This window comes from Heloderma suspectum, chromosome 2, assembly GCF_057233095.1.
Source record: "Heloderma suspectum isolate Gila_16-S chromosome 2, 16-S_ref, whole genome shotgun sequence".
Classification (NCBI taxonomy): Eukaryota; Metazoa; Chordata; class Lepidosauria; order Squamata; family Helodermatidae; genus Heloderma; species Heloderma suspectum.
Genome location: NC_139459.1, coordinates 390,264,375 through 390,336,463, shown reverse-complemented (window position 1 = coordinate 390,336,463; position 72,089 = coordinate 390,264,375). Strand labels below are relative to the sequence as shown.

Here is a 72,089-nt window from a genome sequence, read left to right as displayed (position 1 = left end):
AGATTTTGGAAAGGAAGGACCCAATAAAAACTCAAGTCCTCATGAGCCCAGGTGGCACCAGGTGCTTCTTTCAGGGAAGCACTATTTATGCACCACAGCATGGCAGGGAACCTCTTTGGACTGGTGGTTTGTATCAACACAAACAGACTGTTGGCTTGTATTAAATGTCCTCAAGAAATGTATAGAATTAAAAGATGGAAGTTAAAATAATGAAAAAGAACTAAAATACAATCCTGAAATAACAGAAATTATGGAGAATGGCAATTAAACAGCAACCATAAAAGTGGTTACTGTCAGACTGCAGTCCTTATGTTACATATGAAGCAGATTCCTTTGCTTCAGTTTCAAAACATATTGTTATCGCTAGGGATGGACAGATTCACCTCCATCTGGGGTCGTTGGTCACTCGCTGAGCCGCTGCCTCCACCTCCTTGCTGCACCGTGCAAGCCCTTTCTATAGCTCTGGGAGCAACTGGCAAGCGCAGCGGGGCTGCACGCTCCTCCCACAAGCTATCATTTTGCATGGAAATGGCAGCTCGGATCTTTCCGTAACAGCAATGTTGTGGAGATTGTGATTGCAAAGGGGTGATCTATGCAACGTTACAAGTGTGAATGGCCCATTCACACCTGTAATGTTGCTTAGATCACCCCTTTATGGCTGAAATCTGTGCAAGTTGAAATTCCAGAAAAACTCGAGTCATCCCTTCTACACAAAATGGCGGCTGAGAGAAGGAGAGGGCAGCTGTTGGATGGTTGCAGACCATGTGGCGCTCACAGAAGCAGTCCATGAATGGGGTCTGGGGGGCCAAGCGAGGGGGGAGTCCATCAGACACCACCCCCATATGAGGCACTCTTCACATCACCAGTAGTCACTCTGAATGCTAATGCAGTTGACTGTGCAGATGTGTTAACTAGACTCATGTTTTATGGTCTGATATTACATGTTTGTTTGTTTTTTAACTAAGCTATGTTGATTGTAATGGCTATTACTCGTTTCCAATAAAATGTGTAAGTGAGAGTGAGCGAGCAGTAGGCCTGATTATGAGCTCTCACACTTATCTCTTGGTCTTACTATGAATAACTTATAGTACACAGTTAAACAGTTGAATTTACTTCTATAGGGTGTAGGGATGGCCACCAATTTGGATGGCTTTCAAAGGAGATTGGACAAAGGCCATCTATGGCTAATAGTACTGATGGCTATATGCCACTTCAAGTATCAGAGGCAGTATGCCTATGCACACCAGTAGCAGGGGAACATAGGTGGGAGGGTCCTGTTGTACTCAACAGGATTTTTAATGCTGTTCTGGGTTTTTAATGGGTAGCCAGATTGCTACTGTGTGAAGAGAATGGTCAACTAAATGGACCTTGGTTTGATCCACCATGGCTCTTCTTATATTCTTATGAGTCATCAGACTTTCATTCTAGCCATCTCCCAGCCTGTTTCATTTCTCAGAGCTCACTAGGGAGCACTTTGGGCTCCACAGCAATGAATGAACCACCTAGTCATGTCCAGAGGCAAAGACTAAATCAAGGGTATTCCTGCCCCATTGCAAATTGAGAGAGCCCTATGATTGTCATGGAAGCAATGAAGTCCTGAAATAGCCCAGTCAAGTCTGGCTTAGTGTGAATGTTGACGTGTCCTGGTCTTGGGGTCCTCTAACAATATGCTCACCAATCTCCACCAGGGATACCATTGGGCAGTAGGGTGGGTGGTGCACCAACAGCATTGCCAAAATGTCTCACCTGCCCAATGCGAGGTAGAGGTCCAAATTGGCTCCTGTGGTGTGAAAGGGGTTCCTGGTGAGCAAGACAGTATTCATAGTGACCACAGTCCCTCCCCTGCTGTGTTGGTGCTGCAGTGAATACCCAGGAGAGCAGAACTGGGCGAGATTGACATCAGACACCTCACCTTCTCAGATTTCAGTGATGTATGCCAGATTTGCTAACTCATCCCTAACCAAAGCATGGATCAGCTGGGAACTGGCTTTGAGTAGCAATACCACTAGACAAGCAGAGCCAGTAGCCATGACACCAGGAACCTGTGGGACAAAGAAAGGGATGGCAAAAGACATGGTCTACATTCATCTATATCATCTGAACTAATGGTTCCTCCTTCTCCCCATCCCATGACATCCTGGACCGGCAAAGGGGATTGCAGAAAAGTCAAGGATTCCTGTTCCTTCAAAAACATTTCCCCTGCACGATAGCTCTAAAATGAACAGTATCAGGCTGGCAACACATTGAACACTTCCTTCAACCCCATTGGATGTGTGTGTGTGTGTGTGTGTGTGTTGCATTTTCTGCTACAAGCAACTCACCAGTGTGTGGCCTGGAGGGTTGCTTCTTCTATAGTCAGGGCTGCGAAATGTATGGGAAAGTATGTAGATTCCATTTGGGATGGCAGAGAATTTCTCCCTGAAACTTCAGGGGGCCGAGTGCCAACGTGTTCGGCCCCCCGAACAAGTTTCCGGGAGAAATTCTCCGCACCCCCCGCCCCCCGCACCCACCCCCCGGGACGGGACTTACCTTTGCCGAATATCCCTCCTGGCAGCGGGTCCGGCTGGCGGTTCAGCGGGTGTTCGTGCGGGGCGGGAGCGGCAGCCGGTCTTTCAACCGGCTGCCGCCGCCGCCATTGCAATAAAAGAAAAAAAAAACGCCCCCGTGATAGGCTACGTGACGATTAACGTAGCCTATCACGGCTAGATCTGCAAAGTCAGCCGTGATAGGCTACGTAAATCGTCACGTAGCCTATCACGGGGGCGTTATTTTTTTAAAAAAAAAACTTTGGAGTTCGCGGCCGGGCGAGGCGAGGCGCCTCCTCCCCGGCCTGAATTTTGGCCGGGCGAGGCGGGAAGCCTCCCCCCCCCCGGCCTGAATTTCGGCCGGGCGAGGCGGGAAGCCTCCCCCCCAGCCTGAACTTCGCGGGGGGAGCAGCGAAGCGCCTCCCCCCCACTGCGAACAAGCTTCGAGGACAGGTAAGTGACTTTCGTCCACCCCTAGATTCCATTGTTCTGAATTGCCTGGGAGATTGGAAAATATGAGAAATGTATTGTTATCTAAGTCTACGGCAGCCGCCATCTGCATCCCTGTGCAGCCCAGCGCCCCGGACGGCGGATCAGTGGAGTCACTGCGGAGCGGAGCCGGCCAGGGAGAATTTCGGGGGGAGGGACGGAGCGCCTCCCCCCCCACCACGAAAGTCACCCTTCAAAAAGGTAAGTGACTTTTGTACTTCCCTACTTTTGAAAGACTGGGGATAAATGAGAATATTGTTCTTGCTGGCAAATCATGCAAGCACCCCAGTACGAAGTTCCAAATGCGACCTTGAGCACGTCTGCTGAAACTATTCACAAATGGCCAGACGTGTTTAGGGATGTACGGAAGTCACTTACCTTTCCGCGGATTATGTTCATGGCGGGGGGGGGAGGCGTTCCGTCCCTCCACCAGGAATCCTCGACGGCCAGCTGTGCTCCACGGCGGCTCTGCGGAGTGGCCGGCCAGGCCCAGGCCAGAGCCGTCTGCAGCCAGATTTCCGGCTGCAGAGGGCTCTGGGTAAAAAAATAAAATAAGTAGGCTAGAATGGCGAAAAATAGCAAACGCAAATGGCGGCCGCCATAGCCGCCGCCATTTGCGTACACATTTTTTTTTACTTTGCCGTGGTAGGCAGGCTACGTAAATATTTACCTAGCCTACCACGGCAAAGTAAAAAAAAAGTGTATCATGGTTTATCACGTGTATCACGGTCTATCACGGTTAAGTACAGGGACGCAAACGGTGGCAGCTACAGCCACTGCCGTTTGTGTCCCTGCTGCCCAGCAGCTGGATGTCCGGCTGCGGGCGGAGCTGGCCGGTGGCTCCACGGAATCCCAGCGGAGCAGAGCCAGCCAGGCAGGACTCCAGGGGGAGGGACAGCGCGCCTCCCCCCCACCGCGAAGCAGATCCGCGAAGTGGTAAGTGACTTTTGTACATCCCTAGTTTTGACCTCTGTCTGTTATCTCAACCACTCCAGCATTAGCCTGGCCCCATGTTTCTCAGTGCTTATCTGTGGTTTCATCTTTGCCAGTTTTGTTACCTTTCTTCTTGGTTGCTCCCTTCACTCAGAGTCTGTTGGGGCCATTGCAGGACGGGGGGGGGGGATGAGGAGGAGCCGGGTAGGCATCAGCAATGGACCATGACAGGACACAGGGGGCATTGCCCAGGGGGTTGGACTCGATGGCCTTGTAGGCCCCTTCCAACCCTACTATTCTATGATTCTATGCTTCTATAATATCTGAAACCAGCCCAGATATCATCCTGCATCCTGCAACCAACATCGATAGGTGTGACATTGGTAACTCTGCTAAGGTTTGTGAGCACTGCGATGCCTTGCTTTTCAGTGGTGAATCATCAACCCTTTGCTGCCATGGCGGAAAGGTTTCACTGCCCCCACTCACAGTTCCAGATTTCATCCACAACATCATCACTGATGGCTCCATTCTGGGCAAGCAGTTCCTGAAGGGCATTCACAAGGACAACAGGACTGTAGGCTTGGCTTCCTGGTATGCACCGCTCCAGATTGCACAGCCACAGGTCCCAGTCCATTTATGTTCAGGGTGCAAGGCTCAGTTTATCCTCGGATGAGCACTGTGCGGTCAGATGAGACTCCAAGCTACAGCCAGCTGTATATTCTTGACACTGAGGAGGCCGCTATGGCTTACCTCGATTGAGCAGAGAACAGCACACTGGGATGCACCTTGCTGGAGTCACTCACTAACCTGCTACTCAATGTTTTCCCATGCACTACTGAGTACCATCATGTCAGTGAAGTCCTTGAGTATGAGAACTCTGCGGCACTTGCTGCTGGATGTGTGCCTATGGATGTATCGGTGTGCTTCCATCACAACCGCAGAATGATGAACACTGTGGCTCACTGTGGACATTAATACATTCCCCATGTCTCTGATATTGCTTCTGACATTGCATCTGTTAGCTCGGGTGGCTTTCCCCTGGCTGACCATTCTCTGGTGGTATACCCTAAACATGGAGAGAGTGCTGCAAGATCAACATGGAGAGCCATGGAAACCCTTTGATTTATCCTTTCCTGCACTCTCACAGTGAGGTTGGTTGGGGTCCTGGCATGGCACATGCAGCTGGGCAAACCAAGTTGGCACCTCTCGGCCTACGCCTCTCTTCTGCCACGGACTGCTGTACATTGCCAAGAGTCACTTGCTCTCTTTGGCAAACCTCAGGATTCAAGTGGACGATGGGCCAGAAGATGGACGTTCCAGTGGCCGCCCTGGAGTTGACATCAAGAACCGTGTTTTTAAGGAAGTGTTGTAGAAATAAACGATGCAACACTTGGCATGTTTCAATAAACACACCTAGATAACTCCACCCTTTACTTAGATTTTATTTTTTGTGTTCGCAAATCACCAGCTTTTGGAATATAATTTACTTCTTCCCAAACAAGATTACACACAGTTCTGATGAGCTCAGTGGCAGTAATAACAGGGGGAGATCACTGAGTTGTATGGTGGCCACCATTCATTCTTTGATGCTGGTAATCCTGGCTTATCCAGCACCAGAGGTGCAATCAGGAGGGCTGGCAAAGGGTGCAGGGCTGGGAAACTCCCCAAGTGGTGTGCACATTCATGCGCATCAGGGATGGGGAAGAAGTGGCCCTTCTAATCTTCTTGGACTGCAACTCCCGTCATTCCTCCCCATGGACTATGCCAGCTAGGGCTGTTGGACTCGCAATCCAGTGCTATCTGGAGAGCCACAGGTTCCCAACCACTGGTTTGTGTCTTAAGAGATCTTCTTGATCTTGGCTGTTTTGTGTGAGTTTCTGTAATACAGGTCAGGCCAGGCTCACCTTTCCCCCTTGCCCATCCATGCCAGAAGATGGAGCCGCATATGTGACTCCTTGCAAACATGTTTTTCTCCAGGTCTGCAGCTGTGCCTCGAGGCACTCAGAGAATCCATGGAGTTGCAGATGTGAAGCTTCCTCTGATCATTATCAAAAACACAGTGATCTCTTCTGAGTCTTGCCAAAGCTCAAGAGATGTTTTGCTTTCTGTTTTCCTTGGAGACCAATGATGTAAACATCAGAATGAAAGGCAGCTCCAGGAACCCTCCTGCACCGTGCCTGAAAAGCTTGGTGCATAAAACATCTCCTGTGCTCCCGAGAGCCTGGGCTCAGGTTTCAGACAGTCTGAGATGGCCATGCCTGTGCTCTACTTTAGTACATCCCCCTGCCCCCCTGCTGCCTTTGGCTCAGAATTTGATGTCCTTGCAAAGACACTGCATCCTCGATCTTGGAAGACTTTTGTCATGTCTGCTGATTAGCTGGCTGTGGAGCTGAAAGGAGCAGTCAGAAAGGAGGAATAGCAAGAGGCAGACAGAGCCAGAATGATATCGTTGCTGCTGCTGCTGTTGCTCCTGCTGCCTTATGCTGCCTGTCAAGTGCAGAACACAAAATGCTCGAGGTCTCAGAAGGAAGAGCAAGTGGGAGGATCACATTATTACCGGCCAGGAGACTACCTCATCAGTGGAGTCCTCTCTTCACAATATTTTGAGTGTCAAGAACCATATGTTTTCTCCAAGTCCCCTTTAACCAGGGTTGTCACGTAAGTGATGGTGATTTAATGCTTCCAAACCCACACTCCAGGATTCCCCATTTACTGAGACTGTCCTTCTGTTCTGGTATCTCTGGTCATCCCTGGTAAATCACTCTCCTGACTTTTGCCACTCTGTCCTTTTTGAAGAAGAATTCGGAGCTCCATTAATGTAAAGGTACCATTTAGTTCAGCACGCTCAGATATGGCTGGCTGGACCCATGTACTTCCCTTGCATTGTTTCAACTAAAACAACAAACACCCTCTTTTCTTGTCAACCCTGTGATAAGACACAGGCTGGAGCTGGGGAGGTTCTTTCTAGGAAGTGGTCCAAATGCAAATGGGCACTCACAGGTTCCCTGTCCAGGATATTTATAGCAACATAGTTGTGGCCCTGTGTTAAGGGTGCGCACCTTTCTTCCTCATCCACTACAGTACTTGAGAGTAAATCCTACTGCACTCTGTGGGATTTACTTCTGAATAAGCTAGTTCTGTCTCTGTCTCTCTGTCTCTGTCTGTCTGTTTGTCTGTCTGTCTGTCTGTCTCTCTCTCTATATATATATATATATTACAGGCATTAGACCCATTCAAGATAAAATCAGTCTGTTTCCCACCTCCCAGCTGAGCAGAGCAGAGCAGAGCAGAGCAGAGCAGAGCAAGCTGCTCCAGCTGGTCCAGGGACTACAGAAGCAGGCAAGCTCCCAGAGAGCGAGCGAACAGGGGGAGCAAACAGGAGTTGGCCACGGGAGGTGCAGGGGTTGAAGAGACAAAGGAGACAAAGGAGACAGAGGCTAAGAGGTAAGTGGGCTGGAGGAAGCCCAGGGCGCTGCCCTTTATCCTTCTGATTGGCTGTGAGCTCACCAGGTTCTTCTGAGAGCTCCAACTGAATTGGAGGGGTGTGGCCTGAGTACTCCCAGCAGCTGACTGGGCGGGAAGCTTCAGTCTGTTTCCCGCCTCCCAGCTGAGCAGAGCAGAGCAGAGCAAGCTGCTCCAGCTGGTCCAGGGACTACAGAAGCAGGCAAGCTCCCAGAGAGCGAGCGAACAGAGCGAGCGGACAGGGGGAGCAAACAGGAGTTGGCCAGGGGAGTTCGGCAGGAGGTCAAGGGGGAGGCCCCTAACATTTTCTTTTATTTTTTATTTTTACTTTTTCAACTAACTTTTTTCCATTTATTTGTCTTGTAACACACACTTTCACACCAGTGGGACTCTGCTTTTAAGCTGAGTAGAGGAGCAGGCACAGGCTAGTCTAGAACAATCATAAAGCTAGAAACAAAAAGGGAGAACAGGCAATGGAAGGACAAGACTCTCCAGTGGTGGTGACCTGCAAGGTGTGTGCAATGTTTGTTTTCTTGCCTGAGAACAACATGGCCGACACCTGCAACAAATGCAAGTTGATCACGCTGCTGGAAGAAAAAGTAAGTGGACTGGAGTGGTGACTGTCGACCCTCCGGGGAATAAGAGAACACGAAGAGTTCTTGGACAGAAATGGGGGAACTACAGCAGCAAAGGGCAGACCAGGAGCTTGAAGAGCAACAGCAAGATGAGGCAGTGGGAAATGCTGAGGTGAAGAAAAATGGAGTAGATGACAGTCCTTGGAAAAGGGTGACAGTTAGGAGAAGAAGAACTAGATGCCACTCTGCACCAGTGGAAGCAGTGGAGCTGTGGAACCGATTCCACGTACTTGCAGATGAGACTGGAGGACAGCCTGCAGAGGAAGAATCACAGGGGAACCTGCATGAGAGTGAGCAAGAGGCTGAAGATCAGTCAAACAGAGGCGATGAAACCCAGGCCTACAAGAAGAAGAAGAGAAGACCAGTAGTAGTGGGAGACTCCTTGCTGCGTGGGATCGAGACCCAAGTATGTCGCGAAGACCCGTGGACTCGCCAGGTAGGTTGTCTCCTGTGAGGACAGATTAGAGATGTGACTGAGAGGTTGCCTGCACTCATAAAGCCCACTGAAAGGTATCCCTTTATTCTCATCCATGTGGGAACAAATGATACCGCCAAGCAGAGCTACAAAGAGATCACGTCAGTCTTTGAAGCTTTGGGAAGGAAACACAAGAACTTTGGGGCCCAGATAGTTTTCTCATCCATCCTTCCAGTAGTTAGAAGAGGGATAGAAAGGGAACGAAAAATACTCGGGGTGAATGACTGGCTACGAAGGTGGTGCTGACGAGAGAGATTTGGATTCTGGGACCACGGGCTATACTTCCTGGAAGATGGGCTGTTGGCTAGGGATGGGTTGCACCTCACAAAGGATGGGAAGACTGTGTTTGGCCACAGCATGAAGAACTTCATCAGGAGGGCTTTAAACTGAATCCTACGGGGAAGGGAGATGTAATGTTGGGGGTAACAATGGACGTAGGCGCATGCACTGCGACGGAGAGAACAGCTCTGATAGCGCCCAATAATAGTCTTCAGACACATGTAGGAACAAAGCCAGACTGTGAAGCACATGGTCTTCGATGTCTATATACTAATGCCCAGAGTATGGGAAACAAACAGAACGAACTTGAACTCTTAATACAAGAGGGAAATTATGACCAGATAGGTATAACTGAGACTTGGTGGGATGACTCTCATGACGGGAATACAGCAATTGAAGGATATAACTTGTTCAAAAAGAACAGGAGGAACAGAAAGGGAGGTGGGGTTGCACTGTATGTGAAAAATACATATCTCTGCACAGAAATACAGGAGGAGGAGCTTGGTAGACCCATTGAGAGCATCTGGGTTGAAATAAATGGAGCAAAGAATAAAAGGAACCTGGTGGTCGGAGTCTACTACCGGGCGGCCACCCAATCAAGGAGAAGACAAGGATGAAACTTTTGAAAAGCAAATAGCCAATGTTTTAAGGAAGCATGATGTAGTAGTAAAGGGGGACTTCAATTTCCCCAATATTTGTTGGGAGACAAATTCTGCAAAACATGGCCCCTCCAGGAAATTCCTGACTTGTGTGGCGGATAACTTCCTCCTACAGAAAGTAGAGGAAGGAACTAGAGGATCGGCTATCCTTGACTTGATCCTAACCAACAGAGATGACTTAGTGGAGAAAGGAGCAGTTACAGGAACTCTGGGGGAAAGCGGCCATGTTGTACTTGAATTCTTGGTTCTAAGGGAAGCAAAAGCTGAGTGTAGTCAAACGCATACCCTGGATTTTAGGAAAGCTGATTTTAATAAACTAAGAACAATGATCAGTAAGGTCCCATGGCAAGCGACGATAACAAGAAAAGGAGTCCAAGATGGGTGGGAGCTTTTAAAAAAGGAAATTCTCAAGGCACAATCACAAACAATTCCAACAAGAAGAAAAGGTGAAAGACAACAGAAGAAGCCAATGTGGCTTCACAAAAAGCTTAGAGATGACCTGAAAACAAAAAAGGACCAATATAGGAAGTGGAAAGAAGGCCAAGTAACAAAGGAAGAGTACAGGCAGATAGCACAGAATTGCAGGGATGGCGTCAGGAAGGCTAAAGCTGAGAATGAGCTGAGGTTAGCAAGGGATGCTAAAAACAACAAAAAGGCTTTCTTCAACTACGTGCATAGTAAAAGGCAGAGGAAAGAAATGGTGGTTCAGCTATTAAATAAGGATGGCAAAACGATAACAGATGACAAAGAAAAGGCAGAGGTGCTCAATTCCTACTTTGGCTCAGTCTTCTCCCAAAAGAGGGTCTATGACCCCCCTGGCAAAGGCGAAGAACAGGCTGAAGGGGCAGGATTGCAGCTTGAGATCGATAGGCATCAAGCCGATAAGCTACAGAATTGGACTCAAAGAGTGCTTATCAATGGGACCTTCTCAAACTGGGGAGAGGTAACAAGTGGGGTACCGCAGGGCTCAGTCCTGGGCCCACTGCTCTTCAACATTTTTATTAAGGACTTGGAGGAGGAGGTGCAGGGAATGCTGATCAAATTTGCAGATGACACAAACTTGGGCAGGATTGCTAATACTTTGGAAGACAGAAACAAAATTCAAAGTGATCTGGATAGACTGGAGCGCTGGGCAGAAAACAACAGAATGACATTTAATAGGGATAAATGCCAAATTCTGCACCTAGGAAAAAGAAACCAAATGCACAGTTACAAGACGGGGGATACATGGCTCAACCACACTACAAGCGGGAAGGATCTTGGAATTGCTGTCGATCACAAGATGATCAGGGGACTGGAAACAAAGCCCTATGAAGAGAGACTGAAAGAACTGGGCATGTTTAGCCTTGAGAAGAGAAGAATGAGGGGAGAGATGATAGCACTCTTCAAGTACTTGAAAGGTTGTCACAGAGAAGAAGGCCAGGATCTCTTCTTGATCATCCCAGTGTGCAGGACACGGAATAATGGGCTCAAGTTCCAGGAAGCCAGATTCCGGCTGAACATCAGGAAAAACTTACTGGCTGTTAGAGCAGTAGGACAATGGAACCAATGACCTAGGGAGGTAGTGGGCTCTCCCACCTCGGAGGCATTCAAGATGAGGCTGGAAAGCCATCTGTCAGGGATGCTCTGACTTGGATTCCTGCACTGAGCAGGGGGGTGGAATCGATGGTCTTATAGGCCCCTTCCAACCCTACAGTTCTATGATTCTATGATTCTAACTACAAAAGTGATCTTTCTTGTATTAGCTTTACAGCGTGTTTCATTTTCAGTTTCCACTTTGATGTTATTTGTGCTAAGTAAAAATCAGTGGAAAACCGGTTTACTTTGAGGCAACATTACTGAACACTTAGCTCTTCAAATACTGTAAACATTATAACCACTATTTAAGTAATAATAAGACAGTTTGAGAGTTCATATCAGCCACCTTTTTTGGACCAGAGTTTGTTTATAAACCAATGTTTTATTTTAAAGATGAAAACATGGATGATTTCCTCTTCCTCATGTACTGGGGATGGTTGAATGCTATTCAACCACCACCACCTTTTTAATGGGCATGATGCAAGTCAATAGGAGCGCCTGTCACTTGTTGATTCTGAATGTTGAGGAGGAAGGGGAGAAAAGCTGCAGCCATTCTCGGCCTTCTTTTAATTGCAGTGGTCATTTTGTTTTCTGCATCATGCCATGTTTTCTGGTGTTTGGGGTAGGGGGAGGAAAATGCCCACAGCCATTTAAAAAAAAGAGAGGAAAAAAAAAGAGTTTCCTAGGGGTATCTACAGGGAAAATTCTCTGGTGGGTCATTTAGTGGGTATGTACTGACCAATCATATGACAGAAAAGTAGGCTGGGGTATTAGAAAGCAAGTAAATGCTTTGAAGAAAATGCTAATTACAGATCTTTGTGTGTGTGTGTGTGTGTGTGTGTGTGCATGTATGTCTGAGTTTTTGCTTTCCTACCTGTATAGTTCAATGTGTTGCAGGGGATTTTACTTCTGGTGTGAGTTTAGCTTCACTCTCTCCTTTCCCCCAATCATCTTTAAATCAGTTCTCTTTTAGCTTCACAAAGTTGTGTTACTGAATATCACCCACAGTGGTTTTAAAGTAACTAATTTGGGGAGGGGGAAGTCGTAGATAACAGTGCACTCCTATCCATGTTGTTTTGGAATTTAGAAATAAAACTAACGATTATTTTATTATTTTGCTTGTTTGCTTGCTTGCTTTTTTCTCGTTAAACTGCTCTTTCTCTGTCAGTCGTTCACCAGCAGAACTGGAAATGTCACAGTATGTAAACCCAACACTTCTTCCTGGCACCTGTACATTTCAAAAACGTTGGTGAAACCATTCCGACTGATCCCCAACCCCAATTTCCATTTTACATGATGGAATGATTGTTTGAACTGACTAGCCTTAGCAACGGACACACGTTGAAATCTGTCAACATCCCCCCTCAAGGAATGTGGTATGAACATCTCCATCTTTCTGTTTATCAGGTGTATGATACTTCATTTCCTTGAAACATGTGAATGTTTTCTGCCCCCTATGAAATTCCAAAGTATGATGTGATGATTGGGTCTTCTGAGATTTAAATTGCATGAAGAAGAATTTAGGGGTATGAAAGAAAGAAACTGAGATTTGCTTTTATTCAATGGAGAATGACAGCAAGAGGTAATGAATTTTATTTTATGTATTGTTTTGCAGTTTCCAAGGTACAAGGTACTGGCATATCCTGTCCTTCTTGTTGGCCATTCAGGAGATCAACCAGAACCCCAGGCTCTTACCCAACATCACCCTGGGCTACGACATCTACAAGTCCTTCTTCGACGGAAGAGCCACCTCCTACGCCATGCTGCAGCTCCTTGCTGGGGGAGAAAGTGACATTCCACATTACAGCTGTGGGAGGAAGAATCACCTGCTGGCCGTTCTTGAAGGGGCTGAATCGGACCTCTCCCTCCACATTTCCTCCATGTCGAGCATCTACAAAATCCCACAGGTGTGAAGTGGGAAGGGACAGGAGGTCAGGAGCATAGAAATGGGAGCTGAGCACTGATTGGCCCAGCTCCCACTCTTCAGTGCCTGTGCTACTGCAGTGTCCATTGGAGGTGAATAGTGGCAGTTGTGGTGCTTTGGAATGGGCAGCTGGGCATCAAAAACAGGGGCCAGAGGAAGACCATCATCAGTTCTGGCCTCAGGTGTTGGAGTGGTCAGGCGTTGCCTGTGGAGAAATGAGGCTGGAGAAAGAGGACCATCAGGGTCAGCATCAGGGTCAGCATGGTCGGACAGTCGCCAAGAATCCACAGGCTCAGGAGGTCCCATACCCCCATCCTGGCAATCCCTGCTTCTCTTGGCAGGGATTGAATGGAAACTCAGTGAAACAAGCACTAGGCCCTGTTCTGTGTCAGCTGCCAACCATGTTCAATGACGAATTTGGCGATCTTTTCAGTTGCTTTCATTTGTACCCCTAAATTCTTTTTCATACAATTTGGATCTCAGAAGTGCTGATTGTCAGGGTTGGATCTGTGCCCATAAAGTCCCAAAGCAGCTCTGATTCTGAGGAGGAGATACAATCCATGGGAGAGGAACTCTCTCAGATTTCAGAGGTGCAGCTGGAGGGGGAGGCCCCCTGCTCACATTCCTGGGAGCGACAGTGAACCTGGCATGGAAAGAGAGGGACAACTTGAGCTTTTAGATGTGAGGCGCAGGCACAGGCACAAGCAAGAGGTTGCGGGAGCTAAGCTCAGGCACTCAGCCCAATTGGCTTGATGTCAACAGCTGCGCCCCGAGGCCCCACAGGAGAGCGAGTGTCGGGAGGTCGCCCCTGCTGCCTTCTGAAATCCCCAGGTAGCCAGAATCAATATGCAGACAACAGGGCTCTTTTCCAAGGCTTTATTCCCATTCAACCTAATGACACTTACAGATGCTAATTGCTTGATCCTACGAGTGAGACAAGAGCTGCCTACTCGGAGGTTCTAACCTTAGAAATCAGTTGATCTCTGTTTGGAGCGGAAAGCGGCAAACAGCTGTACTTATGAGCTAGGAGGAAAGAGTCCTCCCCTTTCCTGTGGGGCATCAGGGCAGCGCTGTTGCCATCACACCAAGCGGGCTGAGCGCCACCTCTCAGCGCCCACCATCTCGCAGTTGAGGGTGCGCCGGCGCCTAGCATCTAGAAACTGGTGTTGCTCCACCCTCTCCCTGCCAGGGTCACTATCACTCTCAGGAATGTGTACCAGGAGGGGGTCTAGCCCTGGCTGCTCCTCTGAAATGCAGGCGGGTTCCTCTCCAGTGGTTTCTAACTCTTCCTCAGAATCAGAACTGCTTTGGGCTCTCTGGGCTCCGATCCAACCCTGACAGGGGGAGACCTTCCGCTCCTACTCCTTAAGTTCCAAGAGTTGCCGCGCTTTCCCCCAAACTGAGACCAACTGATGTCCTAAGTCTTAGAAACCCCTGGTAGGCTGTGCCTTTGTATTTCCTCTGAGTCTCTGGCAATTAGCACCTGTAAGCTTCATTAGGATGAATGGAAATAAGCCTTGGAAAGCAGCCCTTTTGTCTGAGTGTTGATTCTGGCTATTGGAGGATTCAGAAGGCAGGGCAATCCTGACACCAATCATCACATAATGGTTTGGAAGTTCATAAGGGGCAGCAAACATACCCATGTTGCAAAGTAATTAAGTATCCACTCACCTGATCAAAGGAAAGATGAAGATATTTGTACCCCATTGGGCTCGATGGTCTTTTGGCCCCTTCCAACCCTTCTATTCTATGATTCTATGATTCTAGGAATCTAGGAACAGCTCCACTCATAGAGGGGCAAACACAGGGCGTTCCTCAGGGCAGGCTTGGCAGGAGACCACGGAAGCTGTTTTAGACAGCTTCCAATGTGATCTCCAGCCCCGTTCCTGACCCCTCCCCGAAGCTGCATTTAGACGTGTGAAAACGTGGATCTAAGGCAAAGTGCAGCATGGAAGGAATGCTCTCTTCTGTGCTGCTTCTGCCCTGCATTGGATCGGAGGTCACCTCTGGCTTCAGGGGAGGTCAGAGGCACCTGTCTATCCCTATAGCATTGCAGCTCTACTCATGTCTGGAAAGGCTCTCCTATGCAGACACTACAATAAACAGTAGTGGCTGACAGGAATGAGAACCCTCCCCAGCAGTTTTCATAGCACCCACCTGGTCACTGCCATGATTCCGCACCACGGTATGATGTCACCCACCTCTCAGTTAAAGGCTCAGCCCTGTAGTACATCTATTTATTACAGTATTTATTTCCAATTGCATTCCGCTCCACATGTAGACAGATTCTAGAGGGATGAACAATAAAAGATACAAGATAAGATAAAATAATAAAACTCAATTTATTTATTTATTTATTTATTTATTTCAAGAGAAACAAACAGAATTCTGATACAACTGTGGCTGGTCAGTCAAGAAAGGCTTCACGAAATAAAGATGTTTTCAGGGAACAGCACAGTGTTGGCACCTGCCTGACCCTTAAAGGCAGGGAATACCACAGGAAGGGGGCCAACACACTGAAGTCTCCTTTCCTGGTGGACTCGAACTGGGCCATAGGTCCATGTGGAACCACCAGGGACATGCCCTCTGATGACCTCAGTGACTGGACAGGTTTGTAAGGGAGAAGGCGCTCTCTCAGATATCCTGGTCCTAAGTTGTCTAGGGCTTTGTACACGAGTACTAAAGCCTTAAACCTGGCCCGGTAGCGAATAGGCAGCCAATGCAGCTCCCTCAGCAGAGGAGTTACATGCTGAAAAGGGGCAGCTCCCGACAACAGCTGAGCTGCGGCATTCTGAAGTATCCCCAGCATCTGGAGGAGCCTCAAGGGCAGCCCCACTAGAGTGCATTGCAGTAATGCAGTCCCGGGGTTACTAGCACCTGTATGACTGTGACCAAGCTACCCTGTCCAGGAGAGGCCATAGCTGGCAAACCAGCCAAAGCTGGTAAGAGGCACTCCAGGCCATGAGGGCCACCTGGTCTTCCAGGGACAATGAAGGATCTAGGAGTGCCGGTGCCGCCAGACTGCACACCTGATCTTTCAAAGGGAGCACAACCCCCTCCAGAAGAGGCTATGATTTTCTCTCCCGGACATGTGGAGCACTCATAAACACGGCTTGCGTCCTGCCAAGGTTAGGTTTCAGTTCACTGGCCCTCATCCAGCCCATTACGGAGTCTACGCAGTGGTTGAGGACTTGCACAGCCTCACCTTTTTCAGATGTCACAGGGACACTGAGCTTCATCTCATCACTTGTCTCCAAATCTGCTCATGACCCCTCAGAGCTGCTTCATACAGATGTTGAACAACACTGGGGACAAGATGGTGCCCTGTGGAAGCCTGTAGCTCAATTGCCTTCAGGAATGGTCACCCAATGTTACTGTCTGAAACAGGGCACGTTGGAAGAACCAGAACCACTGTAGCACAATGTGTCCAATGCCCATCCCACAGAGTCAATCCAGGAGGATATCATGGACCATGGTAGCAAAAGCCAATGAGCGATCAAGTGGAAGTAGCAGGGTGGTACTCCCCTGTCCCTCTCTTGATAAAGGTCATCCACCACGGCAACCCAAGCAGATTTGGTCCTTGAACCAGGTCAATACCCGAAGTGGGTTGCTTTTGTACTCATGTTGCCCCTTCATGGCTGTAATACTTGAAGAAGGCTCCTGTGTGCTCCCGAAACAGAATCTAGAACCTCGTTGGGGTCGGGATGGGGCTAAGTCTGTCATTTTCGGTGGCTTCACTCGAGGCAGGGAGCAGCTTAACTTTCATCGACTGGTTCCTGAAGTGAATCACTACAGCATTTTGAATGCGTGAAAAGCACTCCCATGCTCCTCTGTGGCTGCACCATAAATGACACTTGGGATATTTTTGTACACCCCCTCCAAATATGCCCTACACATTTCATAGAGTCAGACATTTTCTTAGTTACTAGTAATTTCAGTTTAATATGTAATTGACCTTCAGTCAGAAAATAAAACAATACTAAACTACAGTCTCTGACTTTACTTTGCTCCCTAGATCAGTTATGGCATTGCTACTCCTTTTTTGAATGACAATACTCAGTTCCTTTTTGCCTACCGGATGGCCCCAAAGGAAGAAGCCCAGTACTCAGGGATCGTCCAGCTGCTCCTGTTTTTCAGATGGACGTGGGTCAGTCTCTTGGCTCCAGATACTGAGAACGGGGAGAGGTTCCTGGGTGCCTTGACACCCCTGATGATCAGCAATGGGATTTGTGTCGCTTTCTCAAAAAGGCTACCACGAAATATCTTACATCAAATCTCCCAGATTGGCCTATCTGACTTGGGGAAACAAGTGAAGGTCATTGTTTACTATCCACACTCCTACTATGGCTGTGTTTCACTGCTGTTGATTCAAAGAACACTCAAAAAGAAAGAAACTGGGGCAAAAGTTTGGATCACACCAGATGTTCTGGACATAAACGTCAACTTGTCTCTTCAACCTTCTTACTTCCAGTTCCTCCATGGTTCTTTGTCGTTCATAATGAAGAGTCCAAAAATGACAAAATATGACTACTATGAACCATATTCCTCTGCTCTGTCACTGTTTTGGGATAACACCTTTAACTGTTTCAATTCAATGCATGTTTTGTCCATGAAAATTTGGACAGGATGCAGAGAGAAAGCAAAATGGGCAATGCTGCCCCAGGAGGAGATTGAAAGAGTTATGTCTCAGGACAGCTACATTACTTACAGCAGTATCCAAGCTGTGGCCCATGCCTTGCATGCTGCATATTCATCCCGATCCAAACGGATGTTCATGGTGGGTGAAGGAGAACGGCGGGAACATCAAAGGCTGCAGCCCTGGGAGGTATCCCCTTTTCCTTTGGCAATACCTCCATAAAAACTCATGATGAAGATAACAAAGGATGTGGTAGGGTACAGAATGGTTCCTCTTGTGTGCAGTGAAGGCAGCCAATAGAAATTGAGCCCCAGACCCACCGAGAACCAGTTGTTGTTGTTTTTTTTCTTGTAAAGGATATATTTGCTTGACTTTGCCATGAACCTAATGATTTTGTTGTAGAAGATCCAGTGGGATCAATTTCAGTTATTGTGGTGTGATTAAGTGGGCAAGGTGTTTGCGGCAATGTGCCTGACAACATGTCCTCCTAAGAAAAGCTAGCTGCGGGGAGGGGTATGACCAGGCGGGTGCAGGTTCTGGTAAATAGGGATGTCACTAGGACCCACCTTCTTCTTGGAGCTCGATGGCTCCAGCCACCCAGGCCCCTTGACCCTGGATGCCGAGTTGTGTGGTGCTGACAGATCTGGTTGCTGGGCAGCTGGGAACTGCCCCGTGTTGTCACCACATGCATCCCAACCACTCTCACTGTCTCCTCCTTGCAAGGAGGAGATGACAAGAGTGGCCGGGGCATGCACAGCACTGAGGTCTTGCCTTGCCCTGTTGGCTGTCACAGAAGCCCTTCACAACCAGCTGGGCCAGGATGAGGCGTCAGAGCCCAAGCCTTTCTAGCCAACTCCTCGTCATGAGGAGGAGATGGCTAGTGGGGGTGGCTGATGGGGCTAGGCGAGCCGGAATGCCAGGTGGGGTAGGGCTCCTGGACCTCCCCCAAGCCCTGGATGGTGGTGAGCCTGTCCATCCCTAGTGGTTAATGCATCCTGATGTGAGGGATAATGCCTGCTGCTCATAACGGACCGGTCTGACTCCAGTGTTTTGGATAGGGCTGTGCACCCCTTCCGACCGAATCCCGAATAGTGAAACAAAGCATGCTGCTTCGGAGGTGGCTCGGTGTGTTCCAAAGTGGATCGGAACAGCACCGAGGTGCCCCAAAGTGAAGCAGTTTGTCCCCAAGGCTCCTCGGTCCCACTTGGTGATTTGGAGGCATTCCGATGCCTCTTGAAGCCCAAGACAGCCTGTCTCTAGAATGTAACAACTTGGAAAATATAAGGAAGGGGGAGATGAGGAGGAGGAGGGAGGGAATGATCTTTGGCAAATGGCAACTGTAGTTGCCAAATTAGGGCTGAAAGCAAAACGGCGGTCTCCAATCAGTGACAGTGGTGGTGGTGGGCGCAATGCTGGAGTGGATACATTGGAGAGATCATCCTGCTTTCGTTTCATTGTGTGTGAGAGAACACTAATTAGGTGGTGGCTTTGGTTTACAATGTGTTGGTAGATAGAGTTGGGTAGATCTATATAATGTGTGTGTGTTTGCAGATTCTTCTTCCTTCCCAATTCAACTACTCTCTTTCTTTCTTGTGTAGATCCTTTATTTAAATAATCAAACATTTGAAAAGTACTGAGTTTGAGTTTCCTCCTTTCTTCTCCTGGTTCGCTGTTGTCCCTGGCCCCTCACTCTCCCCACTTCTCTAATATGTTTTACACTTATCTTAGAATCATAGAAGAGTAAGGTTGGAAGGGGCCTATAAGACTATGGAGTCCAATTCCCTGCTCAGCGCAGGAATCCAAGTCAAGAAGAGATCCTGGCCTTCCTCTCTGTGACAACCTTGCAAGTACTTGAAGAGCCCTATCATATCTCCCCTCACTCTTCTCTTCTCAAGGTCCATTTTGTCTGCATCCTTCTAATCGTGCGGTGCTCAGAACTGGACACAGTACACAATCTGAGGCCTAACCAGTGCTGAGCAGAGGGGAACTAGTACTCCATGTGATTTGGAAGCTATACTTCTGTTAATGCAGCCCCAAATAGCATTTGCCTTTTTGCAGCCACATCACATTGTTGGCTCATATTCAGCTTATGTTAGACAACAATTCCAAGGTCCTTCTCGCTTGTAGTCCTTTGGGGCCAAGTCTCACCCATCTTGTAACTGTGCATGTGGGTTCTTTTTCCTAGGTGCAGAACTTGGCATTTATCCCCACTAAATTTCATTCTGTTGTTTCCTGCCCAGTGCTCCAGCCCATCAAGATCACTTTGAATGTTTTTCTTCTCTTCGAGGGTATTAGCTATCTCACCCAGTTTTGTGTCATCAGCAAATTTGATCAGCATTCCCTGAACCTCCTCCTCCCAGTCATTAATACAAATACTGAAGAGCGCTGGGCCCAGGACTGAGCCCTGCAGTACCCAGTTTGAGAAGATCCCATTGATAAGCACTCTTTGAGTCCAGTTCTGTAGCCAGTCGGTTTTTCTTCTGTTTATTTAAAAAAAACAAAAAAAATAAAAACTACTGTACTTTTCCTGCCCTTGCCTCTTTCTTTAGCTTCTACCCCACCATTCCCAATTCTCAACCATTCGTTTGCCCTTACTTTCATTCTGCATAGATGTTACACACACACACACACACACACACACATATTACTCTTCTGTCCTTGTTCTTGGCTGCCCCCCTCCCCCCACCCTTCTCAATTCCTGTATTCCTTCCCCTCCCATTTTTGAGATCTTTTCCCTTAGAAAAAATAAATGAAAAGCCTCTTTCTCTTCTGTAGTTCTTCCCCATTGCTTGTAGTTCCTTTCACTCTTCTCTCTCTCTCTCTCTCTCTCTCTGTGTGTGTGTGTGGCTTTGTTGTGCTCGAGCAATTTCAAAAAACAGTGGGCTAGGGATGTACGAATCCCTTACCTTGTTCCAGTGGCGGCGTCCGCTGGAGGGGGGGAGACGCTCCGTCCCTCCCCCCGGAATCCTCGACAGGGGGGGAGGCGATCCGGTCCTCCCCCCTGGAATCGTTGACGGCAGGCTCTGCTCTGCGGCAGCTCCACGGAGCAGCTGGCCAGGCCAGGGCCGTCCACAGCTGGATTTCCAGCTGCAGACTGGCTGGTGCTGGGTAAAAAAAAAAAAAAGGCGTACGCAAATGGCAGCGGCTACGGTGTCTTATTTTTCGCTATTTTATTCTACGTAAATGTTTACGTAGACTAAGATGTGCCAAAATAAGGAACGCAAATGGTGGCGCCCATGGGTGCCGCCATTTGCATACGCACATTTTTTTTCTCTTTTAAATCATCCGTGATAGGCTATGTAAACATTTATGTAGCCTATCACGGCTGACTGCCGGGACGCAAATGGCGGCGGCTACGGCTGCCGCCATTTGCGGAGCTGGCTGGCCAGGATTCAGGGGGGAGGGACGGAGCACCTCCCTCCAGGCCAGAATTTCGGGGGGGAGGGACAGAGCACCTCCCCCCCACCATGAATGTCACCCTTTGAAAAGGTAAGTGACTTTCGTACATCCCTACGGAATTCTCCTCCATCCCTACAGTGGGCAAAGCACTACACTCATATTAACATCTAGTATTTCAATGATTCAATACTACACTGCGTTGCAAAGCAAGCAAGCCCAATATGGGGCATCTTCGGGGTCTTGTTGGCAGGGCAGAGGTGGACAAGGTGTGGCTAGGCCAGCACCGGCAGGCAAGCTGGCTCTCCCCCAGTCCAGATAGTGTGTCCTGGTGTAGTGGGGTCAACACCAAACTTCTCTGATTGTCATCTTTCTGAGTTTGGTTTGAGTTACAGAGAATGGCACATTTAACTAGACCCTAGGACAATAACGTCCAGGTTGAAGTGTCTCAAATTTTGGCAGGTGGGACCCTCCCCAGGCCTGCTGACAGTTCCTGAAATTCCATGTACCTCTGTGCAACTGGTGAAAGGTATAGCTCTTTGCTTTGAGAGTTTTTCTGGAAAAAAATCAAATTCCACCTGCTCTCCGCACAGAAATTACCAGGCCAAACTGTCCGAAATTTGGTGGGTCGAATCCACGCCATGGGGGATGCCAGGACCCCAAATTTCATGCTTTCATCCTGAAACCTGGAAACCTGATGGCCATTTCTATTTTCCAGTGCAAGTCAATGAGAAAATGCCCTATAAGAATGATTCGGACACCCAAGGTGGATGGGGTCAGAATCTGTCCGAAGCAAAGCAGGGCTGCTTGAGAAGGTCCAAAGTGGCATCCAAACCATATTGGGGGCAGTCTGTTCACAACCCTAGTTTTAGATAACTACTGCCAGTCCTAATACCCCCTTTTTGGCTAATGGTCTCAAGGGGGGGGGAAGCCCAGTTTCAGCTCCTGATTGTCTAGACCCATTCGATTTGGATTTCTCCTCTGCTTATGTGACTGAATCAGTCTTGGTCTCATGATGGATGACCTTCCTCAAAAGAAACCAGGGGGAAGCCACGCTGTTGATTCTATTTGATCTCAAATCTGCTTTTGATTCCATCAACCCTCGTATCCCTCTAGGCCTTCTACCCTGGTGGGGGAGGCACTGCACTCTCGTTGCTCTGCTACCTGCAAGGGTGGATTCAGACATTAATATTTGGTGCTCATTCTTTGATCTCTTGAGCTGTGGCTTCCCAGAGGGTATATGTGTTATTAGTAGGAAAGTCCAGATTTGGTTTAGAAGTTTCCGCAGATTATCAGGTGTCTTTAGTTCTGCCAACTGTTCATTGATGGAGTCCAAATTATGTACCAGAATTTTGGTGTGCCTCCCCCCAAGTAAAAAAAGAAAGAAAAAGGTCTGCAAGTCTCTGGAATCTGTGCAATTTGAAAAAAAAGCTAATTCAATCTGTCAAATCCAATCTCTCCTGAACTGATTGCAGATTATTCTGGCATCCCTAGTTGTGACTGTGAACACTCAAAGAGCCCAGATGGGATGTGCAGAGACCATCAAAGATTAGAGCTCAAAGTGATGAGGCCTAAGATAATGACTATATTTTCATGACTTCTAAATATGGGCTGTTTTCTCTGTCATTCTAGCTTCACACTTTCTTACGAGACATCCAGTTTTCTAATGCTTCCATGGGTGGACTGTATCTGGATAAGTCTGGGGAACTGGCAGCTGACTTTGATATCGTGAACTGGGTGATGTTTCCCAATGAGTCACGTGCTAGAGTGACTATTGGGAGTGTGGAGAGACAGGCATCTCCAGACCTGAAACTCACCATTAACCGGGAAGCCATTGCCTGGCCCAGCCATTTTAATGAGGTAGGGGAAAGGATTTGTGTCCTATTATTGGCTTGTGACATCTTTTAAGCTCTAATAGTATCCACCCTGCTCTGTGATTTTTTCCCTGGCTTCTAAACACATATTAGGCTACATGTCTATCCAGTCAGTTAAACACAACTCCCAATTCATTCTGAATTCAAGCATCAATGTAGGATGCTGCCTCCAATAATATGGGCTCCGGTAACCCAGTATTGTTGACACTGGCTGGTAGCAGCTCTCCAGGGTTTCAGGCAGGAGTTATTGCAGTCCTACCAGGAGATGCCAGGGATTGAACCTGGGACCCTGTGCATGTAAATCAGGTGCTCTACTGCAGAATTATGGCCCCAGTATGGGTAGAATTGGGTTGAGTTAAGAGAGGTGGTATGGATTCTAAGTGCAGAGACAAGGGGGAGACCATAAGGAGTAACACAACGCCCAGTGGGGGCAGTACGCTCTGGAGCCAGAGTCAAGGTCAGATTTGTGAGGAGATGCCCATCCTCCCCATATGTTCTGGGGAGCAATAGAGCCCTGAATCTTCCTTAAAAAGCAAAGGGTTGGAACACAATAATGCCAGTCTTTCACACACATCTGTTGCAGTTGTAGGAAGGGTGGGTGGTAACCCCTCTTGCTGATAAGACCTCCCCCACCCCCCGGGCCAAATGAGCATGCTTCCAATCTGAAAGAGTAAAATATCTCCCAGATCTGAACTTGGCCAAAGAAGGGTAAATTCATCACAGATGACAAAGCTTTTACTGTACTTCCATCCCAGCTCAATGCATGTATAACCCAGGACTGTCAGCAGGAAACGGCTTGCCTTGGTCCTCATCTGTCTCTACTCTTTGGACTTCCAGCTCTTACTCTTCCTGGCCTCTCTCTTGCCTATCTCCCCTATCCCATGTATTTAGCAGATAATCTAGCTTGGATTTATTGCTCGTCCCTGGCCTCTCGCCCTGACCCATTTCCAGAACATCATCATCCTGTTCGGATGGAGCAAATTGGGAGCAATAGCACAGGAAGACTGAAGTTCCTCTAAACTTGAGTAGTACAGAGGTCAGAAAGGAGGCTTGGAGGTGCCAGGTGGGCCTTCCTTTGAAGACAGCTGAGAGAGTTCTGGTGGGCCCTCAGTTGAGAACTGGGGCAGGGCAGAGAGACAGCACCTCACCTGTTTTAAAAGTGCTTCTGTGGCTCACAGTCACTTCAGGGTGCAAATTAAACTGCTGATACCTTTGAAGCCCTTCACAGTCTAGGCTCTGGGTATCAAAGCTTAGGACTGTGCACAGCCCACCCAACCCGCTTCGGAAGCCGATTCATAAGTCCCGAATCTGTCCGAGGGATGTCAGAGAATTTCGCCACGAATCTCGGGGAGGCCGAATGCCATTTGCGTTCCTTATTTGGGCACGGGTAGTCTACATAAAGATTTACGGAGACCACGGTGAAAATAAGGGCAACGCAGCGTTATTTTTGCCATAGTCTACGTAAATCTTTACGTAGACTACCCGTGCCCAAATAAGGAATGCCGCTATTTGCGTACGTGCTTCCCCCCCCCCCAAAGTCAGCCGTGATAGGCTACATAAATCTTTACGTAGGCCATCACGGGTGGGTTTTTTTTTTTACACTTTACTTGGAAATGGCGGTGGTGGCAGCCGGTTGGAAGACCAGCCGCCGCCGCTGCCACCGAAACGCCGTTGAACTGCTGCCAGGACCCACCGCCGCGAGGGACATTCAGCCACGGTAAGTCCCATCCCGGAGGGGGCAGGGGCGTGTTGGAGAATTTCCCCACCAATTTCAGGGGGCCGAATGCGTTGGCATTCAGCCTCCCAGAGATTCATGGAGAAATTCTCCGACATCCCCAAAAAGGTGGTATATACATTTTGAAACAAACAAACAGACCAAATACCTTCATGCCATGTGGTGATGCATAAATAGTGCTTCCCTGAAAGAAGGACCTGGGTTCACTTCTCTATTTCACTTAGGGTCACTAGCGCTAGAGATCCAGTTGGGTCCTCTCTGAAGTGTATGACTCATTTCCATAGGCACAACTATTCATAACACTGTTTCCTTGATGCTCCTTCTCTTTGCTGCTAGACCGTGCCTCGTTCCAGGTGCACAGAGAGCTGCCGCCCTGGATACACCAAGGAGGTCCAGGAAGGAGAGCCACCTTGCTGCTATGCTTGCGCTCCATGCCCGGATGGAACAATCTCCACTCAGGCAGGTGAGTGAGATCAGAGAAATGGGAGTTCCCTCAGGAAACAGGGCAACTATTTGAATTCACCCAATACTCTCCTTAACCCTATTTTGATTCTCTCTTATTTACTTTTAAACCCCTTGAGCAAAACATTCCATGAGTAGGTAAGAGAAGAAGGCTTTATGAATGACTGTTGCTCCTAGTTGAAAATATTATGGGAATTGCTTAGAATTAGACAAACTGATGAAGCAATGGGAAGGTTGGACTTGGACAGGAGAGACCTGAGTTCAAATCCCTGCTCAGAAATGGGGCTTGCAGTCATGGGCTATTCACTACTGCTCAGCCTAAAATACCTCAGGGTGCTATGGTTTATTCACCCAGCCATTCCAGCATATAGTGTGATTACAATGATGGTTTGATCCATTGCACTGAATGCTAATTTCATTTGTTATTAGTGGCTCTTCTTCTACAGAGTTTTGTTATTCTGCTTCATATATCACTGTGATAATTTTTGAGATGTGCAGGCTCAAAAGCATTTAAATTTTTACATTAAATATTCATACATCTTTGGAACAGATGGTGAAGGGATTTTTGAACTCTGACCCCTACTTGGATTCAATATTTTTAATCTCCACCATCATTTGCATATAGAAAGAAATGACTGTGGGAGTCCATCTTTGGGGTGCAAGGCAGGGAAGATGCTTAGTGTACAATTTTCCTGGTATAAATCATGCCCCCCACAAAGAACCACTATGCTTTTTCCTTGATTGGGACAGGGCTGTAAGTGCAGACATGGTGGGCCTTTCTCCATTATATGCAGAGAATAATCTCCACTGTGCTGGGATCCTGTGGCAGACAAGCAAGGTGTACCTGGAAGAAAAAGGGATGTGGAATTGCTCCATCCCCAACTTTCTGGGAATCAGAGCACTCCCCTGCCCAATGTTGATTCAGTCTTCTTCTGTTCCTTCAAACCCCATTAGTAAAACTTTAGTAAAAATAAATGGAGGGCTTGATGTAATTATCCGGATTTGAAACTTAACTAGGAGTCCAAGGCTCACCACCTTGTTGTGGAAAGGTGCAACATAATTTGAGTAAATAAATACATAACAAGCTGATCCTCTACCACGCAGCTTAACATGGCTTACAAGAATATTATGAAGATAAAAACAGGATAAACACACAGAAACCCCCTTATCCTAAACAACGTTGGTATAGACACACTTGCTTCTCCATATTTAAACAAGGTAGGAAGCTGTCTTTATTCCATATCAACCCTTCAATACATCTAGCCCACTCTTCTCTGTTCTTCTCTGACTGACAAAGACTCTGTAATGTCCCAGAGATTCAGCTTTCCTGGCCCTGCTACTAAGGTCCTCCTTTGGTGACAAGGCCACAGATTGCAACTTCATCAAACTAGAGTTGCTGTGAATCCTGCTGAAGTCACTCTCCTTCTTCTCAGATGCAGACCATTGCACTAAGTGTCCAGAAGATCAGCATCCAAACAAGAACCGAGATCAATGTGTCCCCAAGAATATAACCTTCCTCTCCTATGAAGAACCTTTGGGGATTGTCCTGACTTCCTTTACTCTATTCTTGTCCTTATCCACAGGCTTCATATTAGGAATCTTCATGAAATACCAAAAAACTCCAATAATCAAGGCCAACAACCGAGACCTCTCCTACATTCTCCTCATCTTCATCATGTTTTCTTTCTTGTCCTCCTTCCTGTTCATTGGCCAGCCAAGGAAAGTGACTTGCCTTCTCCGACAAACAGCCTTCAGCATCATCTTCTCAGTTGCCGTTTCTTCAATGTTGGCCAAAACCATCACTGTGGTGCTGGCTTTCCTGGCTACAAAACCAGGGAACCAAGTGAAGAAATGGCTGGGGAAGAGTCTTGCAAACTCCATTGTAAGTTCTTGTTCTAGTGTCCAAGTTGTCATCTGCACCATCTGGCTGGGGAGCTCTGCCCCATTCCCTGACTCTGACATGCATTCCCAGCCTGGACAGATCATCCTGCAATGCAACGAAGGATCTATCACCTTGTTTTATATTTCCATTGGCTACATGGGCTTCCTGGCTGCCATCTGCTTCACGGTGGCTTTCCTGGCCAGGAAGCTGCCCGGGGCCTTCAATGAAGCCAAACTGATCACCTTCAGCATGCTGGTCTTCTGCAGTGTTTGGCTGTCCTTTGTGCCCTCCTACCTGAGCACGAAGGGCAAATACATGGTAGCCATGCAGGTCTTCTCGATTGTGGCCTCCAGTGCTGGGTTGTTGGGCTGTATCTTTCTTCCCAAGTGCTACATTATTGTACTGAGACCTGATCTGAATACAAAGGAGCATATCATGTTTAAAACAATCTAGTGCATCTGATCCATAGAAGTAAACCTGTGGAAGAAGATTTGGCAGAACTTTGGAGGAGATACTATTGTAGTGAGATCATAGCTGAATGAGGCTTTTGATGCACTGATAGCTTCAGTTGCATAGCCTCCATGCTTCTCTAACAGCAAATAGGCAAATTTGGGGTTTGGGTCTCTCACTCTGCCACTCACAGCCACCCACATCTATGGTAGTGGTGAGGCTGGAACCATAGCATACCCATATTGTCTAAATAATACATCTGTTCAAGCTATGGCCCTTAACAGCTGCAGTGTACCAGGATTTTGCAGCTTGAGTGCACATGGAAAGCCCTTAATGAAGCACATTAAATTGATCTTTGTTTGTTTTTGTCATTAAGACTTATTCTAAGAGAATGCAGGATCTTAATTCAGTTCTTCCATTTCCTTTCTTGTCATTGTCATCTATGGTCATCACACATTTACTGAACATAAATGATGTTTTTGATCGGAGGGAACTTGAAGGAGACAGTCTCTCGAATAGAGAGAAATTTGATATGGGATAATCCTATGCTCCATTTTTGGTACTTTTAATCCATTTAAAATTTAGGTCCTGAAAATTCTCAGCCTGAGATTTTGGGCAGCTGCCAGTGGAGGCTGCGGCTGTGATTTCAGTGGAGCTGTGAACTTATTCTGGGTTTCAGACAGAATCTGCCAGAACTCGGAAGGAGGAAACCAATGTGCTGAAACAGCATGGATTCACAGCTTGAAGGAAAACTGGAGCCACTAGCCTCCACTGGGAGCTGTGGCTCAACAATGTGATTCACTGGAAGAAAGTTTCATAATATACAGAACTCAACCAGGCTGTGTTGTGAGATTCATCCTCAAGTGTATCTTGGCTATGTCTCTTGATACTGCTTCTTTGATAAATGTCTGGCCAAGGTCAATTGTCTGTTTGCTGAGTCCCAACCAGCATGTGGAGGGGCATCAGTGAGTTTGCACAAATGTGCTTTCCTCCATCCATGCAGCTGCACTTGGAGCGACATGGGGCTTAGGATGTCGCAGTTGTGATGGGCACTATGATTGAAATCAGTATGATTTATTCTTATTTTTGCCAAAGCTCAAAGGGATTTCCGCAAAGATTGCCTTAGAGTCCAAAATCATAAACATCAGACTCAAGAGCAGAATGAGATACTTCTACCTTGAACTGAGCCTGAAGAAGTTGGTGCATAATGGACACCTGTTCCACTGTGCTCCTGGGCTGAGTTTTAGGAAGGCTTGGTGGGAACGGGGGTGTGGACATCACTTTGCCCAAGTGAGATTCTCTGTCATCTGCTTTGGTTCTGAAGCCATGGCTGGCCTCCATCTGTATCAGCAAAGGCAATGCAGTGGAGGGCTGTGTCAAGGACAAGGATGAAGTTGGGGACTAGCTTCCCAATTCCTGATCCCCAGAAAAGTTTGGAATATAGCTGAATGCTCACCCCCAAGAAGCCCCTGTGCCCCAAAATAAAGTTTAGGCTATTCTACTGTATGTGATATATCTCCATGACTGGGTGACTGCCCCCTTCGAGATCCACAACAATTCTCTCCAGTGCAAACCATTGGCTTTGTGTAATGCTCCAAGACATATTAATTCTTATACCCTCCCAATACACACTAAAAGATCCAGAAACAAGAGTATACACACCAACCTAAGGTTTGGGCCACATGAAATCAACCACATGTCATGCACTGATACAACCAGGACAGTGTTCTCGATGAGACACCCAATCTTTGTGTCTGGTCCAACATTTCTTTTGGCCACAGGGCACTGTCTTGGGCTGAACTGAATAACTGGCAATCCATGTCTTGTCCAATGCTTCCCTTTGGTACAAGATGCTGTGAAGCATATGCCTCCCTGCCAATCATTGCTGAGAGAGAGAGAGAGAGAGAGAGAGAGAGAGAGAGAGAGAGAGAGGAATAAGGAACTGTACTCTGCAGCCCAAACTAAGTTTGGGGGGACCTCAAATTACACACCACAGCTCTAGGAGTGTTTCATTAGGGATGTTAAAGAATTCTGCCATGGACTCCAGTGAGGCCAGATTGTTTAGAATCAAGCCTCCCACCCGCTGAGACCATAGCGGAACAGAGCAATCCCCCCCCACCACCCCGCGAAACCTCCCTGGGATGGACCCTACCTTTTGTCGGCCATCTGCTGCCCTCATCTGCGGGTGTGAATGGCGGCACCCGTCTGCTGCTGTCATTTCCCTCGCTATGTTAGTAAATATATACACAACCTATCACAGCAGCGGAGTGACACAAATGGTGGCTGCTACGGCAGCTGCCATTTGCGGCTGCAGCCCAGCAGCGGATGGAGGTCCAGCTGTGGGCAGCCCCGGCCAGCGGCTCTGCGGACTCACCGTGGAGTGGAGCCAGCCAGGGAGGATTCTGGGGGGAGGGTCAGATCACCTTCCCACCACCACGGATGCCCCTGAATGGAGCCAGCTAAGGGTAGGGGTGTATGAAACCACGCTTACCTGGATCCGCCAGGTTCCGCAGGAGGGGGGAGGCGATCCGTTCCTCCCCCCAGAATCCTCGATGGGGGGGAGGTGATCCATTCCTCCCCCTCGGAATCCTGCCCGGCTGGCTCCGCTCCACGGCCAGGCCATGGAGCCGCCGGCCGGGCCAACCCGCAGCAGGGCCTCCAGCCACTGCCGGGCTGGTGCGGATGCAAATGGTGTCCTGTGTAGGGGATGCCATTTGCGTCCCTACACTGGCCCGTGATAGGCTACGTAAATATTTATGTAGCCTATCATGGCTAAAGCAGGGACACAAATGGTGTCCCCTACCCCATTTGCGTTCCCACTTTAGCTGTAATAGGCTATGTCAATATTTACGTAGCCTATCACGACAAAAAAAGGGAATGCAAATGGCGGCCGCCATAGCCGCAGCCATTTGCGTTCCCTTTTTTTTTGCTGTGATAGGCTACGTAAATATTTACGTAGCCTATCACAGCCTGTGCAGGGATGCAAATGGCGTTCCTGTGTTAGCCGTGATAGGCTACGTGAGTATTTATGTAGCCTATCACAGCCATTCAAAAGACGCGAATGGCGGCTGCAGACATGGCTGCCATTCAAGGAGCACCGGAATGGCCGACCAAGGTAGGCTCTGTTCCGGGCCCATTTCGTGGAGTGGGAGGGCAGGGGGGCTTCGTTCCGCCACAGATTTCAGGGGGTTGAATGCGCTGGCATTCGGCCTCACCGAGATCTGTGGTGGAATTCTCCGCCATGCCTAGGTAAGGGATTCGTACATCCCTATGTTTCATTCATGTGCCTCCTTGTCATCAAAAACAGGAAGAAAGACTTCCGAATGAGTTGTTTGAAAGCAGAGCAGATGGTGTTGAGATGTGGTGGGCTTTCATTCGCTTTAAGTGAATGTAAGCAAAGGCAACCCAAGGATCTCCCCTCCCCCATGCCAGACCACACTTCCATACCACATGCTTTGTGTTGGATAGTAGCAACAACTCCACATGCTTCCAGACACTGGGGGGTGATAGAGCGTGTGTTGCATCAACTGCTGCTTCTCTTGTTCACCACCTTTGCTGTCCTGCAGCTTGATCAGTTCCTTTTCCCTGCTCCCTCCCCTTCCTATTCCTTCTTCCTCTTCTGCCTCTGTCACAAGGAAGCAAGGACTCATATCCTCTTCACTTCCTTCCACTCACACCTAGCTTTAGATGGTGTTTGTAGGTAAACAGTGTGAGATAGCCTTCTCTGATGCTGTGTATAAAAGTGGCAGCCATAATCAGGAGTGAAGCACACTGCTCCCTTCCAACATATTTAGAAATGTCCGACATAATAAGACTGATTATGAGGAATGAGGGATGAATGAGGAATGAGGGAGCTGTACCCTGAACTACCTTCTGTTCAGCATTCCTCAGGAGAAGCAGCTGGGCAGCAGCTCAAGCTCTCTCTGCCCTCCGTTCCCTGTCTCTTTATTTTTAATTATGAATGTATGTATGAATTCATTCATTCATATTTATATCCCACCTTTCCGCAAGAAGGACTGTGAGGCTGCCCAGGTACTAAGATGCTCCGGAGAGGTCCTTCTCTCTTTGTTGTTCAGGTGTTAAGTCGTGTCCGAATCTTCGTGACCCCATGGACCATAGCACTCCGGGCCTTCCTGTCCTGTGCTCTCTCCTGGAGTGTGCTCAAATTCATATTTGTTGCATTGGTGATGCTATCTAGCCATCTCATCCTCTGCCAACCCCTTCCCCTTTTGCCTTCAATCTTTCCCAGCATCAGGATCTTTTCTAGTGACTTTTCTGTTTTTCTTCGCATTAGGTGGCCAAAATATTTGAGCATCAGCTTCAGTATCTGTCCTTCCAAAGAGCAGTCAGGGTTGATTTCCTGTAGGATTGACTGATTTGACCTCCTTGCAGTCCAGGGGACTTGTAAGAGTCTTCTCCAGCACTACAGTTCGAAGGCATCAATTCTTCAGCGCTCAGCCTTCCTTATAGTCCATAGGGATGGCGGAGAATTTCTCCATGAATCTTTGGGAGGCCGAGCGCCGAGGCACTCGGCCCCCCGAAAGTGTTGAGGAAATTCTCCTCTGGCGCCCCGCCCCCCCCCCAGGATGGGACTTACCTTCAGCTAATGTCCCTCTCGGCAGCGGGTCCTGGCGGCGGTTCAGTGGTGTTTCGTCGGGGGTGGGGGCGGCGGCCGGTCTCCCGACTGGCTGCCGCCGCCATTACAAAATAAAAAAGTAAAAAAAAAACCACACACAAACACCCGTGATAGGCTACGTGACGATTTACGTAGCCTATCACGGCTAGATTTCCAAAGTCAGCCGTGATAGGCTACGCAAATCGTCACGTAGCCTATCACGGGTGACTTTGGGAAAAAAAAAAGTGCATACGCAAATGATGGGGGCCCATGGGCGCCACCATTTGCGTTCCTTATTTTGGCATGTCTAGTTTACATAAAGATTTACGTAGAGTACGGCGAAAATAAGGGAACGCTTTTTGCGTTGCTCTTATTTTCGCCGTAGTCTACGTAAATCTTTATGTAGACTAGACGTGCCAAAGTAAGAAACGCAAATGGCGGCACCCCATGGGCACCGCCATTTGCGTACGTGCTTTTTTTTTTTCAAAGTCACCCATGATAGGCTACGTGACAATTTACGTAGCCTATCATGGCTGACTTTGGAAATCTAGCCATGATAGGTTACGTAAATCATTACGTAGCCTATCACAGGTGTGTGTTGTTGTTTTTTTTACTTTCCTTTTTTTTTTTTGCGGCCGGGTAGACGGGGCGCTCCTCCCCGGCCTGAATTTCAGTGGCGAAGGATGGGGTGCCTCCCCCCTGGCCTGAATTTCAGCCGGGCGAGGCGGGGCGCCTCCCCCCCTTGCCTGAACTTCGGGGGCAGAACCGAAGCGCCTCCCCCCCACCGCGAAGCAAGCTGCAGGATGAGGTAAGTCCCTTTCGTCCATCCCTAGCAGTGAGGCAACATGACAGGAGAAAGAGTTAATTATCATTCATCTGCAACTTTCCCAGCATAGACTAACAGTGCTTGATCAGAAGGAAACCAATGGGAACTTTCCCAGCACAGACACCTGTAGCTTTAAGACAAATAGAGTTTCACTTCCCAGGCACGTCAGAGACCCTGATAAGATACCAGCGCTCATTAGCATGGGATGTGCTGAGGCAGCGATATTGACCTTTGACTCGTCTGACAAATCAATAGGCCAACTATCAGGAAACTGCAGCCAATAGACCAAAGTCAGAGAGCATGATGGATCTCTAGGCCTTTCTAAAGCTGCTGGTAGGGATGTACGAAAGTCACTTACCTTTTCAATGGGGTGATTCATGGGGGGGGGGAGGCGCTCTGCACCTCCCCCCGAAATCCTAATCTGGCCTGCTCCACTCCATGGAGATTCTATGGAGCTACCGGCCGGGGCCGCCCGCAGCTGGACATCTGGCCGCTGGGCAGCCTTCCGGGAAAAAACCAAACGTGTACGCAAATGGCGGCGGCTATGGCGGCTGCCATTTGCGTTCCCTTTCTTCTCTGTTTTAGCCTATGTAAATATTTACATAAGCTATTGCGGTGAAAAAAAGGGGAACGCAAATAACGTAGTGGGCGCCATTTGCGTTCCTTTTTTTTCTCGCTGTTTTAGCCTACGTAAATATTTACGTAAGCTATTATGGTGGGAAAAAAAGGAATGCAAATGGCGCCCACTATGCTATTTGCGTTCTCCTTTTTTTCGCCATAATAGCGTACGTAAATATTTACGTAGGCTAAAACAGCGAAAAAAGGGATCGCAAATGGTGGCCGCCATAGCCGCCACCATTTGCGTATGCTTTTTTATTTTTTTTGCTTGCCGTGATAGGCTACGTACATATTTACGTAGCCTATCACGGCAAAGGCAGCTACGCAAATGGCATGGTGGCTGCCATTTGAGTCCGCAGTAGCCGGCCAAGAGACCAGCTTCTGCTGCCGCCACTAGAGCCAGCTCTGGAGCCTCCACCGCTGGAACATCCGCCCCAGGTAAGCTTCGTCCCGAGGGGGATTCTGCGGGGGAGGGGGCAGGGGGCCATTCCGCCACGGGTTTGGGGGGGAATTCGTGGTGGAATTCTCCACCATCCCTAGCTGCTGGTAATGTGGGCTTACAGGCCAATGGGCCAATACAAGAATTATAGTTGTGGTCAACTGGGGGAAAAGCTTTGAATACAGAACAACCAGAGACACAGCTGCGGGGAGAAAAAGAAGGGTGGTGCAGGGGTCAAGAGAGACTGGATCTTCTAGATTTTGCAGGATTGTGATATGAGATCCCTCCCCTGTAAACCACCATCATCTCCTTCACAGATCACACATGACTCCATGGACTGAGCCTAAACATCATGGATCCAGCATTCCCAGCACTGACATGGCACAAAACCATGGATCCATGGCTTTTGCACGGGAACTCCCTCCAAAACCACCATGTCACATCTCTATGTCCACAGATGTGTTCTCTGATTTACTGGAAATTCAAAGGTTGTTAGTTCAGTGGAGGCCAAGTCAGGGGATGTCATACCCCTGCTGGACTCCTCCTCTTTCTTCTCCAAGGACCTAGAGCTCCCAGAGATGGAGTGACATTTTGGAATCATCAGTACCAGTAGTCTTGGGGGAGCCAGGGCCCTTAGGAAAGAGGACCATGGTTCCATCCCCACAGTTTAGTGTCTTCTCTCTTGCCTCTTGGGCCTTGCCCTGGGATTGAGGTTTGGTGTTATTGACCCTTGGATTTCTTCTTTTGACCTCTGCCTCCTATCTCAACCACTCTTGCATTAGCCTGGCCCCATGTTTCTCACTGCTTATCTGTGGTTTCATCTTTGCCAGTTTTGTTACCTTTCTTCTTCATTACTCCCTTCACTCAGAGTCTGTTGGGGCCGACACAAGACCAAGGGGGGGGGATGAGGAGAAGTCAGGGTAGGCATCAGCAATGGACCATGACAGGACACAGCAGGCCTGGCAACTGCCCATGGATGCCACGTACTGAAACCAACTCTGAAGAAAACTGCTCTGATAACTAGAAAACCGTGTGTGTGCATGTGTGCGTGTAATTAAAAGGTGGAGTAAAATGGTCATCCCTTTTTGACTGCCTTCCTGTTGATTGGTTCTCATGAAACACATTTCTTTGGAAGGCTCTTGACATGCAGATTCCACAAATAACAATGCTTTTCACTGCAATTCAAAGTCGGGAGATTACATTTAACAAAAAAAAAAAATTACATATTCCATGCATTACTAACACACTTAGACATCAAATGCTTACTGGTAACAGTACCCAGCAGGCAAACCGTGAGTCTCAGCATGCCTCATACCTCTGTATGACTTCTACCCCTCCAGCCCCTATAGAAGAAGCTTTGCGCCCCCACCTGGAACACTGCCATGCATGCCCGCCTCGCCAAGCCTGTGTATGCAGGCTCCCCATCGGGCTTTTGATGACAGCGGAGCTCTGTCCAGCCTCGCATCTGTCCATATCTGAAACCAGCCCAGGCACAGGAGGCAGACTGTGCCTTTCGCCATGTGATCTGCAACTGATATCGACAGGTTTGATACTGGCAACTCTGTTGAGGTTTGTGATCATCAACCCTTTGCTGCCGTGGTGGAAAGGTTTCACTACCCCCACTCATGGTTCCAGATTTCATCCACAACATTGTCACTGATGGCTCTGTTCTGGGCAAGCAATTCCTGAAGGGCATTCGCAAGAACAACAGGACTGTAGGCTTGGCTTCCTGGTATGCATCGCTCAAGATTGCACAGCCACAGGTCCCAGTCCATTTGTGTTCAGGGTGCAAGGCTCAGTTTACCATCCGATGAGCACTTTGTGGTCAGATGAGACTCCAAGCTATGGCCAGCTGTACATTCTTGACACCGATGAGGCCACTGTGGCTCCCCTCGACTGAGCAGAGGACAACAGACCGGCTGCACCTTGCCGCAGTCACTTGCTAACCTGCTAACAATGTTTACCCATGTGGTCCTGAGTCCCGGCATGTCAGTGAAGTCCTTGAGCACGAGAACTCGGCTGCACATGCTGCTGGGCATGCGCCTATGGATGTATTGCTGAATATCCATCATGACCACAGAATGATGAACACTATGGCTCACTCTGGATGGTAATACGTTCCCCGTGTCTTGGATATTGCTTCTGAGTCTGTTACCTCAGATAACCTCAGTCTGTTTCCTCTGGCTGATCATTATCTGGTATTATACCCTAAATGTGGAGAGTGCTGCAAGATCAGCATGGAGAGCCATGGAAACCCTTTTGTTGATCCTTTGCTGCACTTTCACAGTGAGGCTGGATGGGGTCCTGGCAGGGCATATGTTGCAGCCGGGCAAACCAAGTTGGCGTCTATTGGTCTAGACCTCTCTTCTGCCATGGACAATCCGTGAAATGAACAGGCTTTTCAAAATCCCTACTTCCCTACAGGGGAGTGAGAGTTGTAGGGGAGAGAATCACACACACACACATACAAACACACACACATGCACACCAACATTAGGCCAAATGCACACAGAGGTGATAAATGGGTTGAGTAGAATGGATCCCCTTGATCTTGCATGATTGTGAAATGAGATGCCTGCCTCGTAAACCACCATCAAATCGTCCACAGATCACACATGACTCCATGGACTGAGCAATAAACACAATGGAGTCAGCATTTCTAGCACTGCCATGGCACAAAACCATGGATCCATGGCATTATCATGGGAACTCCCACCAAAACCACCATATCACCTCCCTGTGTCCATACCACAGTGTCCATACCTGCCCTGTGTTCCCTGATTTACTGGAAATTACAAAGGTGGCTAGATCAGAGGTGGCCAAGTCAGGGGATGTCATGCCCCTGCTGGCCTCCTCCTCCTCCTCCTCCTCCTCCAAGGACCTAGAACTCCCAGAGATGGAGTGATGCCTTTGAACCATCTATATCAGGGGACTTGGGGGAGCCAGGGCCCTCGGGAGAGGGGATCATGGTTCCATCCCCACAGTTTTGTGTTTTCTATCTTGCCTCCTGGACCTTGCCCTGGGATTGATGTTCGATGTTATTGACCCTTGCATTTCTTCTTGACTGTATGGGTTATCTGATTGCCCAACTGTGGTTTCACCTCCGTCTGTTATCTCAACCACTCCAGCATTATCCTGGCCCCACATTTCTCACTGCTTATCTGTGGTGTCATCTTTGCCAGTTTTGTTAACTTTCTTCTTGGTTACTCCCTTCACTCAGAGTCTGTTGGGGGCCAATGCAGGACAAGGGGGGGGGAGTGAGGAGGACTGAGGTCGGACATCAGCAGTGGACCATGACAGGGCACAGGGGGCCTGGCAACTGCCCATGGATGCCATGTACTGACACCAGCTCCAAAGAGGGCTGCTCTGATAACTCGAAAACTGTGTGTGTGTGTGTGTGTGTGTGTGTGTGTGTGTGTGTGTTAGGGATGGTGGAGAAGTCCACCATGGATCTCGGTGAGGCCGAATGCCAGTGCATTCGCCCCCCCGAAATCCATGGCAGAATGATGCCCCCACAACCCCAACCCATGAAAGGCGCACGGAATGGAGCACCCAACCCACGAAAGGCATAAGAAATGGAACACTTACCTGCTGCCATCCGTGCTGACTTGCGAATGGCAGCTGCCCTGCGGCCGCCATTCGCTTTTTCTTCATAGCCATGATAGGCTACATAAATACTTATGTAATAGCCTATCACGGCTAACACAGGGACGCCTTTTGCATCCCTGCAGAGGCTGTGATAGGCTACGTAAGTATTTAAGTAGCCTATCACGGCAAGCAAAAAAAAAAACGCGTACGTAAATGGCGGCGGCTATGGCGGCCGCCATTTGCGTTCCGTATTTTTCGCCATTTTGTCTTACATAAATATTTAAGTAGGCCATCATGGCAAAAAAAAAGGGGGGGAAATGCAAATAGCGCCCACTACGCTATTTGCGTTCCTTTTTTTTTTTTTGCCGTAACAGCCTACGTAAATATTTACGTAAGATAAAATGGAGAAAAATAGGGAACGCAAATGGCGGCCACTGTAGCGCACTGTAGCCATTTGCATACTCTGTTGTTGTTGTTTTTGGCCTGCCGTGATAGGCTATGTAAATACTTACGTAGCCTATCACGGCAGCCTGGCAGGATGCAAATGGCAGCCTCTACGGCGGCCGCCATTTGCGTCCTCAGCAGCCCGTCCGCAGCCGGAAGTCCGGCTGCAGACGGCCCTGGCCAGCTGCTCCGTGGATCCGCCATGGAGTGGAGCCGGCCGGGCAAGATTCTGGGGGGGAGGACCAGATCACCTCCCCCCCATCGAGGATTCCGGGGGGAGGGACAGAGTGCCTCCCCCCCACCGCGAATCACATTTGCGAAAAGGTAAGTGACTTTCGTAGATCCCTAGTGTGTGTGTGTAATTAAAAGGTGGTTATCCCTTTTTCACTGCCTTCCTGTTGATTGGTCCTCATGAAATACACTTCTTTGGAAGGCACTTAACATGCAGATTCCACAAATAACAATGGTTTCCACTGTGGTTCAAAATCGGGAGATTATGTACGTCCATAAAGCTTTTTTTATTCAAAGAATTAGGCTATTTTCTTCATCGATATACTATAAAGGATTATTTTTAATATCAATGAAGTCAAGTCTAATTAAACAAATATGATCTATTGCAAATCGAATTGAAATGAAATATGAACACAGACACAAAAATATCTGTACACCTTTAGAAACAGAGGTGCAGGCCAAAGTATAACACATGCCAGTAACATACGGCTGGAAAACAAATCATGATGAGATTAAGAGACACCTACAGTTGAAAGTAACCCAGTCAAAGTTTAGTTATTGCTGAGAAAGGAAGTCCTGAGCTGTTACATTTAACAAAATAACATTTACATATTCCACGTATAACAAACATGCCTGGACAGCGAGCGCTTACTGGTTAAAAATAACCAGCAGGCAAACCGGAGGTCCAAGGACTGCTCATGCAGCTGCACCAATTCGACCCCTCCAGCCCCGAGAAGCAATTCCTGAAGGATGTTCACAAGGACATCAGGACTCTAGACTTTGCTTCCTGGTATGCACCACTCAAGACTGCACAGCCTAGGATCCCAGTCCATTTGTGTTCAGGGTGCAAGCCTCATTTTACCATCTGATGCTCACTTTGCAGTCAGATGAGCCTCCAAGCTATGACCAGCTGTACATTCTTGACACTGAGGAGGCCACTACGTCTCTCCTTGATCACGCACAGAACAGCACACTATGCTGCGCCTTGCTGGAGTCACTCACTAAGCTGCTACTCAGTGTTAACCCATGTGCTACTGAGTACCGGCATGCCAGTGAAGTCCTTGAGTACGAGAACTCGGCTGCACTTGCTGCTGGGCATGCGCCTACATATGTGTCACTGTACATCAATCAGGACCGCAGAATGATGAACACTGTGGCTCACTCTGGACATTAATACGTTCCCCGTGTCTCTGATATTGCTTCTGCGTCTGTTAGCTGGGATGGCTTTCCTCTGGCTGATCATTCTCTGGTGTTATACCCTAAATATGGAGAGTGCTACAAGATCAATGTGGAGAGTCAGGGAAACCCTTTGGTTGATCCTATGCTGCACTTTCACAGTGAGGGTGGATGGGGTCCCGGCAGGGCACATGTTGCAGCTGGGCAAAACAAGTTGGCATCTGTCGGCCTATGCCTCTCTTCTGCCACGGACTGCTCTAGATTCCCAAGAGTCACTTGCTCTCATTGGCAAACCTCAGGATTCAAGTGGTCGATGGGCCAGAAGATGGACGTTCCATTGGCCACCCTGGAGTTGACATCAAGAACCGTGTTTTTAAGGAAGTGTTGTAGAAATAAACAATGAAACACTTGGAATGTTTCAATAAGCACACCTAGATAACTTCACCCTTTACTTAGACTTTATTTTTTGCCATGGGCTGTGTTCGCAAATCATCAGCTTTTGGAATATGATTTACTTCTTCTTCCCAAAGAAGATTATGCAGAGTTCTGAGAAACTCACTGGGTAGTAATAACAGGGGGAGATCACTGAGTTGTATGGCGGCCACCATTTGTTCTTTGACGCTGGTAATCCTGGCTTATCCAGCACCAGAAGTGCAATCAGGAGGGCTGGCAAAGGGAGCAGGGCTGGGAAACTCCCCCAAGTAGTGTGCACATTCATGTGCATCAGGGATGGGGAAGAAGTGGCCCTTCTGAACTTCTTGGACTGCAGCTCCCATCATTCCTCCCCATAGCTGACTATGCCAGCTAGGGCTGTTGGATTCACAGTCCAGAACTATCTGGATGGCCACTCGTTCCCAGCCACTGGTTTGTGTCTTAGGAGATTTTCTTGATCTTGGCTGTTTTGTGTGAGTTTCTCTAATACAGTTCAGGCCAGGCTCACCTTTCCCCCATGCCTGCCCATGCAAGAAGATGGAGCCGCGTATGTGACTCTTTGCAGACATGTTTTTCTCCAGCTCTGCATCTGCGCCTCAAGCCACTCAGAGAATCCCTGAAGTTGCAGATGTGAAGCTTCCCCTGTTCATTATCAAAAACACAGTGATCTCTTCTGATTCTTGCCAAAGCTCAAGAGATGTTTTGTTTTCTGTTTGCCTTGGAGACCAAGCAAGCAAGCATCAGAATCAAAGGCAGCACCAGGAAACCTCTTGTACCATTCCTGAAAAGCTTGGTGCATAAAATATCTCCTGTGCTCCCAAGAGCCTGGACTCAGATTTAGGACAGGCTGAGATGGCCATGCCTGTGCTGTGTACTTGAGTATATCTCCCCACCCTCCTGCTGCTCTTGGCTCAGAATTTGATGTATTTGCAAAGACACTGCAGCCTCGATCTTGCAAGACTTTTGTCACGTCTGCTGATTAGCTGGCTGTGGAGGTGAAAGGAACAGTCAGAACAGAGGAATAGCAAGAGGCAGGCAGAGCCAGAATGACACCGTTACTGCTGCTGCTGTTGCTCCTGCTGCCTTATGCTGCCTGTCAAGTGCAGAACACAAAATGCTTGAGGTCTCAGAAGGAAGAGCAAGTGGAAGGATCACATTATTACCGGCCAGGAGACTACCTCATTAGCGGAGTCTTGTCTTCACAGTTTTTTACATGTCAAGAACCATACGTTTTCTCCAAGTCCCCGTTAGCCAGGGTGGTCATGTAAGTAATGATGATTTAATGCTTCCAAACCCACACTGCAGTTGTCCCCTTTTACTGGAGACTGTCCATCTTTTCTGGTATCTCTCGTTATCCTGGTAAATTGCTCTCCTGACTGTTGCCCCTCTGTGCTTTTTGATGATGAATTCAGAGCTCCATTAAAATGAAGGCATCATTTAGTTCAGTACAATCATATGTGACTGGATAAATGGGTTTCTCTTGCACTGTTTCAACCAAAAGAACAAACACCCTCTTTGCCTTTTAATGCTGTGATAAGACACAGGCTGGAGCTGGGGTGGTTCTTTCTTGGGAGTGGTCCAAATGCAGGTGCCCACCCACAGGTTCCTTCTCCAGAGGAATTACAGAGCCATAGTTGTGGTCCTGTGTGAAGGCTGAGCACCTTTCCTCCTCATCCTCTACAGTACTTGAGAGTAAATCCTACTGCACTCTGTGGGCTTTACTTCTGAATAAATGAGGTCCTTCTCTGTCTCTCTCTGTCTGTCTCTCACTCTGTCTCTCTCTTTCTCTCTCTATATATATATTACAGGCATTAGACCCATTCAAGATAAAATACAAGACACAGTATCAGGAGACAGGGATGCAGTTTCTTCAGTTTAGCTAATACAATGAATCATCTGACCGCTTATATGCATGGCAATTAGAAAATAATTAGCCACCTGTTTGGTGAGATATGGGATCTTATCTCAAAGACAGTGAATGCCCAATCTTAAATCAGAATGTCCTGGGAAGTTAGTCACAAGAGGATACATCATATGATATCTCAAATCAGAATAAAAATGGCAATATCAGAGTATGGCTGTCAGAGTTTCAGGGACTCCTGCTTTACATAGACATGACCTGCTTTGGAATGGACTTTCCCAAAAACTGCCTTGAAATGCTGCTGTTGCTAAAACATAAAGTATTGGAAGGATGAATGTTCGATGGGCCTCTTTATTCTTAGGTGGCTTCAAAGAAGAGGGTGAAGTACCACAACTGGGCATAATCCCAGAGGGTCACAGAGGGAACACGTTCTGCTGGGCAGGAGTGTAGCTCCTGTCATTCAGTATCATAAAATCTCTGAATCCAGACCTGAAAAGCTGGTTGTTGCTCCTACATTAGAAGAGATTCAAGTGAAACACCAGTTGAGGTAATCTTTTGTTTTCTGCAAAGATTGCCTGTACTGGACAAAAGGCTTATTTTTATTTTTATTTATGTATTCATTTCTATTCTACCCAATAGCTAAAGCTCTTGGAAAGATTTTTGGGGGATCTGTTCATATAATATAGGGTATTAGAAATTGGAGAATTAAGAATCCCTATAATCTGTCTCTAAATTTGGTCCACCTATATCCATTAATATCAAATATATGGTCAGATACGCCTCTTGTACTATTAATACATAGATCTATATTCCTTTTCTCCCATCCCCCTTAATATAAGAAGGCTCAAGATTATGAACATCTGCAATTCTATTAAGGACTGGTTAATATTCCAGAATGGCTGACTGGCTGGTGTGGAAATTCTTTGTTTTTGAATGCTGGGTTTAAATGGGATGAAACCCTACAAATGCCTTATAGTTTTTCTGAGGCATAGTATATACTACACCTTCTCCCTTACCTAAGATGGCAGACTGTATTCCCAGAGCAGCTGTACAAACAAGAGATATGATCCTCCAAAGTAGCCCATTTTCCTCCTTAAGGGGGAAAAAATCCGACAAAAACTGGCAAAGTGCTAGAGTTCACTGACTTATCAAAATTTAAACTGCTAGAAAAAAAAGCAATTTCTTACCAGGACTACCTCAAAATGGCCACAGGCACTCCACAAATACACTTCTCCTCCACGGCTAAGTTTCAGACTGGGCTGTTGGCCATTTTCTCAATATGGCCCATAGAATTTACTCCCCCCCCCACTCCTGAATTTCTGGTTAGAATAGAACATGATTCATTCAGCTCCCCCCTCCTCAACTGGAGTGGCCCAGGAGAAAAGGCCCTTCTCTTATTAGGTACTCAACTTGCTTCCTTTGGCGGGGGCTTCTGGAGTAGGACTGCTAAAGGTGATCTCCAGATCTGGTCAAGTGTATAAGGGAGGAGAGGATCCTTCAGGTAGCAAACTAAATAAATTATATGTAGGTCTGTATCAGTAATTGAATTCAAACGTTGAGTGTGTGGTCCTTCACACTGGTCATGTTTTACCCTTGGACCAACTGGGTTGCAAAGGGGAAAATCCAAACTCCCAGTAGGCTTCTGGATTAATTGAGGAAAGTGGTGTTTATTGGCTTTTTCTCCTTCCCATGTGAAGATGGAACACTCAATTTCATCACAGGAGCAAGCATCCATCCCAGGCCCGGCCTTAGAGGTGGGCGAGCTGGGCGGTTGCCCATGGTGCAAGGTGGGGGGGGAGCAAGCTAAGCCATACAGGGCGCCAAGCTGAGCTGAGAGGCTGTGTTTTTTGAATGTACTGTCCACAGTCAGCTAGGGGAGCAAAAAGCAAGTGTCTGTAACCTTCCTTTCAAGGTTCTACAGATGGTTTGAGTCCTAACAACCTGTAGAACTAACAGAGTGCTTATCAATGGGATCTTCTCAAACTGGGGAGAGGTAAGGAGTGGGGCACTGCAAGGCTCAGTCCTGGGCCCAGTGCACATCAACATTTTTATTAATGACTTGGATGAGGAGGTGCAGGGAATGGTGATCAAAATTGGGAGGGATAGCTAACACCCTGGAAGACAGAAGCACGCTTTAAAGTGATCTTGATAGGCTGGAGTGCTGGACAGAAAACAACAGAATGGAATTTGACAGGGATAAATGCCAAGTTCTGCACCTAGGAAAAATAACCCAAATGCACAGTTACAAGATGGGGGATACTTGGCTCAACAATATTACAAAGGAGTAGGATCTTGGAACTGTTGTAAATCACAAGCTGAATATGACCGAACGATGTGATGAGTCTGAAAAAAAAAAGCCAAATGCCATTTTGAGCTTCATTAATAGAAGTATAGCTTCAAAATCAGCTGAGGTACTAGTTCCCTTCGACTCGGCACTGGTTAGGCCTCATCTTGAGCACTGTGTCCAGTTCTGGGCGCCACACTTTAAGAAGGATGCAGACAAGCTCGAGAGGGTTCAGAGGAGAGCAACAAAGATGATCAGGGGACTGGAAACAAAGCCCTATGAAGAGAGGCTGAAGGAACTCAGCATGTTTAGCCTTGAGAAGAGAAGAGTGAGGGGAGATAGGATAGCGCTCTTCAAGTACTTGAAAGGCTGTCACAGAGAGGAAGGCCAGGATCTCTTCTCAATCATCCCAGAGTCCAGGACATGGAATAATGGGCTCAAGTTACAGGAAGCCAGATTCTGGCTGAACATCAGGAAAACCTTCCTGACTTTTAGAGCAATATGGCAATGGATCCAATGACCCAGGGAGGTGGTGGGCTCTCCCATACTGAAGGCATTCAAGATGAGGCTGGACAGCCATCTGTCAGGGATGCTCTGACTTGGATTCCTGCATTGAGCAGGGGGTGAAATCGATGGTCTTCTGGGCCCCTTCCAACCCTACTATTCTATGATTCTATGATCCCTGTATTAGCTTTACAGCATGTTTCATTTTCTCTTTCCATTTTGATGTTATTTGAGCCAGTTAAAGATCAGTGGAACACCGGTTTACTTTCAGGCAACATTACTGAATGCTTAGCGCTTCAAATACTGTACACGTTATAATGTTATAAGTGTTGGGAGATGCATATCTCCCCTTCATACTTCTCATATTCATTACAAGGGACACCAGTGTAAACATGAAAAACATCTCTGTTGCTTCAAAATGTGAATTGATCCTTGGAAAGGCTTTTGCTTAAGACCCTATTGGAGACAGCTTCCAGACAACGTACAATGTTTGCCTCCACCTCAGAATTTGAGACCTGCTTATAGCTAGGGATGTATGAGGATTTTGTTTCAGTTTGTTTTTAATCAGTATTTTCCCAATTCATACCTCCCAGACTGAACACACACTCAAAAACAATCTTCAGTCAATGTCTATAAGTTTCCAACCTTGCAATGAGATTTGTGGACCCAAAGAAAAGTGTTTGATAGTATGCATACATTTGAAAAATGCACACGCAAAATGCGTACTTTTGAAAAATGCACGCAAACACACTTCAATCAATGGGAGAAGAACGTATACATTTCAAAGATGTGACTGCATTGGGAAAAGTTTATATCAGCCACCTTTTTTGAACTCAGAGTGTGGTTCCTGGCAACTGAGCTCAGAGGAGCATGTTTGCCAGAACCAAAAATTCCTATGGCCACCTGGACAATGTCTAGCGGCCATAGGATTGGGTTCTAAGAAGATTGCGAAATGTATCATTGAACATGGTTGGCAGCTGACACAGAAGAAGGCCAAGTGTTTGTTTGGCTAGTTCCCATTCAATCCCTGCCAAAAGAAGCTGGGATTGCCAGGACTGGGGGACGGGGCCTCTGAGCCTGTGGATTCTTGGCGACTGTCCAACCATGCTGACCCCTCATGCCAACCCTGATTGTACTCTTCCCCAGACTGATTTCTCCCCCGGCAACTCCCGACCATTCCAACACTTGAAGCCAGAACTGATGATGGTCCTCCTCCATCCTTACATTTGGATGCCCGGCCTCCCATTGCAGAGCTCCACTGCTGCCACAACTCGCCTCTAATACATACTGCAGAGGACAAGTGTGCCCAGTGGGCACAGGCACTGAAGGGTGAGAGCTGAGCCCAACCAGGGCTCAGCTTTCTATGCACCTGGCCTCCTGTCCCCTCCCAATTCACACCTGTGGGATTTTGTAGATGCTCGACATGGAGGAAATGTGGAGGGAGAGGTCAGATTCAGCCCCTTCCAGAACAGCCAGCAGGTGATTCTTCCTCCCACAGCTGTAATGTGGAATGTTGCTTCCCCCCCCCCCAGCAAGGAGCTGCAGCATGGCGTAGGATGTGGCTCTTCCTTTGAAGAAGGACTTGTAGATGTTGTAGCCCAGGGTGATGTTGGGTAAGAGCCTGGGGTTCTGGTTGATCTTCTGAATGGCAAACATGAAGGTCAGGATGTGCCAGTACCTTGTATCTTGCAAACTGCACAACAATAAATAAAAATAAAATCCACTGCCTCACGCTGGCCTTCTCCATTAAATGAAAACAAATCTCAATTTCTTTCTTTTATGCTCCTAAACAGTTTTTCATGCAATTTAAATCTCAGAAGAGCCGATCATCACATAATGCTTTGAATGTCTGTAGGGGGCAGCATACCTACCTGTGTTGAAAGGTAATTAAGTATCCATTTACCTGATAAAAGAAAAGATGGAGATATTGGTACCCCATTCCTCGAGAGGGGATGATGTTGACAGATTTCAAGGAAGAAGTATCTATCTATCTATCTATCTATCTATCTATCTATCTATCTATGGATCAATATTCTCTCTCTCTCTCTCTCTCTCACACACACACACACACACACACACACTAGTGTGTCCTTTGTTAAGGCTTATCAGTAACAAACAATCATTCCGTTATATAAAATGGAAATTGGGGTTGGGGATCATTTGGAAACGTTTCACCAATGTTCTTGAAATGTACAGGCACCAGGAAGGAGTATTGGGTTTACATACCATGAAATTTCCAGGTCTGTTGGTGAAATATTAGGAGAAAAGAGCAGTATAAAGAGAAAAAGGAAACAAACAAACCACTCTCTCTGTCAAAAGTGACTTTGAGAGTTCATATCAGCTACCTTTTTTGGACCAGAGTTTGTTTAAAAACCAATGTTTTATTTTAAAGACGAAAACATGGATGATTTCCTCTTCCTCATGTATTGGGAATAGTCGAATGCTATTCAACAACCACCACGTTTTTAATGGGCATGCAAGTCAATAGGAGTGCCTGTCACTTGTTGATTCTGAATGTTAAGGAGGAAGCAGAGAAAAGCTGCAGCCTTTGCAGGCCTTGTTTTAATTGCAGTGGTCATTTTGTTTTCTGCATCATGCCATCTTTTCTGGTGTTTGGGGTGGGGGGAGGAAAATGGCCACTGCCATTAAAAAAAGAAAAAAAAGAAGAGTTGCCTCATTTGCCAGGGGTATCTACAGGGAAAATTCTCTGGTGGGACATTTAGTGGGTATGTACTGACCAATCATATGACAGAAAAGTAGGCTGGGGTATTAGAAAGCAAGTAAATGCTTTGAAGAAAATGCCAGTTACAGATCTTGGTGTGTATGTGTGTGTGTGTGTGTGCTCGTGCTTGTATGTCTGCATTTTTGCTTCTTCTTGCCTGTATAGTTCAATGTGTTGCAGGGGATTTTACTTCTGGTGTGAGTTTAGCTTCACACTCTCCTTTCCCCCAATGATCTTTAAATCAATTCTCTTTTAGCTTCGCAAAGTTGTGTTACTGAATATCACCCACAGAGGTTTTAAAGTAACTAATTTGGGGAGGGGGAAGTTGTAGATTAACAGTGCCCTCCTACCCATGTTGTTTTGGAATTTAGAAATAAAACTAATGATTATTTTATTATTTTGCTTGTTTGCTTGCTTTTTTCTCTTTAAACTGCTCTTTCTCTGTCAGAAGTTCACCAATAACTGGAAATGTCACAGTAGGTAAACCCAACACTTCTTCCTGGCACCTGTAAATTAAAAAAAAAAAAAAAAATTGGTGAAATCATTCCAAATAATCCCTGAACCCAATTTCTATTTTACATGATGGAATGATTGTTTGAACTGATAAGCCTTAACAACAGACACACGATGAAATCTGTCAACATCCCCCCCCAAGGAATGTGGTATAAATATCTCCATCTTTCTTTTTATCAGGGTTATGGATACTTCATTTCCTTGCAACATGTGAATGTTTTCTGCCCCCTACGAAATTCCAAAGCATGATGTGATGATTGGGTCTTCTGAGATTTAAATTGCATGAACAAGGATTTAGGGGTATGAAAGAAAGATTTCTTCTCATTCAGTGGAGAATGATAGCACGAGGCATTGAATTCAATGCTTGTTTATTGTTTTGCAGTTTGCAACCTACACGGTTCTGGCATATCCTGTTCTTCTTGTTTGCCATTCATGAGATCAACCAAAACCCCAGACTCTTACCCAACATCACGCTGGGCTACAACATCTACAAGTCCTTCTTCGAAGGAAGAGCCACCTCCTACGCCATGCTGCAACTCCTTGCTGGGGGCGAAAGCGACATTCCACATTACAGCTGCGGGAGGAAGAATCACCTGCTGGCTGTTCTGGAAGGGGCTGAATCTAACCTCTCCCTCCACATTTCCTCCATGTTGAGCATCTACAAAATCCCACAGGTGTGAAGTGGGAGGGAACAGGAGGTCAGGAGCATAGAAATGGGAGCTGAGCACTGGTTGGCCCAGCTCCCACTCTTCTCTGCCTGCGCTACTGGGCGTGCTTGTCCTCTGCAGTGTCCATTGGAGGTGAATAGTGGCAGTCAGCAAGAATCCACAGGCTCAGGAGGTCCCGTCCCCCAGTCCTGGCAATCCCTCCTCTTTTTTTGGCAGGAATTGAATGGAAACTGAGCAAAACAAGCATTAGGCCCTCTTCTGTGTCAGCTGCTACCATGTTCAATGACACATTTGATGATCTTCTTAGAGAGCCATCCTGTGGCCACCAGATGTTGTGTAGGTGGTTGTAGGAATTTTGGGGTTCTGGCAACCACGCTCCTCTGAGCTTGGTGGCCTGAAACCACAGTCTCCATGCCACCCCTGCCTCCTGTAGCTGGCGCCAAGGGAACTGATGGTCTCAGTTGCTTTCAACTGTACACCTAAATTATTTTTCATGCAATTTAGATTTCAGAAGAGCTGATCATCACATAATGCTTTGGCCATTCATAGGGAGCAGCGAACATACCCATGTTGTAAAGTAATTAAGTATCCATTCACCTGGTCAAAGGAAAGATGGAGATATTTTTACCCATTGGGCTCGATGGTCTTTTGGCACCTTCCAACCCTACTATTCTGTGATTCTATGAATCTATGAACCACTCTGCTCATAAGACAGAGCATGGAGGGGCAAAAACAGGCCGTTCCTTGGGCAGGGTTGGCTGAAGACCACAGAAGCTGTTTTAGACAGCTTCCAATGTGATCTCCAGCCCCATTCCTGCCCCTTCCCCAAAGCTGCATTGAGACGCGTGAAAACGTGGATCTAAGGCAAAGTGCAGCATGGAGGGAATCCTCTCCTCTGTGCTGCTTCTATCCTGTATTGGATCGGAGGTCGCCTCTGGCTTCAGGGGAGGTGGCTTCACTCGAGGCAGGGAGGACATTAACTTCCATCGACTGGTTCCTGAAGTGATTCACTACAGTATTTTGAATGTGTGAAAAGCACTCCCATGCTCCTCTGTGGCTGCTGCACCATAAGTGACCCTTGGGATATTTTTGTCCTCCCCCTCCAAATATCCCAAGTGGTGTTTATGGTCTCCCACACCTTTCATAGAGACAGACATTTTCTTAGTTACTAGCAATTTCAGGTTAATAAATATTTGAACTTCATCCAGAAAGGAAAACAATACTAAACTACAGTCTCTGACTTTACTTTGCTCCCTAGATCAGTTATGGCATTACTACTCCTTTTTTGAATGACAAAACTCAGTTCCCTTTTGTTTATCGGACGGCCCCAAAGGAAGAAGCCCAGTACTCAGGGATCGTCCAGCTGCTCCTGTTTTTCAGATGGACGTGGGTCAGTCTCTTGGCTCCAGACACTGAGAACGGGGAGAGGTTCCTGGGTGCCTTGACACCCCTGATGATCAGCAGTGGGATTTGTGTCGCTTTCTCAAAAAGGCTACCACAAAATATTTTACATCAAATCTCCCAGATTGGCCTATCTGACTTGGGGAAACAAGTGAAGGTCATTGTTTACTATCCACACTCCTACTATGGCTGTGTTTCATTGATGTTGATTCAAAGAACACTCAAAAAGAAAGAAACTGGGGCAAAAGTTTGGATCACACCAGATGTTCCGGACATAAACCTCAACTTGTCCCTTCAGCCTTCTTACTTCCAGTTCCTCCATGGTTCTTTGTCGTTCATAATGAAGAGTCCAAAAATGACAAAATATGACTACTATGGATCATATTCCTCTGCTCTGTCACTATTTTGGGATGACACCTTCAACTGTTTCAATTCAACACATGTTTTCTCCATGAAAATTTGGACAAGATGCAGAGAGAAAGACAAACGGGTGACGCTGCCCCAGGAGGAGATCGAGAGAGTCCTGTCTCAGGACAGCTACATTACTTACAGCAGTATCCATGCTGTGGCCCATGCCTTACATGCTGCATATTCCTCTCCATCCAAACGGATGTTGATAGTGCATGAAGGAGAAAGGTGGGAACATCAAAGGCTGCAGCCCTGGGAGGTATTCCCTTTTTTCTTTGGCAACACCTCCATTAAATTAATGATGAAGATAACCAAAGGTGTAATAGGGTACAGAATCTTTCCTCCTGTGTGGCAGTGCAGGCACCCAATAGATGTTCGTTGTCTGCCACAATTATATCCCCAGATAGCTTCCTTGCTCCAAGAAGCCCTTAGAAATGGAGCCCCAGACCCGCCAGAACCAGTTGTTTTTTTCTTGTGAAGCAGTGTAAGGATGTACTTGCTTGACTTAGCTGTGAGCCTAATGCTTTCATTGTAGAAGATCTAGTGGGATCCACTTCGGTTATTGTGGTGTGACGAAGTGGACAAGGTGTTTGCTGTACTTCTACATGTCGTCCTAATAAAAGCTGGCTGTGGGGGACAGGTATGACCAGGTGGGTGCAGCCTGTGGTAAATAGGGATGTCACTAGGACCCACCTTCTTCTTGGAGCTCGATGGCTCCAGCCACCCAGGGCCCCTTGACCCTGGATGCCGAGCTGTGTGGTGCTGACAGTCCTGCTTGCTTGGCAGCTGGGAACTGCCCCGTGATGTCACCACATGCATCCCAACCACTCTCACTGTCTCCTCCTTGCAAGGAGGAGATGGCAAGCATGGCTGGGGCATGCACAGCACTGAGGGCTCATCTTGCCCTGTCAGCTGCCAAGGAAGCCGTTCACAACCGGCAGGGCCAGGATGAGTCCTCAGAGCCCAAGCCTCTCTAGCCAACTCCTCGTCATGAGGAGGAGATGGCTAGTGTGGGTGGCTGATGGGGTGAGGCGAGCTGGGATGCCAAGTGGGATAGGGCTCCTGGAGCTCCCCCAAGCCCTGGATGGTGGTGAGCTTGGCCATCCCTAGTGGTTAATACCCCCTCATGTGAGGGGTAATGCCTGCTTCTCATAACGGAGCAGTAATGTCACCATATCTTCTGAAACTTGTTCGGGACTCTAGGGTTTTGGATAGGACTGTGCACCCCTGCTGACTGAATCCTGAATAGTGAAGCAAAGCCGGCTGCTTCAGAGGTGCCTCAGTGTGTTCCGAAGTGGATCGTAACAGCACCGAGGTGCCCCGAAGTGAAGTGGTTCATCTCCAAGGCTCCTCGGTCCCACTTGGATATTTGGAGGCATTCTGATGCCTCTTGAAGCCCAGACAGCCTCTCTCTACAATGTAGCAACTTGAAAAAGATAAGGGAGGGGGAGAGGAGGAGGAGGGGAGAATGAGCTTTGGCAAATGACAACTCTAGTTGACAAATAAGGGGTGAACGCACAACAGCAGTCTCCAATCAGTGACAGTGGTGTAGGGGGGTGGGCGCAATGCTGGAGTGGATACATTGGAGAGATCAGCCTGCTTTCGTTTCATTGTGTGAGAGAGAGCACTGATGAGGTGGTGGTTTTGGTTTATGATGTTTTTTTAGAGAGAGTTGGGTAGATCTACATAGTGTGCATGTGTTTGTAGATTCCTCTTCCTTCCCAATTCAACTACTTTCCTTCTTTCTTGTGTAGATCCTGTATTTAAATAATTAAACATTTTAAAAGTACTGAGTTTGAATTTCCCCCTTTCTGTGCCTGTTTCTTTGTTGTCCCTGCCCCCCCTTCCCCCTTCTCTAATACGTTTTACACTTCGTTCTTTTCATAGGGTCTTAGAATCATAGAAGAGTAGGGTTGGAAGGGGCCTATAAGACCATGGAGTCCAACCTCCTGCTCAATGCAAGAATCCAAGTCAAGAAGAGATCCTGGCCTTCCCCTCTGTGACATCCTTGCAAGTACTTGAAGAGCGCTATCCTATCTTCCCCCAGTCTTCCCTTCTCAAGGCTAAACATGCCCAGTTCTTTCAGTCTCTCTTCACAGGGCTTTGTTTCCAGTCCCCTGATCATCTTTGTTGCCCTCCTCTGAACCCTCTCCATTTTGTCTGCATCCTTCTTCAAGTGTGGTGCCCAGAACTGGACACAGTACTCCAGATGAGGCCTAACCAGTGCTGAGTAGAGGGGAACTAGTATTTCCTGAGATTTGGAAGCTATACCTCTGTTAATGCAGCCCCAAATAGCATTTGCCTTTTTTGCAGCCACATCACACTGTTGGCTCATATTCAGCTTGTGATTGACAACAATTCCAAGATCCTTCTCGCTTGTAGTATAGTTGAGCCAAGTATTCCACATCTTGTAACTGTTCATTTGGTTTCTTTTTCCTATTCTTTTTGCTATTTGGGGATGCATTAATAGAAGCATATCTTCCAAATTCCAGGAAGTACTAGTACTCAGCACTGGTTAGGCCTCATCTGGAGTACTGTGTCCAGTTCTGGGCACTGAACTTTAAGAAGGATGCAGAAAAGCTGGAGAGGGTTCAGAAGAGGGCAACAAAGTTGATCAGGGGACTGGAAACAAAGCCCTATGAAGAGAGACTGAAAGAAAGAGAGACTGAAAGAGCCCATGACCTAGGGAGGTGGTGGGCTCTCCCACGCTGGAGGCATTCAAGACGAGGCTGGACAGCCATCTGTCAGGGATGCTCTGACTTGGATTCCTGCATTGAGCAGGGGGTTGGACTCAATGGTCTTGTAGGCCCCATCCAACCCTACTATTCTATGATTCTATGATTCTATGATTCTATGATTCTATGATTCTATTCTTTCTTGCCCAGTGCTCTAGCCCATCAAGAACACTTTGATTTTTTTCTTCTTCTCTTTGAGGGTATTAGCCATCCCACCCAATTTCGTGTGGTCTGCAAATTTGATCAGCATTCCCTGCACCTTCTCCTCCCAGTCATTAATACAAATCTTGAAGAGCACGGGGCCTAGGACTGACCCCTGCAGTACCCCGCTTGTTACCTCACCTCAGTTTGAGAAGGTCCCATTGATAAGCACTCTTTGAGTCCAATTCTGTAGCTTATCGGCTTGATGCCGATAAGTCTGATTCTGTAGCCAATTGGCTTTTCTTGATTGTTTATTTAAAAAGCACACAGAGAAAGAATTAAAAACTACTGTATCTTTCCTTCCCTTTCCTCTTTAGCTTTTCTTTAGCTTCTACCCCACCCTTCTCAATTCTCAACCATTTGTTTGCCCTTACTTTCATTGCATCTAGATTTTACATGCACGCACACACACATGGACACACTTATTACTCTTCTGTCCTTGTTCTTGGATCCACCCACCCCTCCACCCTTCTCAATTCTTGTATTCCTTCTCTTCCCATTTTTGATCTCTTCTCCCTTAAAAAAAAAATAAAAAATCAGAGAAAAGCCCCTTTCTCTTCTGTAGTCTTTCCCCCTTGTTTGTAAGTAGTCCAGTGGTTGCTTTCCTTTCACTCTTCTCTCTGCCTCTGTCTCTGTCTCTGTCTCTGTCTCTCTCTCTCGCTTGCTCTCTCTCACTCTCTGTGGATTTGTTGTTCTCAAGCAAGCAGTGTGTATCAACACAGTTGATCGTGTTGATCAACACAGTCCACAGTTCAAAAAACAGTGGGCAAAGCACTACACTCACATTAACATCTGTTATTTCAATAATTCAATACTACACTGTGTTCCAAAGCAAACAAACCCAATATGAGGCATCTTCAGGGTCTTGTTGGCAGGGGCAGAGGTGGACGAGGTGTGGCTGGGATTACCAGCTCCGGTAGGCAAGCTGGCTCTCCCCCAGTCCAGATAGTGGGTCCTGGTGCAGTAGGGCTGCTGAGTGCGGAGGCAAGTTTCAGTGCTCAGAGGTCACTGATCGAGGAGGCACTTCCGAGAAATGTACAGCAGAGATTAGGGATAGTGATCTTCTCCATTTTACCACCAAACTTCTCTGATTATTATCCTTCTGACTTTGTTCTGGGTTCCTGAAAGCAGCACATTTTACCAGTCCCTAGCAAAAGAACGTCCAGGTTGAAATATCTCAATTCTTGGCAGCTGGGATCTGCTCCAGGTCTGCTGACAGTTCCAGAAATTTCATGCACCTCTGTGCAACCAGTGAAAGGTATAACTCTTTGCTTTGAGAGTTTTTCTGAAAAAAATCAAATGTCACCTGCTCTCTGCACAGAAACTACTAGGCTAAACTGTCCAAAATTTGGCAGGTGGAATCCCCTCAATGGGGGATGCCAGGTCCCCTAATTTCATACATTTATCATCAACTGAAAGCCTGATGGCCATGTCTATTTTCCAGTGCAAGTCAATGAAAAAATGTACTATAAGAATGTTTCGGATATCCAACTCTCGCTTCAGTTTTGGATCCAAAGCAAAGCGGATGGGGTCAGAAGCTGTCCGAAGCAAAGCAGGGCTGCTTGAGAAGGTCCAAAGTGGCATCCAAACCATAAAGGAGGGGGGTCTGTTCACAACCCTAGTTTTAGATAACTACTGCCAGTCGTAATACCTCCTTTTTGGCTAATGGTCTCAAGAGGGGCAAGCAGCCCAGTTTCAGCTCCTGATTGTCTAGTCTCATTTGATTTGGATTTCTCCTCTGCTTATGTGACTGAATCAGTCTTGGTCTCATGACAGATGACCTTCCTCAAAAGAAACAAGGGGAAAGCCATGCTATTGATTCTACTTGATCTCCAATCTGCTTTTGATGCCATCAACCCTCGTATCCTTCTGGGCCTTCTACCCTGGTGGGGGAGGCATTGCACTCTCATTCCTTTGCTACCTGCAAGGGTGGATTCAGACATTAATATTTGTTGTTCATTCTTTGACCTCTTGAACTGTGCTTCCCAGAGTGTATATGACCATTTTTCACCAGTGTTATTTACATTTGGGTGACCATCCCCTCCCCGTAGTTATCTGGCTACCTTCCCGGTGTGTTTCCTGAGTATCCTACCCTCCATCTTATGAAAAGTCTCCTGGAGCTCACTCCTGGCTTCTGCTCGAGCATCTGAATTAGGCCCCCAGCCATAGAGAAAGTCCATGGAGGCTAGAGTGTTTCCCACAGTGGAGAACACTCTACCCAGAGGCTCTATGGTCATGGCCTGGAAGTTTTCTGGAGCCTCTTGAAACCACTGGGGAGCCTCCAGATGAGACGGTAAGCCACCGCTGGCCCCTCACACTTTCACAGGGGGTGGTTAGTCGGGGTGGCTTGCTAACAATGGGGAATGTGGTTTTCTCCCCCACATGACATGCTAAGCTGCTGTGGTTAGCAGAAATTCCCTAACCATCAGTAGGAATGTCCAGATTTGGTTTAAAAATGTCTGCAGATTATCAGGTGTCTTTAGTTTTGCCAACTGTCCATTGATGGAGTCCAAAGTATGTACCAGAATTTTGGTCCCCTCCCCACCCTCCAAGTAAAAAAACAGTGGGGGGGTCTGCATGTCTCCGGAATCTGTGCAACTTGGAAAAAGCAAATCCAATCTCACCTGAATCGATTGAGGATTATTCTGACATCCCTAATTGTGACTGTGAACACCCAAAGGATGGCATTCTGAGCCCAGATGGGATGTGCACTGACCATCAAAGATTAGAGCTCAAAGTGATGAGGCTTAAGATAATGATAGTGATGAGGTATAAGATATTGACTATATTTTCATGACTTCTACATCTGGGCTGTTTTCTCTACCATTCTAGCTTCACACTTTCTTAAGAGAAATTAAGTTTTCTAATGCTTCCATGGGCGGACTCTATCTGGATATGACTGGGGAACTGGCAGCAGACTACGATATTGTGAATTGGGTGATGTTTCCCAATGAGTCGCGCACTAGAGTGACTATTGGGAGTGTGAAGAGACAGGCATCTCCAGACATGAAACTGACCATTAACTGGGAAGCCATTGCATGGCCCAGGCATTTTAATCAGGTAGGGGAAAGGATTTGTGTCCTATTATTGGCTTGTGACATCTCTTAAGCTCTAATAATATCTGCCCTGTTCTGTGTGTGTGTGTTTTTTCCTGGCTTCTAATGACATGTTAGGCTACATGGCTATCCAGTCAGTTAAACACAACTCCCATTTCATACTGAATTCAAGTGTCAACGTAGGAAGCTGCGCCTAAACCTATGGGTTCATCTAACAAAGTAATGGTGAAACTGACTGGTAGCGGCTCTACATGGTTTCAGGCAGGAGATATTCCAGGCCTACCTGGAGATGCCAAGCATGCGTGTAAAGCAAGTACCTTACTAGTGAATTATGGCCCCAGTGTGGGTAAAATCAAATTGAGTTAAAAGAGGTGGTATGGATTGTAAGTGCAGAGACAAGGGGGGGACCATAAGAAATAACACAATGCCCAGTTGGGGCAGTACACTCTGGAGGCAGAGCAATACTAGGATATCATGACAGCATTCCTGTTCAGGGTTAGAACCAGTTGCTGAGAACACCCCCCCCCCCAGCCAAATAAGCACCTCTCCATTCCGAAAGAGTAAAATATCTCCCGGATCTGAACTTGGCCAAAGAAGGGTGAATCCATCACAGAGGACAAAGCTTTTACTGTACTTCCATCCCAGCTCAATGCATGTATAACCCAGGACTGTCAGCAGGAAACGGCTTGCCTTGGTCCTCATCTGTCTCTACTCTTTGGACTTCCAGCTCTTACTCTTCCTGGCCTCTCTCTTGCCTATCTCCCCTATCCCATGTATTTAGCAGATAATCTAGCTTGGATTTATTGCTCGTCCCTGGCCTCTCGCCCTGACCCATTTCCAGAACATCATCATCCTGTTCGGATGGAGCAAATTGGGAGCAATAGCACAGGAAGACTGAAGTTCCTCTAAACTTGAGTAGTACAGAGGTCAGAAAGGAGGCTTGGAGGTGCCAGGTGGGCCTTCCTTTGAAGACAGCTGAGAGAGTTCTGGTGGGCCCTCAGATGAGAACCGGGGCAGGCCAGAGAGACAGCACCTCACCTGTTTTAAAAGTGCTTCTGTGGCTCCCAGTCAGCTTCAGGGTGCAAATTAAACTGCTGATACCTTTGAAGCCCTTCACAGTCTAGGCTCTGGGTATCAAAGCTTAGGACTGTGCACAGCCCACCCAACCCGCTTCGGAAGCCGACTTGCAAGTCCCGAATCTGTCCCGACCCGCCTAGTCCTGGTCGAATGCCAGGTTGATCCACTTCAGGCACCAGATCTGAAGCAACATCTAGAGACTTGAAGAGAGTGGTGGGGTGTTTCATGCCACTGAATGAAACAGGGCCCCCCAACTGTTGCTGCTACCACCACAGACCCCCCACTCCTTACCTCAATGTGTCACGAGTGCCTGCACTCATTGGCCTCTGTGTGAGAGTTGCCTGATTTTGTTTTGTTTTTTTTAATGGTGACTCCTCTTAGCGGAAGAAGAAGAGTCACCATCTTGAAAGAAGATGGTGACTCTCTTCCAGACAGTGATGGCTGCATGTGATACCCAGGAGATGAAGTAAGGAGTGGGGAGCTCACTCGTCTGGATGGTGTTTCTGTCCAGATAGGGCCAAAGAAATCCCAAAGCACCTGAGAGACATCTATCCCACGTTGGAGTGTTTTGGCTTGTTCCAGTCCAGACACGTTCTAGAAATCCACCACTTCAGTCCGAAGCACCTCAATACACTCGGGATTCAGGATTCAGACTTAAGCAGTGCACAGCCCTAGTCAAAATGACGTCCTCCACATGAGTCTTGGATATGTTCTCTTGGAGCATCTCATGACATCTCCTCCAAGTGGCTCAACCCCCTGAGATTTGGCTGGTTGACAATTGGCAGGAAGTCATTTTCTATTGTGGCAACATCCCTGGAGATTTTGGTCTCCCATGAGACACAACCAGGAAGTCCTTTCTTCTCCAAGGGGCTTTTTAGTCATTTCATTGGGATTTTTATGAAGTGATAATTTTGGGTTTACTTGTTTGTTTTTACTTAGTGCTAGGAATGTTGGAGAATTCTGCCACGGACTCCAGTGGGGCTGGATTCTTTAGAAGCCCCGGAGTCCATGGCAGAATGGGGCAATCCCCCCTGCCACCCTGTGGAATCCCCCCGGGACGGAGCCTACCTGGTGGCAGTGGTGTCTCCAGCGGCGGCAGCGGCGGCGTCTCTGACAGTGGCAGCTCTGGGTTGTCTTCCAGATGCTGCTGTGCTGAGGCCGCAAATGGCGGTGGCTATGCCGGCCACCATTTGCGTCCCTGCCAAGCTGTGATAGGCTACGTAAGTATCTACATAGCTTATCACGGCAAAAGGTAGGGATGCAAATGGCAGCCGCTATGCCATTTGTGTCCCTGCCTTTTGCCGTGATAAGCTACATAGATACTTACATAGCCTATCACAGCCTCCGCAAGGACACAAATGGTGGCCGGCTGGGTAGGATTCCAGGCGGAGGGACGGAGGGCATCCCCCCCACCATGGACGCCCCGGATTGGAAAGGTAAGTACTTTTTGTACATCCCTACTTAGTGCCTTTATTCATTTGATAAGATTTTATTCTGTGGTTTGGTACAGTGGAGTCTGGTGTCTCAGGTTTCAGTTGGGCTATGAATTCAGTCTGAGTTTTAGTCAGAACACCTAGAACTCTAAAATAGCTATCCAAGGTTTGTTGTTGTTCAGTCGTTCAGTCGTGTCTGACTCTTCGTGACCCCATGGACCATAGCACGCCAGGCCTTCCTGTCCTGTGCTCTCTTCCGCAGTGTGCTCAAGTCCATATGCATTGCATCAGTGATGCTATCTAGCCATCTCATCCTCTGCCGTCCCCTTCTCCTTTTGCCTTCAGTCTTTCCCAGCATCAGGGTCTTTTCCAGAGAGTGCTGAACTTATTTGGGAGATATAAATCCACCATATACTGCCGTCAGTGTCTCTAAATCCACAATGGACCCCCCCCCTCTTAAAAAGCCTTTCCTTTTCCAGCTGTGGCATCAGGCTTCCAATCCTTCCTTTTCCTTCTGCACTGCCACTGAAGATCAAAATGGGGAAGAAGAGAAGGCCTTTTCAGAGGTGGTGCTATCCTCCCACGAAAAGCTCATCTCCCTCCCCCTATTGTTCACCAGGATTGCATGCATATGTTTTGAAGCTTGTAGTTTTATTGGTGTTGCTTGTAATTTCTGTTATTTTACCATTGTCCCTCTGTCTATTTCATTGTCATACCTTTTCCCCTTCAGTTTTTACATCTCCTTGAGTACATGTATAGTAAAGGTGGCATATAAATTTTGAAAGAGACAAACAGACCAAATACCTCCATGCCATGTGATGATGCATAAATAGTGCTTCCCTGAAAGAAAGACCTGGGTTCACTTCTCTATTTCACTTAGGGTCACTAGCGCTAGAGATCCAGTTGGGTCCTCTCTGAAGTGTATGACTCATTTCCATAGGCAGAACTATTGATAATGATAACACTGTTTCCTTGATGCTCCTTCTCTTTGCTGCTAGACCGTGCCTCGTTCCAGGTGCACAGAGAGCTGTCACCCCGGATATGCCAAGGAGGTCCAGGAAGGAGAGCCACCTTGCTGCTATGCTTGCGCTCCATGCATGGAAGGAACAATCTCCATTCAGGAAGGTGGGTGACATCAGAGGAATGGGAGTTCCCTTGGGAAATAGGGCAACTATTTGAGTACACCCAATAGTCTCCTCAGCCCTATTTTGATTCTTCTTTTAAAACTCTTGAGCAAAACATTCCATGAGTAGGTAAGAGAAGAACGCTTTATGAATGACTGTTGCTCCTAGTTGAAAATATCATGGGAATTCCTTGGAATTAGACAGACTGAAGAAGCAATGGGAGGGTTGGACTTGGACAAGAGAGACCTGAGTTCAAATCCTTGCTCAGAGATGGGGCTTGCAGTCATGGGCTATTCACCACTGTTCAGCCTAAAATATCTCAGGGCGCTATGGTTTATTCACCCAGCCATTCCAGCACATGGCGTGATTACAATGATTACAATGATCCATTGCACTGAATGCTTATTTTATTTGTTATTAATTGCTCTTCTTCTTGAGTTCAAATCCCTGCTCAAAAATGGGGCTTGCGGTCATGGGCTATTAACTAACACTCTGCATAAAATACCTTAGGGTGCTATGGTTTTGTTATTCTGGTTCATATGTCACTGTGATAATTTTTTTGGATGTGCAGACTCAAAAGCATTTAAATTTTTACATTAAATATTCATACATTATTGGAACAGATGGTGAAGGAATTTTGATCTCTGACCCCTACTTCAGTATTTTTAATTTCCACCATTAATCTCATAAAGTGCATGGAAAGAAATGACCGGGGGAGTCAATCTTTGGGGTGCATGGCAGGGAGGATGCTTAGTGCACAATTTTCCTGGTATAAATCATGCCCCCCCTAAAAAAAGAACCACTCTGATTTTTCCTTGATTGGGACAGGGCTGTAAGTAGAGACATGGTGGGCCTTTCTCCATTATATGTAGAGAATTGTTTGCACTGTGCTGCAATTCTGTGGCAGGGAAGTAGGGAGTCCCTGGCAGAAAAGGGGATGTGGAAATGCTCCATCCCCAACTTTCTGGGGATCAGAGCACTGCCCTGCCCAATGTTGATCAGTCTTCTGTTCCTTCAAACCCCTTTATAAAACTTTAGTAAAAATAAATGGAGGGCTTGATGTAATTATCCGGATTTGAAACTTAACTAGGAGTCCCACGAGCACCACCTTGTTGTGGAAAGGTGCAACATAATTTGAGTAAATAAATACATAACAAGCCGATCCTCTACCATATAGCTTAACGTGGCTTACAAGACCATTATGAAGAGAAAACAGGATAACCACACAGAAACCCTTTACCCTAAACAACATTGGTATAAACTAGGGGTGTATGAAACCCCGCTTACCTGGTTCCGCTGGGTTCGCAGGTGGGGGGAGGCGATCTGTTCCTCCGCCTGGAATCCTGCTGGGCTGGCTTCGCTCAGCTTCGCTGGGCTGGCTGCGGAGCCGCTGGCTGGACCAACCTGCAGCGGAGCCTCCAGCCACTGCCACCATTTGTAGGGGATGCCATTTGTGCCCTTTCCCCTCCCCGTGATAGCCTATGTAAAAATTTACATAGCCTATCACGGCTAAAGCAGGGACGCAAATGGCGTCCCCTACGCAATTTGCGTTCCCGCTTTAGCCGTGATAGGCTATGTAAATATTTGCATAGCCTATCACGGCAAAACTAAGGGAATGAAAATGGCGGTGGCTATGGAGGCCACCATTTGCATTCCCTTTTTTTCCCGCCGTAATAGGCTATGTAAATATTTACATAGCCTATCACGGCAAAACAGAGGGGTGCAAAGGGCATAGTGGCCGCCATTTGCACCCCTCTGTTTTGCCGTAATAGACTATGTAAATATTTACATAGCCTATCACGACTACCACAGGGATGCAAATGGCATCCCTGCATTAGTTGTGATAGGCTTCGTAAGTATTTACATAGCCTATCACGGCTATATGGAAGAAGCGAATGGCAGCCACAGATGCAGCCGCAATTCACAATGCAGCGTGCACAGCAGCGGGTAGGTGCTCTGTTCTGGGCCCATTTCACGGGGGGGGGGGGCAGGGGGGTGTCTTTCCGCCACAGATTTTGGGCGGCCAAATGCGCTGGCATTCGGCCTCACCAAGATCCGTGACAGAATTCTCCGCCATGCCTAGTATAAACACACTCCCTTCTGCATATTTAAACAAGGTAGGAAGCTGTCTTTATTTCATATCAACCCAGCAATCCATCTAGCCCACTCTTCTCTGTTCATCTCTGTCTGACTAAGGCTCTGTAATGTTCCAGAGATTCTGCTTTCCTGGCCCTGCTACTAATGTCCTCCTTTGGTGATGTGGCCACAGATTACAACTCCATCAAACTAGGGTTGCTGTGAATCCTGCTCAAGTCACTCTCCTTCTTCTCAGATGCTGACCATTGCACCAAGTGTCCAGAAGATCAGCATCCAAACAAGAACAGAGATCAGTGTGTCCCCAAGGATGTGACCTTCCTCTCCTATGAAGAACCTTTGGGGATTGTCCTGACTTCTTTTGCTCTATTCTTGTCCTTATCCACAGGCTTTGTATTAGGAATCTACATGAAATGCCAAGAAACTCCAATAATCAAGGCCAACAACCGAGACCTCTCCTACATTCTCCTCATCTTCATCATGTTTTCCTTCTTGTCCTCCTTCTTGTACATTGGTCGGCCAAGGAAAGCGACTTGCCTTCTCCGACAAACAGCCTTCAGCATCATCTTCTCAGTTGCCGTTTCTTCAGTGTTGGCCAAAACCATCACGGTGGTCTTGGCTTTCCTGGCTACAAAACCAGGGAACAAGGTGAAGAAATGGCTGGGGAAGAGTCTTGCAAACTCCATTGTAAGTTCTTGTTCTAGTGTCCAAGTTGTTATCTGCACTACCTGGCTGAAGATCTCTGCCCCATTCCCTGACTCTGACATGCACTCCCAGCCTGGACAGATCATCCTGCAATGCAATGAAGGATCTGTCACCTTGTTTTATTCTGCCCTTGGCTACATGGGCTTCCTGGCTGCCATCTGCTTCATGGTGGCTTTTCTGGCCAGGAAGCTGCCTGGGGCCTTCAATGAAGCCAGACTGATCACCTTCAGCATGCTGGTCTTTTGCAGTGTTTGGGTGTCCTTTGTGCCCACCTACCTGAGCACCAAGGGCAAATACATGGTAGCCGTGCAGGTCTTCTCGATCTTGGCCTCCAGTGCTGGGTTGTTGGGCTGTATCTTTATTCCCAAGTGCTACATTATTGTACTGAGGCCTGATCTGAATACAAAGGAGCATATCATGTTTAAGACAATCTAGCGTTTCTGATCCATAGAAGTAAATCTGTGGAAGAAGATTTGGCAGAACTTTGGAGGAGATACTATTTTGGTGAGATCATAGTTAACCAAGGCTTTTGATGCACTAATAGCTTCAGTTTCATAGTCTTCATGCTTCTCTAACAGCAAATAGCCAAATCTGCAGTTTGGGTCTCTCACTCTGCCACTCACAGCCATCCACATCTAAGGTATTGGTGAGGCTGGAAGTATCGCATACCCATATTGTCTAACTAATACATCTGTTTAAAGTGTGGCCCTTAACAACTGCAGAGTACCAGCATATTCCAGCTTGAGTGCACATGGAAAGCCCAGCATGCAACATATTAAATGGATTTTTGTTGGTTGGTTAATGGGATTAGTGTATTGTATTTGATTTGCTTGCTTCAAAGTTTTCATGCACTTTTTGTCATTAAGACTTATTCTAAGAGAATGCAGGATTTTTATTTGGTTCTTCCATTTCATTTCTTGTCATTGTTATCTAAGGTCATCACACATTTACTGCACAGAAATGATGCTTTTGATCAGAGGGAATTCTTTATCTCGAAGGAGACAGTCTCCCAAACAGAGAGATATTTGCTATGGGATAATCCTATGCTCCATTTTTGGTACCAGGCCATTTATAGTTTAGATCCTAAAATTCTCAGCCTGAGATTTTGGGCAGCTACCAGTGGATGCTGGTGGCTCTGATTTCAATGGAGCTGTGAACCCATTCTGGGTTTCAGACAGAATCAGCCAGAACTCTAAAGGAGGAATCCAACATGTTAAACCAGCATAGATTCACAGCTTCAGCAAAACAGTAGCCACCAGCCTCCACTGGGAGCTGTTGCCTGTCTCCACAGACAATTGTGGTACAAGTTGGCTCAACAAGTTGGCTCTAGGGATGTATGAAAGTCACTTACCTTTTTATGAAATTGATTCAAGGTGGGGGGGAGGCGCTCTATCCCTCCCCCCGAAATTCTGGCTGGGGGGGGAGGTGCTCCATCCCTCCCCTCCGAAATTCTGCCCGGGGGGGGAGGCACTCTGTCCCTCCCTCCCGAAATTCTGGCCGGGGGGGGGAGGTGCTCCATCCCTCCCCTCCAAAATTCTGGCCGGGGGGGGGAGGCACTCCGTCCCTCCCTCCCGAAATTCTGGCTGGGGGGGGAGGCGCTCCGTCCCTCCCCCCCCCGAATCCTGGCCGGCCTGGTCCCCAAATGGCGGCGGCCGTAGCCGCCGCCATTTGCGTCCCTGCAGTCAGCCGTGATAGGCTAATTAAATGTTTATGTAGTCTATCATGGCTGATTTAAAATAAAACAACAACAACGTGCATACGCAAATAGCGGCGCCCATGGGCGCCACCATTTGCATTCCTTATTTTGACACGTATTAGTCTACGTAAACATTTATGTAGACGAAGACGGCGAAAATAAGGGGAACGCAAATAGTGTAGTGTCTACGCTATTTGCGTTCCCTTATTTTCGCCGTCTTCGTCTACGTAAATGTTTACGTAGACTAAGACGTGTCAAAATAAGGAATGCAAATGGCGGCGCCCATGGGCGCCGCCATTTGCGTACAAACATTTTTTTTTTTTTAATCAGCCGTGATAGGCTACATAAACATTTACGTAGCCTATCACGGTATTTTTTAAAAATCTAGCCGAGATAGGCTACGTAAATGTTTAAGTAGCCTATCACGTTTTTGTTTTTTTTTAACTGGAAATGGCGGTGGCGGCAGCCGGTCAGAAGACTGGTCGCCACAGCTGCCGCTGCCGGAGCCACCGCCACCGCCAGGAAGATTCGCCCAAGGTAAGTCCCATCCTGGGGGGGGGGGGCGGGGGGGCAGACCGTTTCGCCACCGACTTCGGGGGGCCGAATGCTCTGGCATTCGGCCTCCCTGAGATTCCTGGTGAAATTCTCTGACATCCCTAGTTGGCTCAACTTGATTCAGTGGAAGAAAGTTTCATAATGTACAGAACTCAACCAGGCTGTGTTGTGAGATTCATCCTCAAGGTGTATCTTGGCTATGTCTCTTATGATATTGCTTCTTTGATAAATGTCTGGCCAAGGTCAATTGTCCATTTGCTGAGTCCCAACCAGCATCTGGAGGAGTGTCACTGAGTTTGCACAAACATGCTTTCCTCCATCCATGCAGCTGCACTTGGAGCAGCACAGGGTTTAGGATGTTGCAGTTGTGATGGGCACTAAGATTGAAATCATTATGCTTTATTCTTATTTTTGCCAAAGCTCAAAGGGATTTCCACAAACATTGCCTTAGAGTCCAAAATCATGAACATCCAACTCAAGAGCAGAGTGGGAGACTTCCACCTTGATCTGAGCCTGAAGGTGGTGCAGACTTGATGCAGAACGGACAGCTGTTCCACTGGGATCCTGGGCTGAGCTTTAGGAAGGCTTGGTGGGAATGGGGGCATGGACATCACTCTTCCCAAGTGAGGTTTTCTGTCATCTGCTTTGGATCTGAAGCCATGGCTGGCCTCCATCTGTATCAGCAAAGGCAATGCAGTGGAGAGCTGTGTCAAGGACAAGGCTGAAGGTGGGGTCTAGCTTCCCAGTTCCTGATCCCCCCCAAAAATGCTCAGTCCGAAGAAGCCCCCAAATAAAGCTTAGGCTACTGCATGTCATATATCTCAATGACTGGGCAACTGCCCACTTTGAGTTCCACAACAATTCTCTCCAGTCCAAACCATTGGCTTTGTATAACACTCTGTGACATATGAATTCTTCTAACCTCCCAACACACACTGAAAGATCCAGAAAGAGGAGTATATACACCAACCTAAGGTTTGGGCCACATGAAATCAACCACATGTCATGCACTGATACAACCAGGACAGTGTCCTCAAATGGACACCCAATCTTTGTGTCTGGCCCAACATTTATTTTGGCCTCAAGACGCTGACTTGGGCCCAACTGCGTAATCGCCAGTGAGTGTCTTGTCCAACACTTCCCTTTGGTACAAAATGTTGTGAAGCTTATGCCTCCCTGCCAATCATTGCTGAGAGAGAGAGAGAGAGGGGGGGGGAATAAGGAACTGTGCAGGGACCCCCTGATCCTAATTTGAAGCAGCTTCGTGGCTTCAGAAGTGGGCCCAATTCGGTTTGGGTGATTCAGGGAGGCCTCAACCCGACTTGGCCCTAAATCCAAAGTGGGATTCTGATGGCCGAATGGTCCCCCCACCCAAGGCCCCCATGCAATCTCCCACCTCCTTCCCTGGGCCACTGACTCTCCCTCCTCCATCGCTGCGGGCAGCTCCTGAGGCCGGTTCATGAGCCGGCTCTCATTGCAGGGAGTTGCCATTTTAAAAATGTTTACAAGACTTCCTATGGCTGCACAGCCTCCCCCCTCCTGCTCCAACATCCCTTGCTAGATGCCTGAAATTGCATGTCTAGTCTAGCTGAAAATGCAGGGCAGCCAGAGCACAGAGGAGACGATCTGCACAGCATAGTTGCCAGGCTCCAAGTTCGGAGGCTGGCAACTATCTTCATAGCATTGTGCCCTTAGTTAAAGTGAATGTCTTCTAAACTGGCTCTAGCCTGTGTTTATTGCCTCCAACACTAAAATGCTGTGCTACCATGTTTTGTCTATATAAGGCAACTGTGCTGTAAGTCACACCAAACTTTCCAACACTTTGATCCAGGAGAGGCAAGGGGTATCAGGCTGAAGGCTTTTTGTGGTGCCTGGGAAGTTAGTTCATATTCCACTGAAACTCCAGGATGTCCTCTTGTTCAGAGGCAAGAGTGAATGGAACTGAGAGGAAGTGGCAGCCATAACTGGGGAGAAGCACACTGCTCCCTTCCAACATATTTAGAAATGTCCAACACAATAATACATGAATGAGGAATGAGGGAGCTGCACCCTAAACAACCTTCTGTTCTGCATTCCTCCGGAGAAGCAGCTGGGCAGCAGCTCAAGCTCTCTCTGCCCTCCAAGTTCCCTGCTTTTTTTATTTTTAATAAAATTTTAATGTATGTATGTATGTATGTATGTGTGTATCATTCATTCATTCATTCATTCATTCATTCATTCATTTTTATATCCCACCTTTCCACAAGAAGGACTGTGAGGCTGCCGAGGTACGAAGATGCTCCGGAGAGGTTCTTCTATCTATCTTGCCTAGGGATGTACGAAAGTCACTTACCTTTTCAATGGGATGATTCGCAGTGGGGGGGAGGTGCTCCGCATCTCCCCCCAAAATCCTAATCTAGGGATGGCGGAGAATTTCTCCCCGAAACTTCGGGGGGCCGAGCGCCAACGTGTTCGGCCCCCCGAACAAGTTTCGGGGAGAAATCCTCCGAACCCCCCCCCCCGCACCCCCCCCCCCGGACAGGACTTACCTTCACCGAATGTCCCTCCCAGTGGCTGGTCCGGCCAGGGGTTTGGCGGGTGTTCGAGCGGGGCGGGAGCAGCAGCCGGTCTTTCGACCGGCTGCCGCCGCCGCCATTACAATGAAAGAAAAAAAAAATGCCCCCTGATAGGCTACGTGACGATTCACGTAGCCTATCACGGCTAGATCTGCAAAGTCAGCCGTGATAGGCTACGTCAATCGTCACGCAGCCTATCACGGGTGACTTTAAAAAAAAAAAAAAAAGTGCGTACGGATAATGGCGGCCCCCATAGGGAGCCGCCATTCCCGTTCCTTATTTAGTCGCTGTAGTCTACGTAAATCTTTACGTAGACTACGGCGAAAATAAGGGCAACGCAAATAGTGTTGCCCTTATTTTCGTCGTAGTCTACGTAAACATTTACGTAGACTACAGCGACCAAATAAGGAACGGGAATGGCGGCTCCCTATGGGGGCCGCCATTATCCGTACGCGCTTTTTTTTTTTTTTTTAAAGTCACCCGTGACTTTAGTAGCAGATCTAGCCGTGATAGGCTACGTGAATCATCACGTAGCCTATCAGGGGGCGTTGTTTTTTTTTTTTTTAACTTTTGCGTTCGCGGAAGCCTCCCCCCCCCTCACCTGAACTTCGGGGGGAGAAGCGAGGCGCCTCCCCCCCACTGCGAAAAAAGCTGAGGGACAAGGTAAGTCCCTTTCGTACATCCCTAATTCGGCCTCACTGAAATCCATGGCGGAATTCTCCACCATCCCTAATCTTGCCTCAACTGGATGCACATTTGGCAGGAAGAGAACAGGAGGTTTTTTTCGGTGATGGTCCCAGCTCTGGGAACTCCTTACCATACGCAAGTTACCAGGCAAGCTGCAACTTCGTTGACCTCCCAGCAGCAGGCAAAGGGGTCTTCTTTCAGGCAGGCTTTGGGTTATTATGCTGCTTGCTGAGTGGGTCTGAAGTGGCTGGTGCTCTTTCTTTTTTACTTATGCAGCTTCGACGTATTTGCTGTTCTGTTTAAATTATACTTTTATATTTGATCTTATACTTTAGTGTTGTTCATCACGTGGTGTGCTATTTCAAATAGCTTTAGAGTAGTGAGGTGCTTGGCAGGGACGAAAGAACAGCACCAATCTGAAGGGTGCCTTCTATTCCCCAAGACACTAAAATGTCGAGGGTTTTCACTCAGTTGCACTTCAAACACATGGACTCAATGATGAAAGAGGGTAGATTTTGTGGTATACCTGTGTAGGAAAGATTGTGTGTTCGTGCCATGGGAAACCAGTTTGAGAGGATTTGGCACCTTATATCCTCGAATGTAGGGATGGCAGAGAATTCCACCACAGATCTCGGTGAGGCTGAATGCCAGTGCATTTGGCCCCCCGAAATCTGTGGTGGAATGGCCTGCCACCCCCCCACCGCCCAGCGGATCCCCCCAGGATGAGACGTACCTGGGGCGGATCTTCCGGGCAGTGGCAGTTCCAGCAGCGGCTTTGGTGGCAGCCGTTGTGGGGGCTGGTCTTCCGATCGGCTGCCACCGCCACCATTTACAGTCTTGCTGCCTTGTTGTTGTTTTTTTTTACAAGACGTGATAGGCTACATAAAGACTTACGTAGCCTATCACGTCTGGTTTAAAAAAAAAAAAACACATGTGTACGCAAATGGCGGCTACAGCTGCCGCCATTTGCATTCCTTATTTTTGCCTTCTTAGTCTACGTAAATATTTACGTAGACTAAGATGGCCAAAAATGAGGAATGCAAATGGTAGCGGCCGTAGCTGCCGCCATTTGCATACACGTGTTTTTTTTTTTTTTTAAGCCAGACGTGATAGGCTATGTAAGTCTTTACATAGCCTATCATGGCTGACTACAGGGACACAAACGGCGGTGGCTATGGCCACTGCCATTTGCATCCCTGCTAGCCAGCGGCCGGATGTCCGGCTGCTGGCGGAGCCGGCTGGTGGCTCCGCGGAATTCCGGCGGAGCGGAGCTGGCCAGCCAGGATTCCGGGGGGAGGAACAGAGTGCCTCCCCCCCAGCAGAACCCGGCGGAGCCAGGTAAGGGGACTTCCGTACATCCCTACTCGAATGTCAACTCTATACTGATATTAGAGATTGTGATTTAGGTCTCTTTTTAAGGAAAATGCACTTTTGGAATATAAGGAGGAAATTGGGTTTTCTGCTACAAGGAACTTACCAGTGTGTGTCCAGGAGGGTTGCTTTTTTTTTTTTTTTTTTTTTTTACAGTCAAGGCTGTGAAATGTAGGGAAATGTATGTAGATCCCATTGTGGTGCCTTGCCTGGGAGAGTGGAAAATATGAGAAATGTATTCTTACCTAAGTCTTTAATGTCAGGTATTTTATATGTAAATCTTGTTATTGTAAGAATACATTTCAATTTTAACAAATTCAGCTACTAATTTCCATTAGTGATTCCTGTGTTCTTATGTCACTTTTAGTAAGTTCTGTGACTTGGTTTTGTGCTGCTATGGTCTAAGGATTAATGCAGTAGATGCTATGCATTTGTATTTCAAATGGCCTGATTCCAAGTCATGCATGACATTTTAAGTAATAATCAGCACCATAATTTTTGTCTGGGAATAGATCAGTAACCCACAGTGAAGCTTTTGTAATTTGGGAGTTCTGTTTTACATGTAAATAGCCCTGGTCAGTAGTCCAGATGCAGCATTCTAGACCATCTGTAGTTTGAAAACCACTTTTGGAAGACTGGGGATATATGGGAATATAGTTTTTGCTCGCAAACCATGCAAGCACGCCCAGCATAAAGTTTCCGAACAAGATCACAAGCAGGTGTCTGCCGAAAATGTTCGTAAATGGCCAGACGTGTGCTCTGGTTCAATTCACGCAACTTTTCCATTTCGATTTCTGCGAATGTCCCTGGAGACTGAGGGAATTTGCAGAAATTTCCCATTCGAGTACTGCTCGATTTGCTGGATTTGCTGGATTTTCCCATTCGCACAGAGTGATCAGGAATCGTGAGCAGGAAATTTGACGAGTTCTGATACAACATTTGGAGAATCCTAGCACTCTCGAATATTGCTGATTCACCCATCCCTACCAAAGACAGACCCACATGGAGGATGTTTCCATAGCCCAAATGGGGTGTAACTTAGGCACATGTCACCATGTTCAAATTTGACATCTCTGGAATAGGTGCAGTTGGTATTCTAGCCTCACCGCTGGCCACTGCTCAAACCTGGACACCTGCATTTTGTGATCATGTTCTCCCACTCCTGCCCCGTCCCAGCGGTTCTTTTTAAAACTTTTTTTATGGGCTGCCAGAGAGACCTGAAATCAGGGATGTTGGTAGGGATGTGCGAAAGTCACTTACCTTTTTGAAGGGGGTGATTTGCGGTGGGGGGGAGGCACTCCGCACCTCCCCCCCAAATCCTAACCTGGCTGGCTCCGCTCTGCAGAAACTCCATGGAGCTGCCGGCTGGGTGCATTCGCAGGTGTGCAGAGCCTGCGGATGCAGATGGCGGCGGCTACGGCGGTCGCCGTTTGCGTTCCTGTTTTTTTTCTGTGATAGGCTACATAAATATTTACGTAGCCTATCATGGCAAAAATACAGGGGCACAAATGGCGTAGCGGCCACCATTTGTGCCCCTGTCTTTCGCCGTGATAGGCTACATAAATATTTACATAGCCTATTATGGCAAAAAAACAGGGGCGCAAATGGCAGCGGCTAAGGCAGCCGCCATTTGCATTCCCTTTCTTTGACGTGATAGGCTACGTAAATATTTAGGTAGCCTATCACGGCCTCCACTGGGACGCAAATGGCGTCCCTGCGTTAGCCATGATAGGCTATGTAAGTATTTATGTAGCCTATCACGGCAAAAATGGGGAAGCGAATGGTGGCCGCAGAGATGGCCGCCATTCACAAAGCAGTGTGAACGGCACCAGGTAAGTGCTCCATTATGTGCGCCTTTTGCGGGGTGGTGGGGCGGGGGGCTTCGTTCCACCACAGATTTCAGGGGACCGAATGCCTCACTGAGATCTGTGGTGGAATTCTCTGACATCCCAAATGAGTTCAGGTTTTTATGAATTCGGCCAGTGAATTGTCATTTCCCTTGTTGGGTGGGTTCCACAGACTTCCAGAACTGTTTTTCGAACCTTCAACCATTTTGTGCACATTTTGTTGAGCAAAAATATGCTGCAATTAAAAAAAACCTGGCTGAAAATGCACATTTCCCACAAAGACTAGGGTGTTAAAATATGCATTTGGGTGGAAGCATTTTTGGAGAATTTGCACATTTGGCCCATGCAAATTTGCACAGATTCAGAAACTAAGAAAAAAATCAGACTCTGTCAAGGGGAGGACAATGGATAAAAGGCCCCTGACAAGCAGTGAAATTAACAGGTTTCTCACAATCCCTACTTCCCTACCTGGGAGTTGTATTGCCTCTGCAGTAGGCCTCCTAATTTAGAGGTGCCGAGATCTGGCGATAAGCCAGATCCAGGTGTGCTTACAAGGAGACTTTACTGAGTACACCACATAGGCATACCTAGTGGTTGGATCAGACAGTTTCTCTGAACCCAGAGCCAAGGGGTACAATGGGTCTTATACCATACATGTTAGCAGTGAGGCAGCATGACAGGAGAAAGTGTTAATTAGCGTTCATCGGCAACTTTCCCAGCATAAACTAACAGTGCTTGGTCAGAAGGAAACCAATGAGAGCTTTCCCAACACAGATACCTGTAGATTTAAGACAAACAGAGCTTCACTTCCCAGACTCATCAGAGACCC

At 47.4% G+C, this 72,089-nt stretch overlaps 1 protein-coding gene across 1 annotated transcript; it reads left to right on the top strand.

Moving 5' to 3' along the window:
• Window positions 1–40,769: 40,769 nt before the first annotated feature.
• Window positions 40,770–63,349, top strand: LOC146356436 (vomeronasal type-2 receptor 26-like). Its single transcript, XM_084832631.1, has 3 exons — window positions 40,770–41,027; window positions 59,625–59,751; window positions 62,083–63,349. Exons 1-3 carry the CDS (start codon window positions 40,977–40,979, stop codon window positions 62,982–62,984), a joined length of 1,080 nt encoding a protein of 359 aa, XP_084688757.1. The 5' UTR covers window positions 40,770–40,976; the 3' UTR covers window positions 62,985–63,349.
• Window positions 63,350–72,089: the final 8,740 nt, after the last annotated feature.

Excerpts from the sequence above, each read along its gene's own strand:
- LOC146356436 (XM_084832631.1), top strand. The coding sequence starts at position 40,977 with ATGTCAAGAACCATACGTTTTCTCCAAGTCCCCGTTAGCCAGGGTGGT. Across the intron at positions 41,028-59,624 it reads CCGTTAGCCAGGGTGGTCAT|ACCGTGCCTCGTTCCAGGTG; the intron begins GTAAGTAATGAT and ends CTTTGCTGCTAG. Across the intron at positions 59,752-62,082 it reads AACAATCTCCATTCAGGAAG|ATGCTGACCATTGCACCAAG; the intron begins GTGGGTGACATC and ends CCTTCTTCTCAG.